Source organism: Protopterus annectens, chromosome 9.part0 (assembly GCF_019279795.1).
Source record: "Protopterus annectens isolate FY-2018-M chromosome 9.part0, PAN1.0, whole genome shotgun sequence".
In the NCBI taxonomy this organism is placed as follows: Eukaryota; Metazoa; Chordata; order Ceratodontiformes; family Protopteridae; genus Protopterus; species Protopterus annectens.
Window position 1 is genome coordinate 802,715,316 of NC_056743.1, and position 72,089 is coordinate 802,787,404.

General features: G+C 38.3%; 1 protein-coding gene across 1 annotated transcript; it reads left to right on the forward strand.

Annotated features, from left to right (window-relative positions):
* Window positions 1–4,116: 4,116 nt before the first annotated feature.
* LOC122810912 (chymotrypsin-like elastase family member 1) lies at window positions 4,117–34,835 on the forward strand. The gene is made up of 8 exons (XM_044082454.1): window positions 4,117–4,156; window positions 7,608–7,690; window positions 21,746–21,846; window positions 24,067–24,192; window positions 25,438–25,574; window positions 29,535–29,680; window positions 32,335–32,484; window positions 34,686–34,835. Exons 1-8 carry the CDS (start codon window positions 4,117–4,119, stop codon window positions 34,701–34,703), a joined length of 801 nt encoding a protein of 266 aa, XP_043938389.1. The 3' UTR covers window positions 34,704–34,835.
* Window positions 34,836–72,089: the final 37,254 nt, after the last annotated feature.

Sequence of the window (72,089 nt, forward strand, 5' to 3'; positions counted from 1 at the left end):
AAAACCATGTGGTTTGAGTCACAAGTGCCACTTTGAAAAGCAAAATGTTACCAGTGATGTAACAAAAAGGGTTCAATACTGGGCCATCTTCTACTATGTATTTGTTTCTGAGACCTTCAGGCTAACACTTCTGACTATGACTATGAGGATGATTGTAAACTGGGTGTTGTTATTCATTCTTTCATTATTCACAGTTGCTTATACATGGATTAGACTATGTTAACAACTGTGCAAGGACAGTGATCTCAAACTAAACATGACTAAAATGTATAATATATTTTAGTGAAAAAGTTTCCACATCATGCCATGTAAGTGACACATCCCTCCAATCAAAACAAGATGAAATATCAGTAGGGAAAGACCGCAACCACCAGTAAATGACGTCCAACGAGTTTATTAATGCAAGCAGACTGCCATATAACGTTTTCGTCAACACAAGCTTTTGACTTCATCAGATACAATAAAAAGCACAGCTTTGCTGAATTTATACCACAATCAATCATTCAATTACTATAATAAATAAGTTCTCTTAAAGAAATATCAATATAAAACTTCAAGAAAAGCATAAAATATGTATAAAAATATTAAAATAACATTCCTTAACCATAAATAAAACATAATAAAAAGTTTGTCATCAGATCCATGTTTACATGTAATTCAAAAATGTATTTAAAAATATGTAAATATATAATGTTCAAAAAGTACTTAATTGAAACACAGTAATGTTGATAAATTATACCTTGCCAGCTTTTAATTTAAGCAGAGGCACTATAGATATAAAATCATTGAGACCTGGAGCCCTATTGGCTTCTAATAAGATCTGCCAGTTTGTTTCCCTATGCTCCAACTTGGTCTCCCAAGGGCCACCCCGGTTGTCTTTGGCCATTGTTTCAAGGACATAAAAATCATATCTAGCCCTGGGGCATACCGAAAGATGTCTGTAAAGGGCATTTTTAACATTTTCTTTCTGTATTTCATAAAGATGTTCATAAATTCGCCTTTTGAGATGTCTTTCGGTTTTGCCCACATAGAATGCCGGACATTCTGAACAAGTTACTAAATATATTACTCTTTGACTGTTACGATTAAAAAACTGTGAAGACTTTATCACCCTATTTCTAGTTACAAGAAAAATTTGGTCAGTGTTGGAAATATACTTGCATTGTGAACATGTGCCACATCTAAATGTACCCCTACGTCTATTACTAAAGGCATTAATATTGGGTTCATGTTCCAGCAAATTTTTAATATTATTCCCTTTACGATATACCATCTTAATGCTCTTTCTTGTAAATTGCCAAGATCTGTGATGTCCCTAAAAATATTCCATTCATACAGAATTATGCTACGAATAGTGCCTGAGTTGGCACTATAATCAGTGATGAAAGCCTGATTAAATTCTGTCTGGGGGTGGACTGTCCCTGAAGTTTTTTCCAATTGCCCAATGCCCAAGACTGGTCTATATTTATCATATCTATCCTCTTGGACTTCCAAACAAATTTTATTGATGAATTCCACAAGATAGCCCCTTTCCTGAAACATCCCAGTAAGTCTAGAACATTCAAAATGATAGTCCAAATCATCAGAGGTCATACGAGATGCCCTGACGAACTGGCCCTTGACAATCCCTCTTTTTTGGTATCCTGGATGTGAACTATTGTAATGGATATAACTGTTAGAAAACGTAGGTTTCCTATAGATGTTAGATATGAAACCTTCTTGCTGGACACTAAGGGCCACATCTAAATATTGTACCTTACCTAAATGCACTTGATAAGTAAAATTCAAGAAGTCAGTACTGGAATTTAAATATTCCATAAAATCCACAATTGTATCATTAGAACCCGTCCAAAAGATACAAATGTCGTCCAAAAACCTGGAATAAAATGTCCATTTGCTCTTGCATCCACTATTCATAACAAATTTATTTTCCCAAATTGATAAGATAATGTCAGCATAAGTGGGTGCACAATTAGCACCCATAGCCACTCCAGAGGCCTGCTTGTAATATTCACCTGAAAAATAGATGAAATTATTATGTAATACTAATTCTGCCAATTCTAAAATGAGAATAATATCGCTCTCACTAGCCCTAGGGCACTCCCTCAGTGCTTCTTCAAGCCATATTAAACCCGTTTCGTGAGGTATAACAGAAAAAAGATCAATCACATCAATGGTAAGGAACCGTAGATTGGGTGCATTTAACTCAGATATAATTTTGCTCAAAAATTCCCATGAATCTTTGAGCAGATATGATTCCCTAGGCCACAAGGTTTTAAACTTCCAATCCAAAAATTTGGAAAGGGGTGCTATCTTTGATCCCTGGGCAGCAACGATAGGCCTTAAGGATGGGTCTGTAATGTCCTTATGGATCTTGGGTACCCCAAATATACAAGGAACCCTAGGATTCTTGCTTTCCAAATAACTGTATACACTATAATCAATAATTCCTTGATCAAACATGTCCTTGATAGCAAGATCTATTTTTTTGTATGAAATATGTATTTCATTAATAGAAACAGGAGTGTATCGTGAATAGTCATTTAGTAATGCAAACATTTTGCCCTCATATATTATCTTGTCCATAAGGACTGTGCCACCCCCCTTGTCTGGTTCCATAACCCTGATGTTTGGATTCAATCAGACACTATTGTAAGGAACCACAGCACTCTTGTTAATATCTTATTTTTTGACCATCATATCTCTATAGTAGTTAAGAAGTCCTGCTATCTGGCTCAAGTAACTACCAAAGGCATATCTTCTAGATCCCAAGAAGTCTTGGTTCCCCTTTGCTCATCTCTTATCAAATTCATTAATGCATATAATATCTCTTTAACATGTATTTTTTCAAAATGTATCATTCAGTTTGAGAGATCTCAGGGATATCTAACTAAAATGATCAATGGCCTTGAGACCCCTAGTTGTCCAGGCAGTCAGCCTTCTCCCTGGACTTGGTCTTTCTGTGGTGATCTGTGTCTAACTTTGGAGCCAATAAAGGCCTAACACTGTTTGACTTCCTGTTCATTCACAGGATAAGTGGTTCCCTAAATAACTGGTTAAAGTACCAAAACCTTCATCAACAGATAAATAAGACACCCATGGCAGGATAAATTGCTATCCAAACTTAGGTCCCACTTCAAGATTCCACTGTATGTCAAGCAGAGTAACACCCTTGCTACCTTCAAGGATAAACCTAGATAAATGTATGGATATCCTCACATTCTCCCATGGTCTAGCTTGTGTTTCCCTGTTTGAGGTTGAAGGGGAATGTTTAAATATGATTTATTAGCTACGCTTGTAATGGTCTGTAGACTATAATATATGACTATGATTTCTGTTTGGAATTACTTCCTCATCCCCTGTTCTCCCTGAAGTCTCTGTTTCAGCATCATTTCCACCAAGTTGCAGTGACCTAAGAACATACAGCAAATTTGTCCTCAGTGGTGATACTGGATTTAACATATTTCCTGCGATACATGGTCTCAAAATTAGTTACAGTCAGTTACGTTTTTACAGTTTTATACATCTACTTCTAAATACTATCACAGTGTGCAATAAGTTATCCAGCAGCTTTAAAATGGGCCAGTTTTACCAGATAACAGATGGCGATGAATACGTGGGTGTGTAGTACATGGCCTGACTTTGGTTGCTTACAATTTTGAGGTGCAGTATATGTTGAACAGAACTGTTTTTGAAAGCTATAGATTCTGTATAAAGTAATTGCTAACATCAAATATGTTGGAAAGTTAATTATGCAGATAAATAGTTTTGTGTTGTACTGTTTGGATTTGCATAGAGATGAATAAAAAGTGTGTTACAAACCAGAGTTAGTTGTAGATGGATGACAGTATGTTAAATAGTTGACCACATAATCCCTAGATCTTCACTACTATAAATATTAATTCTAAGAAATGCAAACAGTGACACCTGAACTTCATCTCAATAACTAATGAGTTACTAATAAATGATCTATTAATCCACATGTGAAAGTGTCAGCTGCAGTCAATGATATCTGACTAATAGTTAATCATGTAAATCATTGACAGCATAACAGGTATATAAAGGAACGCATCAGTTCAGTAACTCAGAGACGGGATCAGTAGCAGTTCAGTAACAATGTTCAGGTTCCTAGTCCTTGCAGCTTGTGTCCTTCTGGGTAAGAAATGGCATTCTGTTTTATGTTCAGTTATACCAAATATTGCTTACAACCCATTTTTGTTATGATTAGGAATGTGTAACAATGTCTGTGGTGCCATGGTTACAACATATCATAGCTTAAGAGCTTTACACGATACACACTAAAGTTATATAATTTTATATTTGTTTGTTGGCAGTGTTTTCTCTAATGTGTCCTTACTGTTCTCATGATTAACACTCTTTCTTTCCTTTGACAAGGACAGTAGTAAAATAATTATTTAAAGCCTCTATGTGGTCTTTGTTCTCTTTTACGTCTATTCCATTCATACAGTACATAATCATGCAAGCATTTCCCCTTCTTTCAGTAGTGTATCTAAAAAAAAATACTTTCCTTTCTCAGCTGACGATCTCACCTTATACCTCGGCTGTGCTTCCTCTTCCTCTGCTACATTTGTTATCTGTATTCTGGCTTCCTTAATAGCCTTTTCCCCTCTCCCTGACTTTTATAATGGTTCTCTTTTAGCTGTCATTATGGCTTTCACATCTCTTCAATGGTACATTCAGTTTTTGATCTTTCTTCATTCAGGACTCATCTATAATACATTGTCCATAGTTCTGAGTATTCCATATATGGCATACTCCCTTATTAGATTGTTCATCCCTCTACTTCCAGCCCTCTTCCCTAGCCCTGTTTAACCCACTTCCAAAAATATCAAACCATAGCTTTTGTTTATGGTCTCATCCCATTACCTCCTACTCTAACCACATGTAGGTGCGATTACTTTTTGGTAAATTGAAGTTTAATTGGGATATTCTGACACATTCCACCTTTTTTTAGAATAATGCCAAGTATTATTCTGTTTCTGGTATATTCTTTTAATAACTGTGTGAACTCTTCCTAATCCAAAATCTCATTTATGCCCTGTCCCTTTAAGTTGTGTTACTATGCATCTACCACTCTGTCCTAGATAGATAAAGATAGCCATTCAAGTAATACCTGCATTATTTTTACTTCAGCATTTTATTGTTCTTAAGTCTCTCATCCTCCTACCATTGCATGTCCAGTGGTATATGCACTTCCAGCCTATCACGCCTCCCCTTCATTTTTAACTAATTTTAACTGCAGATGTACTAATGATAGATTCTGGTTCCTATCTTTCTGTCATCATATTCATATGGTAATGCTCGTCCTCTTCAGTGACCTCGCATTTCATGTCTGTGTTGTATGTAGTGCCATTTATCTTTCATCCTTACTTGTTTTATTATTTCATACCCCTCAACCTGCAGATATTGAAAATCTGAACAAATGCCCTTGAAAGATAGGAACAACCAGCTAAAAATCTGGACATCTAATTTGTGTAGAATTTGAAAACCAAATAGCACATAACTCTTTCCACTTCCATTAGAAATGTGAGATACTACTCAGAAACACGTGTTTAAAAAACAGAGAGAGAGAGAGAAAGATGTTGGAAAAATATAAGCATATTATCAAAGAGACAGTGTAAAATTTATAGATTTTAATGAACTACACTGCAAAATTCTGCCACACGTTGTCATGCATTTTTGCTTCAGAAAAAGAGAAAATGAAGTTGTAAGTTCTCTTTCTTTAAATTATTGTTGCCACTAATATGCTGTTCCTGTAGTGTGGTTTTCTGTGTACCATACAGCTTCAAAATCACATTTGATGAAGGGCATTCAGACAAATTGTGTGAGTGAGTAAACTGAGCCTGAAAACAGGGACAGACCTCAAAAAATTGGGGCATCCTAAATTAGGGCTGAAAATAGGAATGTTCCTCCAACATAGGGACAGTTGAGAGATCTGTATTATTTCTATAAAACGTGTACCATCATCCCTTCATTGTTAGTGGTCTGTAACTTAGATAAAAAGCAATATTCACTTTCCATATCTTTGTAGATATAATTCTTCTCAGGCGGCTCCTTGCATATTTTAACTTCTCAACCATATTCATTATCACTTGTGTCTGAGAACAGTTTGCTGCTATTTCTGCATTTTGCAATCCCTCACCTAGCACACTTCAAAGAAACAATCTATGAGATGTAAACTTTAAACCTCCTTAAGCACTAATGCACCTTCTTAGACTAAGATGACATCTATGTCTGACATAGAGCTACCCCCCCATAATTCCTCCCTCCAAGAGTCTTAAGCCCTTCTTTTTTCAGTTCCTGTCGCTAGTTACTATATTCCTTTTCAGAGATCTATGGGTGTCAAGCAGAGGTAATGTTTCAGTAACATTTCAGAAAATTCTACCAAAAATTTTGTGAAGTCCCTTCTCCAAAGAAAATTGATCCCCATCATGAAGGAATCTCTTTTAATTAAAGCAACCATTCACTCTGCTACTTTCCCTTCCCTCTTTGTGACTTACAAAACATCCTTACCATACTTGTCTTCTTCTAACTCAACAGCTCTGTCTCTCTCATCTTCTTATTCTGTCTTATACTTCCATTTATACACCTAATCCTTTAACATTTTCCTAAGAATCACCTTCAGTTTTGTCCACTCACAACTCCTCTTTTATCTGTTTCAGCTACCTAATGATCTTCTAACATGTCTTTCTCTGTCTCCGTCTTTTTCCATCTCAGTTTAATCCTGCCTTGTTCTTACCACATAGTTTTCTCACTTGCGTTAAACACTGCCTATAATGTTCTCCGCAGCTCTATCAGATTTTACAGCAGTCCCTTCATAAGCAGCATACCTTCTGAACAATGTTCCACCTTTTTATTATTTACTGTTTGTAAAAAAATCATGCTGCAGTTTCTACAACCTTTATAATATGTTTTTGCATATTAATGAAAACATTTCTACTTAGTGTTACAATTTCATAAATGTTGATTATTTTACTTAACATAAATATTTTAAAATAAATATTTCTGCTACTTATGATATCAATTTCTTAGCCATAAGAGAAGAGGGGACTGAAATAATAGGAACTGAAAAACTTGTAATGATAACCAAAAACCTTTTACTTTTTCATTCTAACAAGTATTTAATCCCAGTGTCACCAAAAAAGTCAGGAAAATTACATTGTTTACAAATACTGTTTCTTCACATAATAGCATTATGTATAGTGTCAATCACTCGAAGCCTTTAACTATCTTCAAGTGTACTGAGCATATTCATACTTCTTGAAGTCTTTCACAGTGTTTTGTAATGCTTTGACCTTGCTGTAATTCAAGTGTTGTAACATATATTTGGATAAGTTAGGGCTAACACTAAACTTTTTTTGTGAAAAAGTTTAGAATGCATCCTTTTTACCTATTTTGGAATAATTTTACCTCTAAGTGAATCCGACAATGTCTGTATACAATACTATTTGTCGAACTGTTGTAAGCTGGTACTTTCTACTGTAATGTCCATGAACCACACAGACAATGATTACACACGTAGTTAACATGTCTTTGGTTTAAAGTGGAAAGTAATACATAACTCTTTGTTTATATTTGACACAAAGGACAATGCTCTGAAATGTACTTAGAAGAAATGGAACGGGTTGTTGGTGGAACCGAAGTATCGCGCAATGCTTGGCCTTGGCAGGTTTGTAAAAATATTTACATAATGCACTTAAAGAAGTAAAAAAAATGTTGTTAGCACATTTGTTTAACTTTTACAACATTATTTTACCTAAAGAAGTGGCGTTTGTTTTAAACATCTCAGTATTTCATTAACTATGGAATGGTGACTGATAGCAATAGTGCTAGATAAGGATGATTGTCAGCTTAGAGAAAATGACATTTCCTATGGCTTATGGCATATTAATGTTTATGTGACAGATCATCATTAGAGAACAAATTATTTTAGATGTGTTTCCAGTATATGATACACACACACACACACACACACACACACACACACACACACACACACACACACACACACACTTCTATCTTATTACATCTGCCAGCTCTTCTCCAAACTAACAGTGCTCTGATAGTCTACTCAGTTCTCTCCATATTCTCATATGAATTTATTAATTATTTGTTTCCTTTTAATGAAAGCAAATGTTCAGCATTTCTAAGAGTTTTGGCTTCAAATGTTTTAAAAATATGGGAAAATGTGTTTGTGTCAAATGCTGTTTGTCTTACTGACTACAATATGATGACTTTATTGCTGAAATCCTCTTTCAGTGCTTCCTCTACTGTTGTGAGACCGTGGAGTATATATATATATATATATATATATATATATATATATATATATATATATATATATCAAGTACACCCCCCCCCCCCACACACACACACATTGGGAGTGCAGCAGAACTTCCTGCCTACACAATAACTTGAGGTTCTGCTAGATTAAAGTAGCTTTCAGGTTTTTTTTTCTGTTCTATCTATTGGACTAAAAGTGTTTGACAAATAATCATGAATCCAATTTCTTTGAATTATATTTTGGATAGTTTAGCTGATGCTACCAAATTGTGCCCCAGCCTCTACATTCTAGTGCTAATTACATTTAGCAGCACTTAAACCCTTTTCTGCTGTCATCTAGAATGCTATATCTATATTTATCTGTCTATATGTGAATCTAGTAAGTCAAATGGCTGGAATATTGACGTTCTAAATGTCAGTACATTAACATCAACTGCAAAACATTGGCACTCTTCTGCACATGTCCCAAGGATCATTGTTTGTGCAGGAAAATAACAAACATAATTTTTGCTGGGGATAAGCTACTCCCCACTCCACCATATCCCCTGCTAATTATATATACTAACTTTGAGATTACACAATCCCTGGGGTAAGGGCATATTCCCCTAGTTTAGGGACTGTCATTCTGAAACACCCTGAAACACAAACCGGAAGGTTAGCAGTCAATGCGAACACCACTTGGATAGTCCAACCCAGTAACGGACGCTTCCACCAAAAGTATTTCTTGAACGCAACTTTATTATTAAAAATAAAAGCGTTTTCGCTGCTCCTATAGAAAGCAGCTTCTTCAGAAAAGGTTGTTGAAAATAGCATTTTGGCGCCATATCATGCTTTTATATCAAAAAAGGATAGGGTTATTATATATTTTTAAATATAATATTTTAGATAATGTATATATTTTATATAACTTATATGTATATTTTGTATAATATTGTTTATTGTTTAAAAGCGTTTATTGTTGAGAAGCGCCTTTAAGGAAGTGATGTCATGTGTATACACCTTTTTTGATATAAAAGCATGATATGGCGCCAAAATGCTATTTTCAACAACCTTTTCTGAAGAAGCTGCTTTCTATAGGAGCAGCGAAAACGCTTTTATTTTTAATAATAAAGTTGCGTTCAAGAAATACTTTTGGTGGAAGCGTCCGTTACTGGGTTGGACTATCCAAGTGGTGTTCGCATTGACTGCTAACCTTCCGGTTTGTGTTTCAGTTGGTTTGCTGTGCCGGTTTTCGTTTAGTTTATTCTGAAACACCCACCAAATGTTTATAGATAGAAACTATCTCAAGGAATCCTGCTGTGCTTTTGGAAACTACTCTGCTTCCCCCCAAGAACCAGAATATAAAAGAGTGTATGTAACAATTGTGTACTTATCTTATCCCACTTACCTGTTGTTTTTTGACCCTGCGTGCGCTAGCCAGCAGCCCAACTCAGAGCTAGGCTCCCTTTGCTCCATTTGCTCCATCCCATCCTACCCCTCTAAGTGTTGTGCCTAACACTGTAATTACTCAGTGTGGCCAATAGGTGGCAGCATCCACCCTCTAATAATTTTTTCTCGCTTCATTTTTTATGCTCAGAACTTTTCAGTTTACCTTTACCTGCACTATTCTACCTGAATATCTACCTCCATATCCCTGTATATTCTCTGTTAACCTTCACCTGCACTATTCTACCTGAATATCTACCTCCATATCCCTGTATATTCTCAGTTTACCTTCACCTGCACTATTCTACCTGAATATCTACCTCCATATCCCTGTATATTCTCTGTTTCCTCCCACCCATACACATAGTGTCCTGTGTCTATCCCCTGTGCCTCCTTACCTCTGTGCTTCCACTCCTGCCCTCACTGATTGTTTCCATCTTCTTCCTTCTTCTTGGCTCTTCCCGCTTCATTCGCCCTGCGGGCTCACTCCTCTCCCCTACCCTGCTCCCAATTCCCACCCGCCCTCACTACATCTAGATTTATACCCTGGCTGCCACACCTTCTCCACCTAGTCCAATAAACTAATCTCTCTGTCCCACCCAGCTGCCACACCTTCTCCACCTAGTCCAATAATCAAATCTCTGTCCCACCCAGCTGCCACACCTTCTCCACCTAGTCCACTAATCAAATCCCTCTGTCCCACCCCATAGATCACATCATAACACCTACCCACACCCATTCCAGCCAACCCAACTGCCACTCATCCATCACACTCCCCCACCCAAACCCTATATTATCATCATGCTTACAAAACCAACCTCACTTATAACCCACACACTACTACTTAGTTTATCCTATCTAACCTACCTCACAAGACCCCTTAATAACATTCACCCCCCCATTTTCATACTACAAACTCAATCCCTAATCATCACACATTCTCTTCTACCTTCATAAAACCTTATTTATACATCTTCTTCACCCTACTCTTCCCCTTTAAACTCATTCCCACCTATAAGTACACCAGTTCAACCATAATTACCACTACACAGGTAAAATATGTATCCCTCAAGCAAGACACCAGTCTAAATACCTGTAACTCCATATTCACCAACTTATCACCACCCTTCCCTCTGGTGATATACACCCCAACCCTGGTCCCTCTCCCATTCACACTTCTACCCTGCTCTCTACACCCCCTTCATCAGGGAAAACCCTGTCCTTTGCAGCACTGACTGCACAAAGTATATGTAACAAAATCCCCACCCTCCATGCCTGGTTTCTCCATAACCAACCTGACATATTGTCAATCTCTGAAACTTGGTTAAAGCCCTCCCTAAAACATTCTGAAATAACCCCCCCAAACTACAGTATCATTAGAAAAGACAGAGCCCATAAAAAAGGTGGTGGGGTTGCTCTCCTCTACTCTTCCTCCCTTTCAGTTACTCCTTATAGTAAGCCCATCCCCCAATTTGCCAATGCTGAGCTAATTCTAGATGCACTCAAATTGAACAAGCATAAATCCATATGCATAGCCTCCCTCTATATCCCTCCTGGAGACAATAGCCCTATCCTTGAGGATATTCTCTCTTGGTTCTCCACCAACATAACCAATGAGACTATAATCTTAGGTGACGTAAATATTAATTGGTCCTCTATTCAATCCCCCACCAACTCCTTAAACATAAACCTCTACAACTTCCACCAGCTTATCAACACCACAACCAGACCATCAAAAGACTATTCCTCCGGAAGTATTCTTGACTGGATTCTGGTATCCCACCCACATCTTATCTCCAGTAGTGGTACCCTCTCTGACTTCCTTAGTGATCACTTTCCCATTGCGCTCATCATCACTCTCCCTCCCTACAACTGTCTCATACCACCATCTCTATATGCTCATTAAAACATTTCAACCCAACACCTTCTCTGACCTACTGAAACAACTCAACTGGAATCCTCTAAAAATTCTCCCACTTGATGAGGCCATCAACTACTTTAATACAACATTTCTAAACCTCCTAGACACCTTTGCCCCCTTGAAATCTAAAAGAATTAAAAGCAACACTGTCCCCTCACTATCTAAAGACACATTAGCAGTTTTGCACCTCCGTGAAAAAGCCTTGAAACACCACCATAAAAATAAATCCCTAGTCACCCTAAATGAATACAAAATGCAATGCAACAAAGTTAAGAAGCTCATCACTTTAGATCACAAATCCTACTATACCACACTCCAAAATAATCACAAGGCAAACCCTAGAAAATTCTGGGATAGTATCTCCACTCTCTTAAACCCAGGCAAAAAAGAGAACCCTTGCCCTGACCACAATGCTTCTGATATCAACTTAATCTCCCAATTTAACAACTTCTTCATTGACTCCATAACCAAATTGACATCATCCTTCTCAAATAACCCTTCTTACTCAACCACACCTACCACTATCTCCTCATCATCTGATACTTCCACCTCCCACCTTCCTCACTTCTCTCTAAAACTCATCCCAGTATCAACTATAAAAAAACTTATTCAGAAATTAAAACCATGCTCCAATGCCCCCAACAATATCCCTTCATTCTTCCTAAAGACAGCTGCAGATGCCATTGCCCACCCCATCTGTATTCTTATAAACCAGTCAATCCAAGAAGGCTTCGAACCCCAACTCTGGAAAAACGCCTACATTATTCCCCTCCCTCCACAAAGGAGGAAACAATAATAACATCTCCAATTTTAGGCCTATCGCCATCTTATCTCCCATCTCTAAACTATTTGAAAAGTGTATCCACCTACAACTATTACCCTACCTCATTGACAATCACCTACTAACTCCCAAACAACATGGATTCTGGCCTGGTTACAGTACTATTACCGCACTACTCTCCTTCCTTGAAACTGTGAACAAAGCCAGTGACTCCAGATATATTGTATCCACCCTCCTTCTAGACCTTTCCAAAGCTTGTGATACCATCTCTCATGCCCTTCTCCTATCCAAACTCTCTAACCTAAATCTATCACCCCTTACTATCAACTGGTTTACCAGCTACCTTTCCAATTGGCAACAAGCAGTAAAATTGAAGAAAGCCATTTCCCCATTCCTCAACACTCCTACTGGTGTACCCCAGGGTTCCATCTTAGGTCCCCTATTGTTCAATATTTTCATAAATGACTTCCACCTTGCCATCCCTAATGCACAAATCATCCAATATGCAGATGATTCAACAATTATCTGTTCTGCTAACTCCACTCCCACCCTCATAAAACTAAGCCAAGATGCCTTCTCATCCACTGAACAATACATGCTAGATAAACATCTGGCACTTAATGCATCAAAAACCAAACGCATGATATTCACCCCTTCCAAAACTACAACTATCAACATTAATTCATTCTCCATAACCAGTCTGAATAACACTTCTCTTGAGGTAGTATCCAATGCAAAACTCTTAGGGGTACTCATTGACAACCAGCTCAAATTTGTTACCCATATACATAAATATCAAAAAAACACACCACAAACTTGGTATGCTCTACCGCCACATTGGTTCATAGGTTCATACTAGGCTATCTGCCCTAGGGCATTTATAAGCCTAGCCAGAGTGTGTTTGGCTTTTGCCACCCATTTTAAATTAATTTTGCTATGTCCTTTTTCGAGGTTAGTATACTGTGCCTCTGTCTAACAGTGACACAGAAGTGATACCCGGGGTAAACCTACGATCTCCCATCCACTCATCAAGATTCCTCTTGAAGAGAGTCAATGAGGGACTCTGCCTAACCTGGACTGGGATTTTATTCCAGAGTGAAGGGAGCCTCTGGGTTATGAATCTGTCCCTCCAGCATGTCCTATTTATTTCAGTATGAGGTTCAAGTCTCTCGAGCACGTAGCTCGATGGGATTTGGATTTTCTGAGGTGCAGCATTCCATTAATTCCGGGATGGACATGGCTTTATACGTTAGGCACAGATCGCCTCTGAGCAGGTGGTATGCCACTGAGTAGAGCTGGAGTTTCTTTAACTGGGCAGCATATGGCATCCGTTTGAGCCCTTTGATCCTCTTGGTGAAGTACTTTTGGGGTCTTTCCAGTTGCTGCAGGTGTCTGGTAAGGTACATCCCAAAAGGGGCATTGTACTCAATTATGGGCCTGATGAGGGATGAGTAAAGAGGCACGATGACCTCCCCTGATCTAGATGTGAATCCCTTCATGATTAGGTGGGCTATATAAAATGTTTTTCTAACCACTTTGGCCACGTGGTTGTCAAATGAGAGATTGCTATCAACTTGGGTCCCCAGGTCCCTAATTACTTCTTCCGTACTTAATGGATTACCACCTATGTGGTAATTTGTGGGCACTTTGTTTTTGCCAAAGGGGATGACTATACACTTTTTGGCATTTATCTTGAGGCCATGGCTCTGGCACCAGTTGTCTGTTTCTATGAGGCCCTTTTGGAGGATGCTTGTGTCGGCTGGAGAGTCAATTATGGTGCCCAGTTTGCAGTCATCTGCGAACTTGGTCAGCCTCAGTCCTTCCGTGTTGGCCTGTACCTCTGAGAAATATATACCGAACAAGAGAGGTCCCAGGACTGAGCCTTGTGGGATGCCACTTGTAACTGGTTTGGAGTCTGACATGGTTCCAGCAATTCTAATCATGTGGGTTCTGTCCTTGAGCCAGTTTGCAACCCATCTAGTGACATAGGGGTTTATATTTAAGCTGGTGAGCTTATCTATAATGCCTGAGTGGGGTATTGTATCGAAGGCTTTTGCGAGGTCCAGGTAGGCTGTGTGAACCACCTTCCCCTCGTCAATGGCCTTGGTGACTGTTTCAAAGAAATCGACCAGGTTTAAGAGGCAGGATCTGCCCTTAACACAGCCGAACTGGGTAGGATCCAGTGTCTGTAGGTCTCCAATATCTTTATTTATGAGGTCCATGATGATCCTTTCCATAGCTTTGCAGACCAAGCTAGTCAGGCTTATGGGGCGATAGTTTCCAGGATCCATTGAGGCACCACCTTTGTGGAGAGGGACCACTGTTGCTGTACGCCACTCTTTGGGTACATACCCTGTAGTAAGGCTGAGATTGAACAGTAGTTTTATGTTTGGGTTTAGCTCTTCTTGGAGTTCATGTAGGATGCAGCCCGGGACACAGTCTGGTCCCATTGATGCTGTGCTTTTTGCTTTGGAGAGGGCGGCTCTTACCTGAGCATCTGAGATGTCAGGGGGCAGCACTCTGCTGGGATAGATATTTGCCCTTTTGGTTGGGAGTTTGCGCTGAACCTGTCAGCTAGGATGTTGGCAATGTCTGTGGGTTCAGTGTATTTTTGTCATTTTGGACTAATTCTGTGCATATCTGGGAATTCCCACCCAGGTTCCTAACATAACTAAAGAAAGCCTTGTGATTATCCTTAGTGTCCTGTGCAATTTTTCTCTCGAAGCTGGCCTTAGACGATTTTATGAGTGCCCGTAGTTTTTTGCTAATACTGATCAGAGATGCCTTCCCTTTTTGGGATTTTGCTCTGTCATGTAGTAGCTTCCTCCTTCTATTGTATAGTTTGTTTATGGCTGGGGTCCACCAGACAGGACGTCTGCCTTTGGAGGATTGGGTCTTGGTTTTATTTGGGATTGCATGATCCATGCATTCCTGAAGGTGTTCATAGAATGGGTTTATAAAGGATTCTGTGGTCTGGGCCATATTTTCCACAGGCCCGGGGGCTTTGAAGGATTCCACCTCGGTTTTGAGGAGTGTGAAATTTGCTTTAGAGAAGTTTTTCACTGTGGTTTTCTGGGCAGGGGGGTGGGGTCAGGATGTGAATATCCAGTGAGATTAGTTTATGGTCTGAGCTTACCAGTGAGGGCTACACTTCTGGTCTGGAGCATAGAGTCCCCATGTTGGTGATGATCAGGTCCAGTATGTTTTCCCCTCTTGTGGGAGTGGTAACAAGTTGTTCCATAGCATTTGAGTTTATAAATTCTAGGAACCTTTGGGCTAGGGTGTTGGAGCTAGAGTAATGCTCCCAGTCTATGTTTGGGTAGTTGAAGTCGCCCAATATAATGGTGTTTGGAGAGACCTTCATATTTTCCAGTGTTCTCAGGAAGGCCGAGTGGGGTTCCTGGGTTTGGGACGGTGGTCTGTAGCAGGCTATAAACTGGAAGGCAGTTTTACCCACTGTTAGTTGCACATGGATAGTCTCTGATGCTTCGTGCTGTGCCACCAACCTGGAGGTGTGGGTATCTTTGATGAATATTGATACTCCCCCTCCTTTTGTGGTTCGGTCCAAGTTTTGGGGCCGAAAAGCATGGTATGAGGTATAACCTGGTAGTGCTGGGGTGCTCTCGGGAGCCTTGAACCAGGTTTCTGTTACTGCACAGATATTGATGTTCTCCATGCTAAGGAGAGTTTCGAGTGCATGCATCTTGAGGTTTAGATTTCTGGCATTGAGTAGCATTACTCTTAGTTTCTTATCCCTTGTGATACCTATGGAGGTGGGTTTGTCTTTTGAGCCTTGCCTAAAATAGGCACTATGGGGGTGGCAAGAGCCTTTGCCAAAATCCGAAAGCCCAGAGGTGACAGGTGCAAGCCGTCCCTAGCGAAGCATCGTGGCTTGTTGAGTATGTCATCCCAGGCTGACAGGCATTGGATCCACTTTGAATGACACCAATACTTAAGCCAATTTTTGAAATTGATCATCATTCACTACCTTACTCCATCTACATGATTCCTTCTCACTACCACATATCTCATCCCTTCTGCCCCACTTCTAACCAATCTACAATCTTCTATTAAAACAAAACTCTCTTCTTGCTACAACAAAATTGCCAAATTCGCCACTGGACACAAATCCTCCACTCACCACTGTATTGCCCTTCGTTATCTAAACTGGCTAGAGATGCCCAACTACCTTATCTATTCTCAATTAATCCTTGCTCATAAACTCATTTTCAGTCCCCCTCTCTGCCCCTCCCTTGCCTCAACATTTAAAATGCACCAACCTAACAGACTCCTAAGAACCAATGCTCAGAAGCTGATTGAACTTCACAAGCCTGCTCGTCCTGCAGGCAAACGTCTACTCTCTTTTTCCTTGGCATGCCTCTGGAGCTCCCTCCCACCTCAAATTCGCCTCACCAGCAGCCCATCCACCTTTAAAACTCCGCTCCACTCACACCTAACATCTCTCTGGGAATGCTCATGTTCTCATCCTGCATAACATCCCCAGCAGCTACCTCACTCCCTTCCCCTTCTCCCTCTCTCCTCTTATCATAACCAAATTCAAAAATATTTCACCCACTGATTACATTTCCTCTGGGGCAACATACATATTGTAAATAACTCCCTAGTCTAATTGACTTGTAAATACCTACTTATTACTGCTTAGACTTGTAAATACCTACTTATTACTGTTCAGACTTAATATCTATGTTAGCAATGATAGTGACTTTATATTTGTAAACTTTACTAATTGTGATACAACTCTGTTTTTTTCTCTTCAAATTGTACTAACATACTCTTTTGCTTCATGTACTCATCTTGATTTGTAATAACCTGTTGTTTAACAAAATGTATCTATGGAGCTTTTCTCCCAAGGACTCCATTGAAAACGGGCTCCTTCAGCCCAATTGGACCATCCTGGCAAACAAATTTCAAATAAATAAATAAACTTCTATTCTGTTGAACAATGTCAATATTAGAGAATTTTGATAAAATGAACAATTCCTCTCTCTCTCTCTCTCTCTATATATATATATATATATAAATGGATCTAGGACTATTGAACGAAAGTTCAGTAGTCCGAATCCACAATCACCGAACACATTTTAACAAAAGCGCTTTCACCGAAAAAACGCTTTCATTAAAGTGTGTTTAAAAATTAAAAAAAAAAAAAACATTACTTTTACACTTTGCACCCCCCCCACACCCCCCTACTTAAATATTCTCACTTCGAGGTTGCACTACAGTGGGGAAAAGAGAATTATCCCTTATCCCCGCTGTAGTGCGATCTCTGCAACAGACATACTTATGCGAAAGTACCTTTCGGTGAAAAGCACTTTCGCGCAAGTATGCCCGGCTGAATCTGTTTCGGTTATGTTGCCTTTCGGTGATCCATATGGATTCCATCTATATGTATATATGTATGTATGTATATGTATATGTGTATATATATATATATATATATATATATATATATATATATATATATGTTTGTGTCTTTCGGCTTTTCCCGGTTAGGGGTCACCACCTAACGCACAACCTTCAACGAAGGAACGCCCATTCATGCATGTCGCTACACAGAAGACGCTCTGAGAATCGAATGGGCAACGTCTAACTGTGAGTCGACAACGCTACCGCAGCACCACCACCGCAGTATATACATATACATATATATATATATATATATATATATATATATATATATATATATATATATATATATACACACACACATATACACTCTCTCTCTCTATATATATATATATATATATATATATATATGTTTGTGTATGTCTGTGTGTCTGTGTCCATGCGCATATACAGTATAGCCAACATGTTCAGTCATTTTTAAATCTGGGTTTCTATTAAGCCACATATTGTTTATTTACTATGTAGGTTGTGCCACATTCATTTCAATTAATGAGTGATATGTAAAAGTAAAAGATGCTGTTTTTTTGCCAATATATATTTATGATGTATATTTTTAAAAACTGTCTCCTTAAGTAGACATAAACATGTTCAAATGCTTTCACAGAAATATGACTGCTGCATTAATAGGAAATATCCCCTTTTAGTGTGCACAGTTGTATATTATTGCCATTAACCTAAACAGTTGCATCATTAAATGAAAATCACTTAATATTGCTTCTTTGTAATAACTGTTAGACATACAGTTCATTGTATATTAATATTTTGTGATTTCCAATTGATTTTTTTTGCAATTAAACTGTGTAACTTTAGTTTTGAAAAAGTTTGCTCAGTTTTATCTAAAAATCAAAATCTTACTATATATTCTTTAATTTGGATTTTTTTTGTGCCCCACACTGATACTGCAGAAGTCATTTAATAATACACTCCTTTTCTGGAAGCCTTTTTTTATCATTATGCACAATCACTTTTAGCCCTCTCCCACCTAGTCTGCTCACTTGGTAAGCACAAGGAGTTTTTCCAGAGTTGGGGTTCGAAGCCTTCTTGGATTGACCGGTTTATAAGAATACAGATGGGGTGGGCAATGGCATCTGCAGCTGTCTTTAGGAAGAATGAAGGGATATTGTTGGGGGCATTGCTGCATCGTAAGTTTTTTTTTTTTTAACTTTTGCTTTCAAATTGTATTGCTTTTTATAAACACAGTTGACTCTGCACACAAGAGGCAGCCTCAGTGCTTTTGCTGTGTATATGCATAACATAGCATTATATATATGTGTGTGTGTGTATATATATATATATATATATATATATATATATATATATATATATATATATATATATGTATGTATGTAAATAATGCACATAATTAGATCTAGTACATGATGTATATCTTTAATTATGTATTGCAGGAATATAATGGCACTTTTAGCTGAGAATGTGGGGTGTTTTCCATACTCTCTAGTGTGCAAACAGAATGCAGTAATGTTTATAGCAGAAAAAAAGCAGTGCTCCGTATAACTCTACAAAAACACTTTGAATTAACATGTCGGAGGCAAGTTGAAAAAAATCTATGCCATCAACAATCTCCTTACATTATACAATTTCATGGTCTGCTTTAACCCTGAAGAAAGCAGTCCTTTTTTTCACATTCTGTTTGTATCCCAGTAGTTTTGTAGTGACATTGCAATGAGAAAGAAAAGCACATAAGAAATGATTGGCTGTTCTCTAATGGAAGCAGTTCATCCAAAGTAAGGGCTCTTATAACTTTATTCATGTTGAAACATCACCTAACACAAAATTAGATAAACTTGTCCAAAACATCGTGGGAAAACTTCAAAGTAGTAACTATCAAATATATTAAATCATTCAAGATAATAAACAGAAATACATTAACTAAACAGCAAAATATTGAATCTTGGGAGAAAATCCTAAACATTATCCTCTGACTTTCATTGTCCCAAACCTGGATTAATCTTTATCTGTGTACTACTATTAACATACTAAATCATTCTCATTATGATTTTGTGTTGTTAACACAAATATTTCACGTGGATACTTGGCATAAATGTTTACAGTAAGTCATGTAGTTAATTAAGTAAATACATGTTACCATAAAGTGTTTTTAATAGTTTAAAGATTCCTGTATCAAATCTTTCATGTCGTTTCATGATGTATATAGTCTTTGTTATTTGTTTGCAGTTTAAAATACTACGACTATAAAGTACTCCATAGGTTTACCTACACATGACAGTCTCTAAACCAGGGGAATTACTCTTTATAATAATGGCAACAACCAAGCTTTCTATACTGTGATTTACCACATCTTTTCATAACCCATAAGTTTTTAGATAAAAAAATAAATAAAATATGTCTGAAAAAAGAATGATTTGTTCTTGTAAAGTACATCATGAAAACATCAGTAACTTATGAAATCAGAGCAGGCATTGCTGACTGATATTTCAGAAAGAAGGAAGATGGTTATACTGCCTGTGAGCGTATTCAGTTCTGCATCTAATGTGATAGAATTTCAATTTTTATTGTAAGTTCACTGTCATTTAACCAAAGTGATATCTCTGTGACAACATAACTGTCATTACAAATTCCACTTCTGAAATCAGGTATCCATACAATGCAAATTAATGTTTTTTAACACTGGCACCATTTTCACTCTGTGGCATCACACACACAGAAGATGAATGGTTCATCTAAGGTTTCCCTGGGGTAAATGTATGTCCTTGCAGAAGTACATTTGTATCATCGTCTGCCTGTATCTATTTTTCCATACGTGCAAGTATATTTGTAGTAGCCTCTTTTTTGGGGGAACCACTGCACGTTAACTTGCAATTGCAATTAACTATATGACTTACTATAAATATTTATGCCAAGTATCCATGTGAAATATATGTGTTAACATCACAAAATCATAATGAAAATTATTTAGTACGCACTGTGCCTTGCAACTCAACAAGCATATTTGGTTCTTGTTTCATGGCTTTCATTGTCTTTTCACTTCTGCCAACTAGTTCTGTAACTGTCCCAAGGGGGGGGTGGGGTCAAGTCCATGGCTTCACCTCAGCTTGCCATCAGCAGTGACACAGAGTGCATATGTTTTTCATCCAAAGCAGCACTGCATTTCTTAATCAGTATACAGAGAAATAAGTTTATCAATGCCCGATACTGACTAAATGGCTTACCTACATAACTTACTTCCCTGTAACTGAAAAAGGTGAGAACTCGCATCGCATCACTCCAAAAATAATTGCCTTGTATTTGTCCTATGTAGTCTTCATTTGATTTTCTGTAAGTTTATAAGGATGCATCCTCAACTACCACATTTGACAATTAAAATGCTTCACATTTTCTCTGTTGCCCTCTATCTTGATATTGTGACACATTATTCTGTTAATGAGCTTCTGAAAGAGAGGTGAGCCCATGGTTGTATTTTGAGAGTTTCTTTACTGCTGCCGCCTTTTATCACATATATGCAAGACATGTTATTTGAGTATGTCACCCTGCCGTTCTTCATGCAGCTTATAATGCAGGCATTGCACCAGTTTCAGTCTCCTCCTCAGATCTGGTTTTTCAATTTCATTTTTACAACTTTATGTTTGTGCTTGTACCTGCTGAAGAACGCTATCTCTTCTAATATTACAGGAAAAATGGACAGTGCTGACAGCATTTTCACCCAGGTTATCAGACAGAAGCACCTTGTTTAGTTGGAAGTGACAGTACTTCTGAACAAATTAGTCTGTTCATAAAAAAAGTTTCAAGGACCCTAACATGAGTTTACAAAGCTCGCTGTTATTCGTTTAACTAATATTGCGTTGTTAGGTTATAAAATGTAGTTATTGGTTTATCTCTGAATTATATCATGTACTTGCACTTCACAGATCTCTCTGCAGTACATGTCTGGTAGCAGCTGGTACCACACCTGTGGGGGCTCCCTGATCCAGCCACGCTGGGTAATGACCGCAGCCCACTGCGTAGACAGGTAAGACATTATTTCTGCAGTACACTTGTAAAAGAAGAAGGATAAAAGGGATTTGCTAGGTCACAAAATATTTCTTGTCAGAAACTTAATTATAATTTTATACTCTGCATAATATTAACCTATGCCTCAAACTGCATTAAACTTATTTTTGAGAGTATTTGATTTGGACATCACTAACTTAAAGGCAGTGATGATGCCTATGATTGCTATAGTATATAATTTTGATAGACGTTTTATTTTAAAATGAAAAGAAAAGAGAGATTGAGTGTTTTAAGGCAGAAACAAGAAAAAAGGAAAGCTATATTTGGATTACTGTTGCAGTAGTTAGCAATGCTGCCTTACAATGCTTGGTTTCCATTTCACTTCCTGGCTGCTGTAGCTTCTGTATAGAATTGACATGCCCTCCTTCCTTCCCTTTAGGATTTTGCTAGGATCTCTGCTTTATTCCCACATCTCAAAAACATGCCAGTAGGTGAAGTGGTGAACCTCTCTATTGTCCATGGGTGGGTGTCATATGTGCATCCTGTTGGGTCCATACCTTATTCCCATTGCCTTTCAAGAAAGCCTCCAGCTCTCCCATGATTTTAAACATGACAAAGTGCGTATCTGAAAATGAATGAATGCATGAATGAATAGATTTGATTCTCAAGTAGTACAAAAGTGGAAGAAGAAGAATGGTGTTTTTGTGTTTATTTTTAAATGGTACACAGAGAGTCATTATAAACCAAATAAATTATATTATTGGGGGTCCCTAGCAGCACTTATAGTGTGGTACATAAGAAAAGGTTTATATACTGTACCAGCTCTGCCCCTTAGGCAAAATCCTCAGCACATTTCAGATTAATACAACATGTTAATTAATTTCAATGAACTGATGACAAACTCCTTCAGATAGAGATTTAGGATAGACATTTTGTTATAACATGACAGTGGTTGTTCCACCTGTGGACCAAAATAGTCCTGTACCACGATCATGTTTGCATGACATGAGTTACTGCACTTCTAATCCAAAACTCATCCTTGTTAGCAGCTGTTAGCACCTTGAAGTTTTAAGTCATGAACACAAGCACTGATAAACACAAGGGCCAACAGCTTCTGCAAATCTTTTTATTTATTTGTTAATGTGTCATGTATTAAGTTTTTTACCCACATAATCTCACAAAGCCAGTGCTCAGTTTTAAGAGGAGCTAGGATGTTTGGAAACATTTAATTTATTCCTTTTCAAGTTTAATTACTTGTTAATATCAGGTGCTTCCTGTTGCATTGTTGACAAGGTATGCACTGACAGTGCTGAATAATTTCCAACTGCCTATTTAGTAGAGGCCTATGTATGTATTTATATAATCAAAAAGGTTACCTATATATCACCTATAGACATTATAAATTACCTGAATTACATCTGTAAAGTTACAAGTATTACAATACGGAACGGTAATGTTTTATGGTAATTTACTTGTCCTCTGCTTCCCACTATATGATGACCAGAACACTATATGATGACCAGAAGATGCTGCAAGTTATATGGCTACTTACATTTCTTGATAGTATTTGTATTTTGAATTATATAATATCTGTAATTAAACTGAAAACGCCCTCACCACAAGGTGTATTTTTTAGGCAACAGGACAACCTGAAAAATGAACTAGGACCTTTTATAGGAGCAATATTCCTGAGAAGATCCACTTTTTCCAATGCTGTGTTAACATTTATCTTATAAGCAGTACATGATCTAACAGGCTGGAAAGTGCTGAGAAGTATTTACATTTTCCTGCCAAATTAACTCTTATTTCTTCAACTACATGTTGGGCTCTGTGACATCAACTACAAAAAAGAAGTTTCTTGTAAGTCCTTCCCCCTGGTGGAACCCATCTGTTACTTTAATGCAAAATATATAGGTAATATGCAAAATACAGAAATCATTTGGTCTGTGAAAGGAGGTACAATGCCAGGTTTAGGACTACAAACTCAAAAGATCTAGCATTCTTCACTTAACCTACACTTAGTGCGAATTTCAATGTATGACTAACATATTATTTTTTCTGAAGAAATCAATACCATTTCTTAGATTTGTAGCTTCTGAAATATGTGCTTGTTAGATTAAGTAAGACATCTTTGTATATAAGTCATTGTGAGATTTTTATACATTTTGCAAATAACAATATTACAAAATGGTTGGTTCACACCTGTACATATAATGTTATGTACATAAATAATTAACAGGAGCTATAGCTTCCGGGTGGCAGTTGGGGACCATAACATCTACGAGAATGATGGAACTGAGGCCTACATCGCTGTGAACGCCAAATTCATCCATGCAAACTGGAATACTAATAATGTAGCTGCCGGGTATGTCATTTACATGTCTTTTCATGTACTGCTTTTGTTGTGTGCAATTTTAAAATTATATTCCAAAAAAGTATTTCTAAAGGAGAATGGGGTTCCATTAGAAATCATGAACATACAAAAGTTCGAGCCTTATATGGTCGACACCATATGAGTGAACTTTTGAAAGCTCGCAAGTTTCAGTGTTGATCGCCGTAGGGAATATTTCCCTTTACTTCAATGTAGTGCGATCTCTGAGTTGGTATATTTAAGTAGCGGAGGTTGTGGGGGATGCAGGGGTCTTGCCCCGCTGCCTGGAGCATTCAGGAAAATGTTTTTGTTTTTTTTTTTTAATTTTTTATTACTTGTTTGAAGTTTTAAAACTTCACTCATATGGTGTCAATCATATGAGAGTTGAAGTTTTAAAACTTCGGACATATAATATAATATAGACCTGGAGAATAGGGTATACTAAGGAGGCAGATGCAATTTTAACTTCAAACTCCCAGTACTGGAAAATGTTGAAAGGATTTTTTTTTTTTTTTTTTGCAATAAGGATAAAGATCATTGCTTTAGATCTGTAGATACTTGTCAAGGCATATGAGAGGTTGATATTGTCCAGTGTTTGAACAGTAGGTTATCTGCTAAACCTATATTGAGGCTAAAAAGTAAAGAGAAGTTAAGTTAGATTTTGTGATTTTTAAATGTGAAACATGAATTCATTACTTATAAATATTTATGCTTACTTGTTCCTTTTAAATGGTGTGCTAAAGTTAATATATTTTTAAAACTTGATAAAGAGATAACCACAACTTGAAATAATTTCTTTTAATAAAACGACCTTAATGTAGTTCATTTTGTTTTCTTTATTTTATACAAGAGTAGTAAATAGCTTTAAGGGGACATTTAAATTTAACACTCATTCGTTATTAAAAGTGGCATCCTACCCAAACTGAATTAAAAAAAATCCACTTTCTACAGTTCTGTAACTCAACAGAGATTGGTGCTTGTGGATAATTCCTGTAACATTGCATAAAGCCCATTAGGAAAGGGGGCTTGCGTTTAACTAGCTTGAAATGGAAATGAACAATGACCATGGTATGCATGCTATTTAACGTGTAAATGTATTCAGATTACTAGATTTGAAACACCAGACCTTTTAGAATAATATGCTAAGTATTATTTTAAACTGTGAAACTATTGGAGTGATACAACTGTACAGTGGGCTTCTTTCACTGATATTCATTTAATTGTCACGCTGTGTTCCAGTTATGACATCGCCCTGCTGCGTCTTGCATCAAATGCAGTCCTGAATAGCTATGTCCAGCTTGCTGCTCTGCCCAGTAATGGTGAAATCCTGTCTCACAACCATCCATGTATTATCACAGGATGGGGATACACTCGCTGTAAGTGCTTCTGGTTTTTCTCTTTTTAGAAATAATTTTGGTGCGATGGTGTACATGTGTGCATCTGAGAATAAATAGCGTACATCTGGAATAAGTAAGTACATTTAACATTCAACAAATTGTCTAACACACACAATATAAACATAAGACAAGATTAAAATAAATTGCTGTAAGCTCTTATGAGGAAATATAATCATAACTATGGATTGCAGGTGGCAAATCAGTATTACAAACTCCTTCTCTAGATTATAATTGTCATAACTCTTTTGTTGCTGTAGTAGGGTCTGCCCACTGCAGAAACTACTTTTAGTGACTAACAAAAACTTTTAGTCTTTGCTGTTACTTCCTCTGAAAAGCACTTAAGTTTTCTTGTTTTGTTTTTTTTTTTACTGTTGTGTCTCAAACATATGCTGTAGGGTACTCTAGCTCTTTTTTCAAGTGACAAGTCAAGCACTGTGATATCAGAGAACAATAATGCTACTCAACAAGTAGGTACGCAAAGGCAGGCATTCATGATCTGTGCTGTTTAAACTCTTCCCCATTATTTATTCTGGCGAAAAGAGATATTAACAACAGTCCACAGAGATCCACAGTGAAACAAAAAGAAACTTCCAGAATGGTCTGCACCCAGTATTTTCATTTAAAATGTTTTATTTAAATGAGTACACCACTTCTTTATTACTTTCTCCCATGTGAGGATCAGATTGCAGTGATACCTTACTTGATTACTGCACTAAGCAGCAATTTCCCTTACCTTAATTTCCCTAATCATCTTCAAGTCCCCAAAATAGCCATATTAAAGTCCTACAAAAAGCTTTCATTAAGCTACATTTTTTAGTCTTCAAGTCAGCATTGCTATAATACTCTGTACGTTATCATTGCTGTATGTGCATGTGTACTTACACACACACACACACACACACACACACACACACACCGTATTTCCCCAAAAATAAGACCGGGTCTTATACTCTTCCCCTGCCGAAATACGCATTAGGGCTTATTATCAGGGGATGCCTTACCCCCCCCCCCCATACAACAATCTACATTTATTCATTTATTCATGTACAAAAATTGACATTATTCATGTACAAAAATCGACATTTATTCATGTAGACAAATTGACATTTATTTGGTACTTTTCGGTTATTGGACAACAGTTCTAAGTAATGAGTTAACAGTTGTGTGAGAACTCTGCATAAACAGTGCAACAAATATTTCAACTTCAGAATATCTACACCTTGGCTTTCACAGTGCAATATTTCATGCTTAACAGAAAGTGCAGGAAAAATCTCAGTACATGCTTTCTGGAGGAGGGGAATAAAACTGAAAGCATAAGCAATCCATTCTGTTGCCCCGATAATGGAAAAGTTATTCAAATAAAGTCATGTCATCTTCTTCTGGAACATTGTCATAAGTCTCCAACCCGTGAATTCCAGCCCGAATTTCTTGTGGCTCCATTTCCTGTAGAACCATTGGCCCCAATCAGTCATGCCTAGCAATAGAGCTCTCCTTAAATGAGCACTGCTTGTCCAAGTAGCCTGTTCGTAGTGCATTGGCAACACAGCTGTCAGTGATTTTATCCCATGAATTTTTCACCCAAGTCAGTGATTTTATCCCATGAATTTTTCACCCAAGTCACGACCTATTGCAGGCTAGGCTTCACAAAGTTTCCATGCTGATTTCTTGAGATTCTATTTTCAATGTAGTCATTGAGTTTCATGCGCAAATGGTCCTTGAATGGCTTGTTTATTGCAATATCAAGAGTCTGGAGATAGGCAGTCATTCCTGCGGGAAACATTATTTGATCTATTCTTCTCCGTGCATGAATTTCTTCATTTCTTTAGCGCAGTGAGTGCTGGCTGAATTTCAGACTAGCAGACCTCTTTCACCACCTCTCAAAACAAGTCTCAGCATTACATTCAACCCACTTCCTTATAACTGCTTGTGTGCACCAGGCTTTTTCAGGTTCAACAATGTAAATGCCTGAAACAAAGTTCAGTCCTATCTTTCTTGCCCTTACTAAAGATTAGAGGTGGGGTTTTCTTTTCATCTAGATGAATTGCCAAAATACAGGTAACATGTGCACTCTCGTAACCAGTAGAGAGAATGTAGATTGATGAGGCACCCCTCTGATCAATTGTTATTTGAGATCCTTGGCCCATAAACACTGTAGTTTCATCCATAGCAATCATGTTGGAGAGTTGGTATTTAGAAAAGTCGATGCCATCAACAGAGGACTTGAACGTAAGTGCACGTTTAATAACTTCAGTATCTTCCAGTTTGAACATATTGTTGATCTTCTTAGAGACAGTTCATATCTCTGAAGGAAGCCATCCAGCCAATGTTGTGATGCTTTGAATTCTTCTGGGATATTTCTAACTAAGGTGTCTCTGCAAGGGCAAATGCTTGAATATCAACCCTACACACAACCAAAGCCTTTGCTCTCCTGTTAGCAATCCATTCGCAGATGATGTCTTCCAGCTTAGGAAGTAATGGTTACTGACCTGATCCACACTTGCACTTATTAGCATTTCCCTCATTGGCCTGTTGACTGAGGTTATCATATGCTGCACGCCATTTTCAGACCATTTGAAGATCTAACAAATTCTCTTTACAGAAAGCCATCAGATTCTTTCCCCGGGAGTCCTCCACGATTCCTTTCTTGTACTCGATGGAATGGCTCTTTCCTTTTGCACTCATCTTGTCTGGGGGGGGGGGGGGGGGTAATTGAAGATTTATGAGACCGGAGTGGCAACACAAAATGGTGCTGGTTAAGGAGACACAACCACAGGCATTCGTTATCAAGTGCGCACACTTTACGCACGTTGTCTGTACTTTGACCAATCAGTGTTTATGGGCCAAGGATCTCAACCATCAAGTGTGAGTGATGATTAAGGTTACAGTAAGAATTGTGGAGAACTCCCATGGAAAGAAACTTACGACTTTCTGCAAAGGGAAGAAGTTGGGTGCCCGAATGGTCCGAAAATGGCTAGCAGAGTACGATAACCATAGTCAAACGGGTGTCAATATTATTATTTTATAATTTAACACATCCATCGTGTGTTGTTGAAGATCTTAACTGGGGCTTACTTTTGGGGTAGGGCTTATATCATGACCACCCTGGAAAACCATGCTAGGCCTTATACAGTATATATATATATATATATATGTGTGTGTGTGTGTGTGTGTGTGTGTGTCTGTGTGTGTGTGTGTGTGTGTGTGTGTGTGTGTGTGTGTATGTGCACATATTCACAGATGGGTCTATATCACTTCTACGAAAACACAAGTTCTCAAACACCTATTCATTGACCTCTATACAGTGAACAGCTGTTTATCAAAAGCTCACATCAGCGAACATTTTTCCAGGACAAAGAGTTAGCTGACCAACATCAGGAAATTGCCCTTTTCTTCACTGTAATGCAATCTCGGAGTTGGTATATTTAAGTAGGGAGTGTGTGGGGGGCATACCCCTGGTTTGGTGGGTCGATATACTATAGTGTGTGTATTGGTTGAAATGTTGGACAGATAACTCTTTGCCCGGGGAAAAATTTTGCTGATATGTAGGTTTGATGAAAGGACTGTTCTCTGTATTGAGGTTGATGGATAGGTTGTTCATGTAATTGTGTTTTCGTGGAAGTGATATAGACTCCTCACAGATGCCCATATCTTTGTTTTTATTATATGTGTGTGTGATCTGTTTTCTCTGAAAAGAAATGCATGCAACATATAAACGCCTCTCTGGCCAGTTGTAAAACTAACAAATATACCAAGTGATGAGTAGGAAAATAAGTGATAGTTCATTTACAGTGAAAAACTTTTGCTTTGTACTAACTGCATCACATGAAATCTGGAGCATTTTGAAGCCTCTAACATTTCTCATGAAACAAGGTCTAGGTCTGATTAGAAAGGAATCAATGCAGATATGTTTTTTTAACAAAGGTGTACTTGTGTTTTCAGCTGGTGGGCAGGTTTCTGCCACCCTTCAACAAGCTCCTCTCCCTGTTGTGGACCATGTCACCTGTTCCAGCAGCTCTTGGTGGGGTAGCACTGTGAAGTCAACCATGGTGTGTGCTGGTGGGAATGGTGCACAGGCCGGCTGTCAGGTAATTACTTATTATAATAATAGCAGTGTGAGAATAATCAAACTGCATGGTGCAGTGTGTGTGTGTGTGTGTGTGTGTGTGTGTGTGTGTGTGTGTGTGTGTGTGTGTGTGTGTGTGTGTGTGTGTATGTGTATGTATATGTACTGGGTCAAAAACAGATTTCACAAGGTTGTTCCTATCAAAATCTAAGTGAAAGATGGCAGCACATGGACTTGAAAAATAAGCCTGGAAATACTTCTGCTGCCATCTTGTCCTCAAGATATGAACACAAGGCAGGATGTACACATTCATCTGTATTCTGTTTAATTGAGTGTATTAACTCATATCACATCTCTCAAACATACATTTCAACCTTTCAGTGCAAGAAATCTGGACGAAGCCTAAAATAATAGGGAGGGGTCCAAAATAGGTACAGATATTAAATATTGCTCTTATAAACATAAAAAAAGTTGTTAGAATAACAAGATTTGTGTTAGCATGCATTTTCTGAAGGATATGAAGTCTGAAACTTAAATGTCTGTTATAATTTATTGACTTAAATTCTCAATACAGTGGTGGTGGTGCTGCGGTAGCGTTGTCGCCTCACAGTAAGATGTTGTCCTGTTCGATTCTCAGCTAGAGCGTCTTCTGTGTGGAGACATGCGTGAATGGGCGTACCTTCATTGAAGGTTGTGCGTCAGGGGCTGGCAACTCGGCACGTAAAAATCTACTGCCAATCATTAGCGGACCGGAGTTCTGCTGTGGCGACCCCTAACCAGTAAAAGTCGAAAGACAACAAGCAAGAAAACAACAAATTTTATGAGGCAAAAATCTGGACATTCTGAGAAAATCTCGATAGTTGAGAGGTATATTTGCTACATTTGAATTCTTTTCATGCCAGTTTGACTTTGTCTTAGCATACCTCCCAGAGAGAATTTCCACACTGTGCTGCTTTTGGGTCTTTGACAAAAATAATGGCTTGTCAAAGGCCCAAATTCAGGCACAGTTAAAAAAAAATTAAGAGGGACAGGGAAAAATATGAAGCAAAATCAAGTACGAGCCATATTTAACAGAAATTCAGAGAGCAAAAATAATATTAAAATTATACAGCCGGCAATGGAAGGTAACATTTTTATAGAAGCATTTGGCTGTTCTTTATCTCGTCTTAATTATCTATACCCTAACTACAAATGCAAATGAAACCATTTTTACCATTTTTAGAATATTTTGCTTGAGTTAGTATCATAGCTCTCAGTACAGATTTTCACAGAATGTTCAGATTTTTGCTTCATATTTTCAGCCCGTTTCCATAAAGTTGTGGTTTTCTGGCAAATCAGTGACAAATCAATAAAGACTGAAGTAAGAAATAATGACAGAATTTGAGTTTCAGACTTCATCCCCTTCAGAAACTTTGTGCTAATGCTAAACCTGTTATTCTGTTAGCTTTCTAAGTTTGTAAGAACAATGTTTAAAAATTGTCCCTATTTTTGGGACCTTTGTTCCCCCATTAATTATGACTTGTCCAGATTTCTTGCTCTAGAGGTATGGTCAGTTTTTCTCTTCAGATATTTAAAATACCAAATAAGGAAGTCACAGGTTTCTGGTGAGTGCATGTACTATGCAGTATATAACAAATACAAGTTATATACCAAGGAGCACACACTGTTAGACAAAGAAGACCCTACCTAATGTGAGTTCCTCATTCTGTTCCCAGCATACACATCACTGCAGTTTATCTGTTCTGAACTAACAAGACCAATGTTCTGTTACTTCCTACTTCAAATTTCAGTTAAGGAAAGTGTTTACAGTTTGTTTTTCTCATGAGGAAGCACTGAAGTGCAGTATTCCATTTTCTGTCACTGGAAGATGTTAATTGTATCTGGTGCTGTTAAAAAATACACACAATTACTTTGTTCCAAGAATTAGTACTGTGTAGTAATTCAAATGCTGACATGGCCATGGTATAGAATTTATGACTAACTTTTGTACCTAATTTCAGAACTGATAACTGCAAGTAATAAACACACTTAGTGATCTACTTTGTCACTTACTGTTTATCTCAGAGCTTTTGGCAGAATTCCCACACCCCTGCTCTTACTAGCAACTCATTTCCTATACCTTCCGCCGGATTTCTTGCTTCTCAAACTCTCACAATAGGGTTTCTTTTAAGGTAAAAGCTCTGTACCACTCAACTGATAGAAAAGTTGGAAGTCATCTACTCTAACTCTCAAATTTACTTCATTTCACTTCAGTTTTGATAGACCCTCCCAAGATATGTGCTTTTAAGAGAAAACCATGAGGGATTTCAGTCAAAAAATAATGTCAGCCATTACTGTAACAGGGTTATGATGATTCAGAAACTGTATATGTATTTTCAGAAAAATGTTTTAAGTGAATAGTATCAGTGTTTAAAACCGACTCCTGATACAAGCATTAAATAAAAACAAAAGCACATCATGATGTTTGCTACAGAACTACAGTGTTATTATAAATCTAAGATATATTTTTATGCTGTATATTGCATTATAGCTACAGTCACATCAGCAAGCTAAGGCTTGCTTTTCTCTAGTATAAATTATTAAGGATCTGCATGAAGTATATTTTCTCTTCCATATTTTGTGTTGTTGCTAAGCTAGAAATGTATTACTACTGAGTTCACCATTTTGTTTCTGCAGGGAGACTCTGGTGGCCCTCTGAACTGCTATGTTAACGGCAGGTACTATGTCCATGGTGTGACCAGCTTTGTGTCTGCCAGTGGCTGCAACACTTACATGAAGCCAACAGTGTTCACCAGAGTATCTGCCTACATCAGCTGGATTAATAATGTAAGAGCATTTTATGAGTTATTGCTATTATAATGATTATCATGTGTTCTGATTGTGTATCACTTTGTTTCACTGATCACTTCCCTGCATAGATTTTTGAAGCAATAGGTTTTGCTACGTTTGGGAGGGGGGCACAGTAGCAGAGTGAGTAGCTTTGTACTAAGTTTGGGAGGGGGGCACAGTAGCAGAGTGAGTAGCTTTGTACTATGTTTGGGAGGGGGGCACAGTAGCAGAGTGAGTAGTTTTGTACTAAGTTTGGGAGGGGGGCACAGTAGCAGAGTGAGTAGCTTTGTACTAAGTTTGGGAGGAGGCACAGTGGCACAGTGAGTAGCTTTGTAATAAATTTGGGGAGGGGCACAATGAGTAGCACTGTGACCTCACAGTAAGAGATTCCATAGTTTGGTTCAAACTTGGAATGCCTTCTGTGCAGAGCCTACATGGTTCTCTCTTTTCCTTGTATATCCTAAAGACACTTAATAGGTAGATAGCTGACTCTAAATTGTTTGTAGTTATGTGTGTTTGTGCTATATGTGTGTCACGGAAGAAAGGTCTGGCAATCTGCTTTCATTCCCTACTTGCCTAGTAAATACTGCTGAGGGTGATGGCTGTTCATAAGGCCTTTGTAAGAGTTGATGGGTAAAGACTAAGTTTACCAAATAATTGCAAATGGAATTTACTAGCCATTATATAAAAGGGGACTTTTGATCTTTATATATTTTGATATTTGATAATAATGGATTTGTATTTATAAAAATATATATTCTATAAATATTCTTAAAATGGAAATACTCTTTTTTTAAACTATACTAATATACACCACTAGTTTTTGTTGCCAGTCCAGTGTTTAGTAAAATGATTCTATTTATCTTTCTTTTTTTGATTAAAATAGGTTGTGCATGTTTCTTTACTGAGATGATTGATTGCAACTCTTAAATTGTACAGTACATCTCCTGGATCAGTTAGACACCGTTACTCCAATGTATGCATCTATGAATTGCTACATCTTAAATAGTTTCTCTTATAATGTACCTTTTTTAAAAGTATCCACATGTAAGCTTAGATTAAGGGCAAGTGCTGGTTCTAGGTTTCCAGCAGAGTACAGGAAATGTCAATTGATGGGGGAGCAGGCTGACTGTCAGAAGAGTTAGTTTTTGTTCAGTAGTGGGCATTAGCAATGCTCAGTGCCTTTCTGTCAGCAGTTTGTACTGTACCATGACTAAGTATCAAATGAACAGAAGTTAATAAGCACAAGCGTAATAAGGAATATCTGTCCATTCATGAAGCTAGGGCAAACCATGGTATGACAAGGGCAATGTCAATCACTTAGATGCGCACCTCTTCTGTGTTATGCAGATGGGACATTGTGCTGAGCTGTAACTGTGCAACTTTGGTGGTGTTATTAACTTTTGGGGATGTGGAAGTATTTATCCCCACATTGAAGCAGATGGGGGTAGACCACCTGTAATAAATGGGTTCTGTTTTCCCCTAACATTGGCAGGAGATGTGTCAGTGTTCCTCAGTTTTGAGTAAACATGTAGCAGCATGCTGTGTTGATCAGTTTAAGTGTATCCATACAATGACGTTTAGACTAATTGTGAATGAAAAAAGGGTCTATATCAGTTCATCAAATGGCTATTCAGTGAATACCCATTCATCGAACACCTATGTATTGAAGCCGCTCTTCAGCGAATGGCAGATTTTCACTAAGGCAAACTAGCAGTTTGCCACCATCTGGAATTTGCCCTTTTCCTCACTATAGTGCGATCTTGGAGTTGGTATATTTAGTTTGGTGGGTGCGGGGCACAGCCCCCCTCCTTGGCAGGTTTTAAATTTTATGTTTTTTTTTTTTTTTTGTGGTCACTTGGTTGGACAACCACTTGTTTACCCTAGTTAAAATCTGCTGTTCGCAGAAGAGCATCTTCAATAAATAGGTGTTTGACGAATGGGTATTCACTGAAGAGGCATTTGACTAACTGATATAGACCCAAATAAAGCACCTCAACAAGCAACTTTTTAAAACAGTAAGCATTTATAAAATGCTTGTTTTGATTTACAAATAATAAAGTTTTTAGTGTTCCTTTTGATTTATGCTTTATCTGTCACAATGATAGTCATCACTGCAAGTATTTAGTTTAAAGATTTGTACTTTGCCACCCATTTGTTAACTGAGATTAATATGATTCATTTTTTCTTCCTTTTAGATCATTGCCAATAACTGAGGTGTGACTTTGCAAAATGACTGAAAGCTGTGCTCATCTGAAATGACTGATTTGTTTTTTTAATGAGTACTACAACATGGTGTTAATTATGCTGAAGGAAACAACAACAGCAAATAAAGATATGCTTTAAAATATGTGTTGTCATTTTGTCTGGATAGTTTCCATACCTTTTCTCTTGTACATTACAAAAGATGAAGGGTTTTCAGTCACCTTTAAAATCTCTATTTTCATGTTTGAAATATATGTGTTTTGAGAAATTTCCAAGAAACAATTTAATTCACAGAACAAAACAATCTGTATAACACCATTATTCAGTTTAGTTTTCTTTTGTGCCTTTAACTTTGCTAGCAAAAGCCCTTAGCTGGTATTCTTTGCTAGCCCCATGGTATGTATCCCCATCTTGTTCCCATTAGAAGACAAGAGTAATACTAGAGAGAACATTTCATCTGAGACTATCTTCTTGTACCAACCCATGGGGTTGTAGCAAGCTCAGTTTTCAGTCACATATCTAATGCCCAACAGACTGTGGGGTAAATAACTATAAAACAGGATCATCTGCTTGACTCCCAGTTTTCTCTTTTACCAGAAGGTGGTCCTGTACAGGTGGAAGTCATGATCATCAGCCCTCAAAAGCTGTGACTCAAGTATGGGCACACATGGTGTGTTTCACCTCTAACTGGGATTCTAGATTTCATAGACTGGAATTATTAATTAATCGGAAAATTTTTAAACAAACCAGCCAGCCCACTGGTACAGGTGTAGGACACTGACCTTTGCCACCAGTGGCCTAGGCTTGATTAATGAGCCATCCAAAGTCCTGGAAGGCCAACCATGGACCTAAGACTGAGTGGTCAGTGGCTTTCAGTCCTGCCTGGGAGGAGTGGTGTATGCCTGGTTCACCATCTGGTGGAGTCAAGAGAGCCAGCAAGTGTAGGGAATACTGCAGACATGCATCCTACATGCTTCTTAGGTTAGTCACTCATATGGAAGTACATGTGTACATCCCAGTATTGATGTACTGCATGCTATCAACATGCACCCTGCAGGTATCCTGATGGGGCACTTACATTACAGGACATGTGTATATCCGAGTGTTAATATGCCAGAGGGGCAACATTAGTACAGTGTTCACAATGCCTTGCCTTCTGCAGTAAGTTCCTATAGTCCATCATTGCCAAATCTATACACCAACTAAGAGATAGAAAGAAAAGCAGGATATAATAATGACCCACAGGTGAAGGGGGAAATTGATGTCAAAATCTACTCCACATTCTGGCATGGTAGATGGACTGTCTGATGGGGCCAAAACATCATGCTCTTGGGTTCTGACAAATTCAACTTTCTTGAAACACTTCTGTATAATTTCTGGCTGAATTTTATTCCAAGCAGAACTGATCCAGGGGACAGCATCCGGAGTCTTAACTGATGCAGCAGATGAAGTTGCTTCCACAGGTGGATCATAGGTTTGTGTTTTAGTAATGACCCACTGTAAGAGCTAGACTCGGTAGTGCATTTTAAATGTTTTGATGATGCCTTGGTCAAGAGGTTGGATTTTTGAAGTCGTGTTTGGAGGCAGAATTTTCAGTGTCACATTTTTGAGATGATTCACTTGCGGGTGGCCAGAACAGTTGTCTACTGTCAGTAGAATAGACCATTTCTTCTTCTTCATTTCTTGGTCAATACCCCTTACCCACTCTCAAATAGGGCACCAGTTTTCCATGTGCATTTGTTTGATCTCCAAGTGACAGGGAGGTCTTCAGGCTTCAGGCTCTTGAATGCTCGTGGCTTTGCTGGTTTACAAATCACCAAGGGCTTTAGTTTCTCTCCAGCTGAGCTAGTGCAAAGCAGAACTGTGAAAAGTTCTTTGTAAAGTTTTCCGCTGTTACATTTCTCACCCTTCATGATGAGGCTCCTGTCAGGCATCGCCTTGAAACTCTTTGCACTCGTCAGCATTAAATATATCATCATCTTTGAAGCCTCTGGTGAAGTCTGGGAACTTTTTGATGAACTCTTCTACAACTTCTACTGGAACTTCATTGGATTCACCACTCAAGACTTTCTGGAAGATCGTGTCGCAGTTTCAATTTCTCGAGCCAACCACTTGTGCTTGGAAATCTGCCACCCCAAATTCCTGTTTCCTGCTTTCCCACCATATCTCTCCAAGTACTCATGTTTACATTTTTGGATGTTGATAACTGTGGTCTTGCTAACACCAAAATGTTCCACTGTCTTTCTTTGGCTGCTGCTTTCCAGAAAATATAGATCGTCAACCTTTTCCTTCAATGTCAGCTCTTTGAGTTCTTTCCTTTGGGCCGTTATGTCTCGATTAACTGTAAAATTTTTCAGTAACTGTAAGATGTACCTACAATTCAGACCAGTCCTTCACATTGAAAAAATCTTCAGCAACATGTGATAAACAATAGGACATTAGGCCTAATCCAACACACGATAATAATAAAACATGAAAAAAGAACTTATACTAAAGAAAAAATAATACAACTAAGGGGCAAAGCCCACACCTTCTACCCCTTGGTGTAGAGTGGACTCAACTGATCAAGTTATAGAGGGTAAATTAATATTGTGTGTCACTCTCCAAGTGGTCAAGATACAATTTACAGAGGTAGTCAATACAGAGAGGTCAGTCTTCCATTGAGTACAACTGGTGCATGTACGGTCTATGAAAATTAAGTTAACTTAAGGAGGTGGTCAATGTAGGGAAGTGGTCAACTATGGAGGTTCTACTGTACTTAGTAAACAACTGCATACATTTCAAATTGTTTTGAAAACATCTGTATGCCTTTACATCATAATTTAATCAAAATGCATTGAACTGTATATCCTTTAAGTTTATATATATATATGGATCTATCTAAGTCAAAACTCAACGAAATCACCGACACCACATAACCGACATTTCGACAAGCAACAAACAAAACAAATCGGTCCAAAAGCACACACACAACACAAGCACACCAAAATCCTTACAAACCAACACTAAACCTCACACCTTAACTCCACAACCTTTAACCTAAACCCCAACCCTAAACACTCCACACCCACTGACACTCACGGCTCTAACCAACCCTAAACCCCCACCCCTAACTCACACCCCCACTCCCACTCACTCACCTCTAACGACACTCACCTAACCTGCCGCTAACCTAACTAACTCACTTAACACGCCACTAACTCCACCAAAACTATCACAGTCAACTATTCTAACCCTACAAACTATCCCTAACCCTTACTTATACCTACTTAACCACAAAACTATCACAGCCCGACCTACCTAGCTTCTTCCTAAACCCCCTAACTACTTTCTAACCTTCTTAACCCACAAACTATCACTGTCACACACTACTAAGGTCGCCTACCAACCCTAACTCACCCTCCCCGCCCCCAACCCACAAACTATCACAGTCGCACTTACTACTCTCAGACAGACTATCCCGTCCAAGATACACCGCATACATCCACAGCCTTTTCCCATGCTCGATGTTCTCAGGTTTGGGTTTGACCGGTCTTCTCCGCTCCCATCTTCTGGCGGCGTTCTGTTCTCGCTGTCCATGCTCTGACCTGTTCGACGTAGTCAGATAGAACCATATATATATATATATATATATATACACACACACACACACACACACACACACACATATATATATATATATATATATATATATATATATATATATATATATATATATATATATTTATGTATATATAAAACAGCACACAAGTGTACCCACAGGAATCTTTTGTTCTGTATAGCTTTAAATAGTTTTTGAATAGTTTTAAATTACTAGCAAGTACTCATTAAAGACAGTAAGCTAATATACAATATAAAATGCTAATGCTGAATTAGCTAACATTTTTGTTTTTTGTGGGAAAACTAATCACATATAATATATTATTATTAGTATTAATGTTTTAAATATTACAAACATTATTAGTAAATACTGTTACATTTACCAAGTATTTTGGCATTTATAAATATTGTAAGTATTCTAAATAATGGTGTTTACGCCTATCTATAATAAATAAGTAATAAATACCAGTGTCAGAAATAAATAATGAATAAACTGATAAAAATGTTAGATATGGATATTTTTGTTCACTGCAGTTTAGAAGAATATAACTTTAATACATTTTGAATAGAAACATGGTCATTCAGACCTGGTCATACTGCGATATTTAATCTTAGTTGCAATATAACCTCTTCAAATTCAGTCTGGTTTTCCCATGCAGTACACAGTGGATCTTTCACAACCTTCTCAATCCCAGCAAACTTAAGGTTTGCTTCCCCACTAAACACTGGTAAGTGTCTGTATAAGACATTGATAGTAATGGCCTTTGTTATATTACATAGGTGGTAAGTGCCTGTATAAGGCATTGTTAGTAATGGCTTTTGTTATATTACACAGGACGTAAGTGCCTGTATAAGGCATTGTTAGTGATGGCTTTTGTTATATTACATAGGTGGTAAGTGCCTGTATAAGGCATTGTTAGGATTGGCTTTTGTTGTATTACATAGGTCATAAGTGCCTGTATAAGGCATTGTTAGTACTGGTTCATAGGTTTGTACTAGGCTATCGGCCCTAGGGCCTATACAAGCCTAGCCATAACAATTCCCTGGCTATTTCTTCCCACAGTATTTACTTCCCTATCTTTTGTTATATTACATAGGAGTAAGTGCCTGTATAAGACATTGCTAGTATTGGCTTTTGTTATATTGCATAGGTGCTAAGTGCCTGTATAAGGCATTGTTAGGATTGGCTTTTGGTATATTGCATAGGTGTTCAGATACTTTTTCATAGGTAGTGTTCAGTCTTCCCAATATAGTAATTGTGGCAATCCTGGCAGACAGCAATATTAATCACCCTCTTCATGACACAGATGGCTGCAGTCATTAATTGTAAAAATTGCCCTCTATATAATACTGGAGGTATATCATCCTGTAAAATGTAACTACATTGGTTATACATTTCACACTTTCTCATGCTATAACTCCTTTTTCACACACATATTGTTATTATCTGTTTCAAACTTGTTCTTTAAGATTTTTACCCCTTTTGTAAACAAAACTCTTTATACTCTACCCCTTTTACCCCTTTTGTAAACAAAACTCTATAGTCAGGCACACTGATGTCCCACTCACCAGACTGAACATGGAGAAAATTACAGTCAGCTGCCTGTCGGATGCCAGGATCCACCACATAACGCATGCACTCAAGTCACTCCACAACAAGTACATATACGACTCTGTCATTGTCCATGCCGGAGTGAATGACTTGAGAAGTACCTTCCTAGACTACATGAAAAGAGATATGGAAGAGCTCTTGGATCATGTGACCCAGGCAGGTATGACTGTAGCCCTGAGTAGCATCCTGCCTTCGCCCAGAATGATACCACAGTATAAGGACAAAATGATTGACTTCAACAATTGACTAAGCTTCTGGTGTCATTCAAAGGGGATCCAGTATTTGTCTGCCTGGGAAGACATGATCGACAAACCACGATGCTTTGCCAGAGATGGTCTGCACCTGTCACCCCTGGGATTCAGGTTACTGGCTAAAGCTCTTGCCACCCCTATAGTGCCTTTTTTAGGCAAGGTTCAAAGGATAAAACCACCACCATAACAGATAGAAGCAGGCAAAATCTGAAGGTAATGCTACTCAATGCTAGAAGTCTAAACATCAAAATGCACTCTCTCAAGGCACTCCTAAAAATGGAGAACATCGATATCTGTGCAGTAACTGAGACCTGGTTCAAGGCTCCAGAGAGCACCCCTGCAATACCAGGCTACAATTCTTACCACACTTTTCAGCCACAAAACCAGGACCGAAACACTAAAGGTGGAGGAGTGTCCATATTCACCAAGGATATTCACACCTCTAGGCTAGTTGCCCAACACAATGCATCTGAAATTCTCCAGGTGCAACTAACACTAGGTAAGACTGCAGTCCAAATTGTAGCTTGCTACAGATCCCCAACCATGCCCCAAGATTCTCACTATACCTTTCTAAACATACTGGAAAATATTAAGATACAACCAAACACCCTAATACTGGGTGATTTCAACTACCCTGCCATTAATTGGGAAAACTACTCAGTTACCAACTCCTTTTCCCAACGGTTCTTGAAATTCATAAATTCCAATGCCCTGGATCAACTAATCCATTGTCCCTCCAGAGGCTCCAATATCCTAGACCTGGTCATTACCAACATGGGAGATAGATGCTCCACACCAGTGGTCACCCCCTCATTGGTCAGGTCTGACCATAAGCAAATCACCCTTGACATCCACACCCCCCCCCCTCTCCCAGTAAGGAAACCTCCTTAAAAAAGTTCTCCAAAGCCAACTTCAAGCTACTGAAGTCAGAAGTGACAAACTTCACAACACCCATGCAGATGGGATCTGGAAGTTTGACTGCAGAATCCTACACTAAGGCACTGTACCAGCACATCCACTTGTGCATGAATCGTGCCATGCCAAATCGAACCAAGATGCTCTTCACCAAAAAAAGGAAGCCAATGTGGTGGTCCCCTGATATAAACAAACTATACAACAGAAGGAAGAAACTGTTGCAAAAAAGAGGAAAATCCCAGAATGCAAAAAAACTCCCTCACCAGCCTCAGTAAGAAGCTGAGATCCCTCATAAAATCCTCAAAAGCTAGTTACGAAAATAAAATTGCCAAAGATTCCAAAGACAACCACAAGGCATTCTATAGTTATGTCAAGAATTTAAATGTCAATGCTCAGATCTGCTCTGAGTTACAACAGAATGGCATTAAATATACTGATCCCAAGGATATTGCCAATATCCTGGCAGATTGATTTAGTGCCAACTTCATCCCACTCTCACCCCCTAAAGGGCCCATCTCAATACCAAAAGATTGCCAAATTCCGATAATCACGGCCACACAGGTAGAAACCGCACTCTCCAAAGCTAAGAATACAGCATCCACGGGACCAGATGACATTCCAGACTGTGTACTACATGAACTACAAAATGAACTGGCACCTCACCTAAGTGTCATGTTTAATCTTAGCCTCACCTCAGGCTTCGTGCCCACTGAGTGGTGCACAGCTACAGTTATCCCACTCCACAAGGGAGGACCCACCTTGGATCCCGGGAACTGCTGTCCCATCAGTCTGACAAGCCTGATTTGCAAGGGCATGGAACGCATTATCATGGAACTTATAAACAAAGACATTGGCAACCTTCAAACACTGGACCCCACCCAGTTTGGGTTTGTGAAGGGCCGATCTTGTCTCCTGAATCTGATTGACTTCTTCGAATCAGTCTCCAGAGCTGTGGACGAGGGTAAGGCAGTCCACACAGCCTATCTGGACCTTGCCAAGGCCTTTGACACCATCCCCCACTCTGGAATCATAGATAAACTTACTAAGCTGGGCATAAATCTGTACGTCACTCGATGGGTTGCTAACTGGCTTACTGACAGAACCCAGACAGTAAAAGTAGCCAACTCCAAATCCAGCTCCAGACAAGTGACAAGTGGAGTACCTCAGGGTTCAGTCCTGGGACCACTCTTGTTTGGCATCTACTTCTCTGAAGTACAGGCCAACACTAAGGGACTCTGGCTAACAAAGTTTGCAGATGACTGCAAACTGGGAGCTATTATTGAATCCCCAAATGATGTGGATATTCTACAAAAGGGCCTTACAGAAACAGATGCCTGGTGCCAGAGCCATGGGCTCAAGCTTAATGCCAAGAAATGTATAGTTATCCACTTTGGAAAAAAACATGTACCCATGAATTACCACATAGGTGGCAGGACACTAAACATCGAAAGTGTGATGAGAGACTTAGGGACACAGGTAGACAGTGGTCTCACTTTCGATAACCACATTGCCACAACAGTCAGGAAATCCTTCTATGTGGCACACCTCATCACTAAGGGCTTTTCATCCAGAAAAAAGGATGTCATTGTCCCAATGTGCTCATCCCTCATTAGACCCATTATAGAGTATAATGCCCCATTTGGTATGTACCTCACAAGACATCTGGAACAGCTGGAAAGGCCACAGAAATACCTCACTAAAAGAATCACAGGCCTAAAGCAGATGCCATATACTGACCATCTAAAAAAAACTCCAGCTATACTCTGTGGCATATCATCTACTCAGAGGCGATCTCTGCTTAACATACAAGGCCATGTCAAACCCTGAGCTGTTGGACATGCTCCACTTAAAGAAATCTCAATCCCTCAGAGCCACACGCTCCAGGGATCTAAACCTTGTCATCACAATGAACAAAACATGCTGGAGGGATAGGTTCCTGACCCAGAGACTCCCCATACTCTGGAATAGACTGCCCATACATATCAAGCAGAGCACCTCATTGGCCCTCTTCAAAAGGAACCTTGATGATTGGATGGGAGATAGGAAATTCACCCCGGGGATCATGTCAGTCACCCTGCTAGACAGGGGCCTGGAGAAGTAAATATTGTGGGAAGAAATATCCAGGGAATTGTTATGGCTAGGCTTGCACAGGCCCTAGGGCCGATAGCCTAGTACCAACCTATGAAAACTTGAGTTTGCTGCCAAACATCATAAAATACTAGGATTGACTTTGAAAGTAGCCCAATTCCTTTCCAAAATCTTCTTAATGGATATTGAATTACTACTACACTGGAGAACCATTACTCTCTCATATTAGCACTTAGTGTTATGGGGTTATTTACTTTCCAGCCCTACTATAGTTCTAAACTTTTCATGTCTACCTTAAATAACTTCATTATACAATCTTTTTTGTCACCCAGCTTCTCCTCCACCTCTTTAATAGACTCCCCCTGCAGATAAGGCAGTGTGATATACTATCTTCCTTCAAACTGAACCTGGATAATTGGATGAGAATTCATAAATTCATCCCAGACTTGACTAGTTTAGTCCTGCTTGGGAGAGGAGGTACATTCTGGGGTGGGAAATTGTAAATGTAAGACTCACAAGCCTTGAACATCCTGTGATATGATTCCTATGATATTCCTATAACAGGACTATCCAGGACAGATCCAACTTACTGTTGTATACACAAGAGACCAGTATTACAACGGAGTCATTTTAATTATGCTATGCACTTTTATTAGTACCATCAATGACTTAGAACCATATCACCAGTGGGGACATAAATCTTGCTGTCAGCGCTTCAGTTGTGTTTTCACTAACATATTCAGCAAATATTTTTGTTGTATTTTTGTCACATAATCACAAAAAGATAAGCTACAGTATCTGTGAAAAGAGCACCAACTCCAACATGTAATTTAACAGAGGGCTGCAGAAATAGATTTGTTCTTTTTAAGAGGAACCTCATGGTCAAATTCTTTGAAATCTACTTTTTATTTCAACATTCCAGTCATTAAAATAGCAGACATTTATAGGACATTTAAAATATGCTAATAAGAAATAAAATGGCATTAAACAAGTAGGTCTTATGCGACAATCATCTAGGCTGCTCCCCCAAATACACCCTCATGAAAGCTTCAGCATTTTCAGCTAATGAAGCTGAAAGTGTCTTGTGATACAATCCTTGTAATAGAAAAGTTTTTCGATTTTCAGTGTTTCTCTTCAAAAACTGCTCACTGTTTTCATTCACTTCAAATGGGAATGGACAGAATGTGAGTCAGACTGATATTGTCTGAGTTTTCCTGAATCCATTGGATTCCTTTTACAAATTTGAGATAACCTTTTGAAGGCATTTTTTGCCTAAGTTTTAAGATGTATTACTTTAATATATCCTATTTAGCTTTTTTATGTTACCTTTCTGATTAATATCATTTGGTCTTCATTTTATTTATTTATTTTGTTTCATTTGCTGACCTGGACAGACTGGTTGGGAAGGATCCATTAACAGTGAAGGCTTTGGAAAGAAAAGCACATGCAATCACTGATACACTAACAGTGCATGAATGACAGTACACTAACAGTACATGAATGACAGTACACTAACAGTGCATGAATGACAGTACACTAACAGTACATGAATGACAGTGCTCATATAGTGTGTGGTATTTGCAAAATAATCAAATTCAGCAGTTGTAGAAATGCAAGCGTTATCATATAGTTGCTAATTATGGTCTTTAGTACAATAGGAGCAACAGAAAATACAAAGAGGTATGTGTGTATTTATGTGAAATGGAAAAAAAGATGACTGGGTATAGCTGGGTATAAGAGGTGATTGTCCGTAGTACAGGGAAAGCACATTGCATGCCAGATAGTATTATTTGGTGTACCCAGTGACATATCCAGCTAGGAATGAAATGCTTCTCTAGGGCTGTCCTGAATGAGTTAGTATTAAAGTTCTTAAGGGTGTGGGAGTCCTTACACTTTTTACTAGCACATAGTGGCTTGATGAGTAGCTTATTTGTGGATGTGAGAGTGCAGTGTAGTATTCAATTCATTCATTTATTTATGTATGTACCTATTTATTGATTTTAATTTATTGGTTAAAATTAATCAAAATACATGTAAAAAGACTGCGTGGATTTGATAGCCTACAGTGGTTTTACAGTACATTGTTTAATTGTATTCTTACTTGAATGTCTTCAAATGTCTTCATTTCTCATTGATCTGTTATTGGACCATCTCTAGGATTTACAAGAAAAAGAAAAATAATATGGTTCCACACTGCAGTGATAGGTAAGCGCTTTCTCGGAATAACATCCGCTTCATCAGACCAATAAAGATACAGTAGCAGTTACATTTTTAAACACTAAAACATCCAATCCAAAATCAGATAAAATGTGCATCATAGCTAAAAGCCATGTGATAAAATACATCTGTAGAATATATAGAGCATTAAAAAATTGAATAAAACAGACTAAATGAACAATATGTACTTAAAACTGGTAACAAATACAATAGTAAAAAATAATAAAAGATGGACTATTGAAACATATATGATAAAATATTAAAAGAGAGATCAATGCTTTAATGGCCGTGCTTTAAGGAAGGGCTTCAGGAAAACTCTGTTGTTTAAACCAGGAGGTTTATCAGCTTGAAAGCGCAAAATCCATTTCTGTTCACTAGATTCTGTTCTATTATTTATGTCACCTCCTCTCTTGGTACTATGCAGAATCTCTAGTACAATAAAGCTAAATTTATGTTCTTTACCCTCTTTAGCTACATGTAGTGATAGTGTGCTGGTTTCTTTAACATTCCTGATATCCCTAAGGTGTTCAAGTATTCTATCCTTAAACACCCTGGGAGTGTTTGGAGTGTTGGAATGTCAGCATTTATGTGTGGCCCTATTTATTTTCACTAAATCACTGAGCTGCTAGTCGTGTGTTGTTTTGACTTTTTTTTACTGAACTGCTGAACTGTGGACTTATTTGGGAGTTATTTGGAATTTGGTATGCATACCAGTTTGTTCAGTCTATTCTAATGTGTCAAAAACAAAAGCAGAACAGACGTCCACTCTGGCCAAAAAACTTTTATTATTTATTATTTAACATTTATTTTACCAGGGATAAGTCCAACTGGACATCATGTGTCCTTTATCAGTGGAGTCCTGGGGAGAAAAGCTCCAAAGAAATAACAGTGTACATACATGTTTTAGATAACAAATAAAACTGGCATACAAGATAAGAGAAACAATGAAGTGCAAAAACAATTATGTACAACAATAAGATACTCAGGAGTAGTACCATTATTTACAATATATACAAAAAGTACATTTCAGGTGAGAGTATAGTGTATGCATTAAAGGCTTCAACAGGTCACTTACAAATGGAAAAGTGGGTCTTCAAGGGGGGTCTTTGCAGTTGCAGAGAGGGTTAGTACTGAGGTGTAATTTTAGAAGGCCTTTAAAGGTGCCTGTGTGACTTTGTAGCCTGAGTTCAGGTGGGAGGGTGTTCCATGCTTTGGCAACATCATGGGAGAATAAGGCCTTCCCAGAACTGTTATTGCATGTATTAACTTCAGTCAGGTTTTTGATACATGAACGTAGCTCCTTTTTAGGGTTGTGAAAGTTTAGCATGTCGGCAAGGGCAGGGCACTTCCCCGGATGGAAGAGAATTTGATGGGCTATGATCAGTTGGTGGTAGCGTAGGAGGTTTGGAAATTCTAACCAGTGCAGTTTAGTTAGGGATAGGCAATGGTGGGAATGTGATCTATTATTGGCAGCAGACCTAGCTATTTTATTGTAGCATGTAGAGAGTTTGTTCAGGTTGGTTTTGTTAATATTGGTGAGAACTGGAGAGGCATAAAGTAGTGTTGATAAGAGATGAGTTCTGGCTATTGTTCTAGTCTCAGGGGTTAGGAATAGTTTGCAATGATATAGGAACCTAGTTTTTTTATGGACTTTAGAGATAGTTTGGGATATGTGCTTATTGTATTTAAGTTGGTGATCAATAGTGATGACTAAGAGATTAGCCTCAGTTACTGGAGTGATGATGGTGCCATTGGTAGACATGATGGTAAAGGTGGCGTTGCAGTGTTTGGTTGGGTGGAATAGTATTAGCTGTGTTTTTTTGGGGGTTAGTATTAGTTGGTAGTTGTTTAGCCAGTTCTCTACCTCAATGAAAGATTCTTGGGCTTTACTTTGAAGTAATTGGATGTTTGTTGCTGAGCAGATTAGGGTAGTGTCATCCGCATACTGGACAATGTTGGCTTTAGTGGTAGCTAGGTGGAAATTATTTGTAAATATGTTGAAGAGAAGGGGGCCAAGGAATGAACCGTGTGGGACACCACATGTGACGGGGAGTGGGGGGGATAGGGAGTTGCCCCATTTGACAGATTGTGACCGGTTGTTTAGGTAACTGTTAAACCATTGTAGAGTGGGGTCATCAAGGTTGAGTTCTGCTAGACAGGTGAGGAGTTTGTTATGGGAAACTGTATCAAATGCCTTGGATAGGTCTAAGAAGGTGGCAGAGACCAGCTTTCATTGGTTCCTGTGCGAGTTTATGTTATTGGAAATGTTCATTAGGACAGTGTTGATGCTATGGGAAGGTCTGAATCCATGTTGGGTTTTAGTTAGAAGGTTGTTGGTTAGCAGGTGGGTAAGGAATTGGTGGTAGATATGTTTTTCTAAAATTTTTGAGAGAGGTGATAGGATTGCAATGGGTCGGTAGTTGGAGAGGTCAGTAGATGGACCTCCCTTATGGAGGGGGATGATATATGAGGTTTTCCATAATGAAGGAATAGTATGCAGGGCGATAGATCTGTTAATAAGTAGGGAGACAGGGTAGGTGATGGCCTTGGATGCATTTTGTAGATATTTAGCTGGAAGACTGTCGGCAGCTAGGGTGGTAGGTTTAAGTTTAGCTAAGAGATTTTGAATGGTAAATGTTGGTACTGGGGTGAGTGTGAAGTGGGTGGAGTTAGTCTGGTAGTTTAAGGGTTGAGGTTGGGTTGTGGGTGATATTGCACTTACCAGGTTCAGTATTGAAGAGGTAAAGTAGTTACTGAAACTAGCGGCTATATGTGAATCAATACCTTTGATATCTGGGAGTGGTGTGGTGACTTTTCCAGGCTGGAGGATGTTGTTCACTGCAGCCCAGAATTTCTGTGGGTTGTTGTTATGTTTCTTTTGTTGGGAAATATAGTTGTTTATCTTGTCCAACCTGACCTGTTCTTTTGCATTATTTCTGAGCTCAGCAAAGCTTTGTCTAGTTTCGGGAGTTTTGTATTTTTGCCAAGTTAACCAAGCTTTGTCTCTAGTCTTGAGTAAGATTTTTGTGGCTTTGTTTAACCAGGGAGCAGGGTTACTTCGCATTCTTATTGTTTTCAGTGGGGCTAGTTGGTTTAAAATCCCTAGGAATTTGGCATTAAAGTATTCTACTGCAATATCCAGGAGAAGAGTTTTTATAGTAGCCCAGTCACAGGATTTTAGGGCTTCTGAGAATTGTACTGGGGACAAGTTTTTGTGGGAGCGGATTTGTAAGAGAGCGGGGGTGTTAGTAGATTTTAGTTTGTGCCGAAGGTAAAAGGTTGGGTTATGGTCACTGAGGGAATCAGGTAGTATCCTGGATAGGTGGTCAGTACTGGGCTGGTTAGTCAGGATCCAGTCTAAGGTGGATTCACGTTTGGTGGTTTTGTCAATTCTTGTGGGTGAGTGTATGAGTTGTACGAAATTATATAGGTTTATGTGGTTGGTAGCTATGGGTGAGTGTATGGTGTTCCAGTCTATGTTGACATCACCTAGGAGTACAGTTTCTTGGGACAGGGAATGGGAAGCCCAGTGGAGCATAGATTCTAGTGTCTTAATGTTGTCTCCTGGTGGTATACAGATGCTGAGTAGGTTTAGTTGTTTGTATTGATTTAGTAGGATTTTGGTGAATAGGTTCTTGGCAGTGTTGAAATCTGGGGTTTCTTTTTGAAGTAGCTGAACTTTTAAATTGGATTTGTAAAGAAGGGCAATGCCACCACCTTTTCTGTGAGCTCTGTATACTCTTAATATATTGAAACCAGGTGGAGTTATGATGTCATATTTAATGTGGGGTTTATGCCATGTTTCTGTAATCACTATAATATCTGGGTTATATACAGAGATGGTTCCATGTAACTGTTCTATTTTATTTATGATACTGCAAATGTTTAGGTTTAGTATGAGTATATCAGTGGATTTGTGTTTAAATGGGAGATTGGGGTCAGGTGTGGTATGGGTGTTGTTTGTTGGGCCAGGGTTGGGGTGAATATCACCTTCTAGTAGTAGTTGAGCTGCAATGCTGGTGATGGTTTTAAGGTAGAATATAGTTAGGAAGTGGTATTTGAGACTAAGGTGTTTTTGAGATTGTGAGGTATAATGGATAGGAAAGGTGAGTTGTAAGATTAAAGGGTAATAGATAATTAGTTGTGTGTTTGCAGGTATGGAGGGATTGTTTGTGGTGTATGGTAGGGTGGGTGATTTGATACAGTACATGGTGTTAAGTGGGTGGTGATAAGTGGTAATGATGGAGATAAAGTAAAGACAGATGGATAGAGAAGGCAAGAGTAATGGGATGATATGGTTGTGGGAGAGTGGTGTTGGTAACATGGTAATTGAGGTCTCTGTGTTAGAGGGCTGTGGATGGTTGTAGAAGGAGAGGGGTTATATGAAGTTTTGTGGTTAGAATAGAGGGTGTTTTGGGTTTGATGGAGTGAGAGTGTGATTTAATTTTAATTACATGCAGTATAAACAAAATATTTTAAGTTGTACAATAACAACATCAGGCAGAATACAATTAAAATAAATATTTCAATGTCAAAATAGATAAGATAGTAAATGCATACAAAAAATAAAAAATATATGTATTGGTTAGTGCTTTTGCGGATGTCCCGCTTCTTCAGACCAATAACAAAAAGAAATAAAACAAGACAAATATATGTCAGTATTTAAAACCATATTCAACCAATAAAATCTCATAAAACAACACACATGACAGACTTAAGAGCCAATAAAAATCAGATCAGTGAATCAAGCCTCTCTTCTTTAAAACAGGTTTTAAAGAAACATAGTTATTAAGACCTGGGCTAAGATTTGTTCTAAAGTCTACAATCCATCACAACTCACTATATTCAGTTTTATTGCAGATGTTACCTTCCCTAATAATATCATTAATCAATTCTAAAGCTAAAATTTTAAATAAATGAGCATGACCCTTTTCAGATACATGATGAGCTACAGCACTACTAGTTTTCATATTCTTAATATCATTATAATGTTCCAAACCCCTCTCCCAAAGTGTACAGTCCGTTTTACCTATATAAAACCCTTCACATTTCATACACTGCACCAAATAAACCAAATTTCTTGTTTTGCAATCTGCATAGAAATTAAACTCGATGCTCTTCCCAGATCTAGGATGCCTTACCTGTAACACACTCCATATAAGTTTACATGCTGTACAAGATCGACAGGGAAAAGAGTAACCTACTAATAGACGTCTGTTGTTTATAACACAGATACTGTTTTAAGTGTTCTATTGTTCCTAAATGTAAACCTAGGAGCTTTCCCTAAGCTCTTCTTAAGATCAGCATATGTCATCAGGATGGCCCAATTTTTCTTAATGATGGTACATACCAAATTCACATTACCAGAAAAAGTGAGTACTACTCTAGATATAGCATTACAGTTAGAGGACTCAATCTCTGACTCAATTTCTTCCTGATTGGTAAAGTATAGTCTAGCTTTAGTACATCTAGTCAAACAAACTTCTTATCTAATACTTTCTATCCCAGAGTATAACCTCTACCCAAAAATTCCTGTTTCAAGCAACTAATGGCTCCATCCAATATCCCATCGTTGTTATGTAACCTCATGATCCTGAGTACCTGACCTTTTAAAACATTCCTGGGGACATGCCTGGCATGCATACTGGTCTTATGCAACAGATTGTTCTTTTTACAAGGTTTCTTGAAAATACTCGTATCTATCATCCCAAACATATTCTTATGGATAGTTACATTTAAGAAATTAATATTATCATTAGATAACTGGACACTAAATTTAAGCTAGGAAGTAGTACCATGCAGAAACATCATAAAATCCATCAACTGCTGTTATGATCTTTTCCATATAAAAAAAAATGTAATCAACAAAACATTTATAATAAAGGATGTGTGGTCTAAATGGATTGTCGGTAAGAGCTTCCTCCAGTTCCCAGTGCTTTAGTACAACATTTGCATATGAGTTAGCACAGGCCATACCCATGGTCACCCCAACTTTCTGCAAAAAATATTCTGTGCCAAAAGCAAAGATATTATTTTCCAAAATGAGCTCAAGTGATGTACATACCAACATCACTTTATTGGTGGAAAAGGCGCTTTGATTAGTTAAAAAAGATCTAACATTTTCTATCCCTAAATCATTAGGAATTACAGTAAAAAGTGAATTAACATCCATCGTGACAAACAACATATCATCACTAAATACAACATTTTTTGACCATAAATATAGCTCATTCAAAACCTGCTTGGTATCCATAAGTACAATATCAATGGTATCTAGGATAGGTCACAATTGTTTCTCCACATATATAGAGAGTAGATCAGTGAGCCCCCCATGTCCTGAAACAATTGGATGTAAAGGTGGATTCACAGAGTCCTTATGTACCTTAGGTAACCCATAAATAGTGGGATTACAGGGTAATCCACTGAAAAATAGTTAAACAGTTCAAGGTTAATAAGATTAGTCATAAGTAAATCATATAAGTAGAGGTACACTCTCCAGTCACTTAAAACTTCTGCAGTCATATATGTATACGTTGTCATCCTGCAACACATCTAACATTTTGTTTGTCCATAACCACTATTCCATCGTCCTTGTCTACCGGGTGTATCTCTAAGTCTGGAGCTTTGCTTAATTGATCCAAAGCTTCACATTACTGATTATAAAAAGAAAGTTCATGCCTTTCTTTAAATGTTTGCCTTATGTTATCCTCACACAAATTAATGAAGACCTCTAACATGGGGTTCAAATCAGGTGCAAAGGTACTCAGCTTCTTAAATTGATTAACATGGTTAGTAGTTTGAGGAAACATTAAATCAATCATAATATTTCTGGCAAATAACCTTAAATATATTCTAATGTGTCAGTCTGACAAATTGTTCACAGTTTTTACACATTGAATGTAATAGGGTTGCTTTCTTAACTTTGTAACTTTTAATCACTATTTCGGCCCTTTATATTTTTTGTGGGGAGCTGAATTTTCACTGCTTATTTCAACAGTGAAGAATTACATTTGTGAATTTTTATAGATTCATAGATTGATACTAGGCTAACAACCCAGGGGGCCTTTCTAAGCCTAGCCAAGTTTTCCTGAAAGGATAATGATGTCCTGTAATCGAATAGGACATTGAGATCCAGGCATTTATAAGCTACCTCTGGGACATGGTGCCAGGCCCGGTGTAAATTTCCTTTTCCCCATCCATTGGTCTAAGTTGCACTTAAAGTGGGTAATAAACAATTTCAGTTTCACATGGATGGGAAGCCTGTTCCATTGGAGAGGCAGTCTCTAGGACACATATCTGTCTCCAGCATATTTTAAGTCACAGACAAACCTCAGCTCAACAGACCTTGTATTTTTGGTACTGTTTGACTTATGAATATGTGGGAGATTTTTATTTGAACTTGGACTACTGTTGGTTCATGGATTATATCCTGGCATTTTATGGATGCTTCTTCTAATAGCCAATTGCATGTGAACTCAACTTACATTTCAGGATGGTGGCTTATGAATTTTATTTATAATGGATATTTTTCAGATTTTCTTTTTTGGACATGCTTTGGACACTTTTTACAAGTCTTCAGTGGGTGTTACACAGACTGTATAAAGCTGTTCAGAGTCCAGAGTTCTTATTTTAAATATCACTATATTATGTGTAGCATTGTTAAGACTATATTATTGTTTTCATGTACTTCACTTGTGCAGTGAGTCTAAGAAAATAATTGCTGTAATAAACATGAAGTTAAAGTAGTTTGTTTGTTTGATTTGTTATCTAGGGAAGAACACTGATCCAGGTGGAAAAGAAGTAACAATTAAATATTACAATTGACTCCAGTACTCACATAAGATTGAGTAACAGTGAAATTTTGGCATAGACATTTGTTGTAAGATAACTATGGGGAGAATTCATAAAGGTTAGTGAACATGATATGTACACCTTGAGATAACCTTTTTGAATTCAGACACAGGCTTAACATGGTGCTTTTGCACAAAGACATGCTACAAAACATTGGTCTGTTTCTGCAACTATGTTATATGCTAATGAAACAGTCCAGGAGAGAGGCTTATGCTAATTAGCCACGTGTTTCTCTCTCTCTCTCTCTCTCTGACTGTCTGTCTCTCTCAATTAAGGCATCTATGCATCAAGCAATTAATATACTTGCTTGGCCATATAGATTAGCATGGCCACTCCCTCTACATTACAGTAGTGAACACTGCCAAAAAGCCATGTTCGTCCATCAAGGTAGGAGTAAGTTCTGCAGAATAGTAAGGTAGGGTGAGGATGGGTGTGCATGACTGTATGAAAGAGACTACATGTGAGAATGCATGAGTGAATGTATATCTGCCTAGGAGATAGCAGTAGGGTAGATAGGAGGGATAGGCAGATGTGTGTGTGTGCGCCCGCGTGTGTGTGTGTGCGCGCGCGTGTGTGTCTGTGTGTGGGCTGGGGTAATCTACACATCGCTAGACTAATGAGAAGAGTCTGCAGCATTGGGTGGGGTGAAACATTAGTAGCGTTACCACCTGTCCCTCTTTGTGAGGGACAGTCCCACTTGGGCAATTGTGTCCTGTGAAAAAAACAAAAAAATGGCAAATGCCCTGAGATTTTAAGACAAAATATATTTCTTAAATTTTCTTTAGTAGTTGAATAAAACAGTTATTTTGTATCAGATACACATAAATATTATATGAAAAAGCATAATCAACACAAATGCTACAAAAATAAGCTTTTATTTTGGCAAAAAAGTGAAGTTATGTCCTTTGCACTAGCTGTGCACTAGCCGTGGGTATGTTTTGTCCTGCAAAATCTCACATTTTTACAAAAAATGTCCCACTTTGGGCATTTGAAAAGGTGGCAACCCTAAATATTAGCCACCAAGGATAAATATTAGTACACAACTCAGGAAGGAAGAAACAGTAGCGACCAAGGATAACTATAATTCTCATGCCTTAATGGCACTTTATCAGAATGGGGATTGGGGGAGGACATTAACCACCAGGGGTAACTATAAATGTTCATCATTCACACTACCTCAGTGGCATATTGGTTCTGTGACTGTATAAACCCACACTGTCAGCTCTCCATGGCTCAGAATCCCCTCCTCTGACTCTCTGTGATAGGGGATTGGCTAAGCCCCTCCCATCAGAGAAAACCCAGCCCTTGTAATAGAATGTCAGCTCTTCAGTCTTTGACTGCCAGCTGGAGGGCTCACACAGTTAAATCTCCTCAGCAGCCTGTATCATTGGATTTTAGCTTCCAGACTCAGATTTTATATATATATATATATATATATATATATATATATATATATATATATATGTGTGTGTGTGTGTGTATATATATATATATATGTATATATATATATATATATATATATATATAATTATGTGTGTTAACTTCTTACTTTAACTGCTAATTCTTTTCAGAATTCTAACTTAAATATATGTTGTTTGTATGCTTAATACTGCTTTTAAGCAGGTATGGGTTTTTTCTAAAGTATTTTATGTATACCTCTGAACTTCTTAGCACAAGAAATCTTGACAAAGCCTTAAATAATCGGGGGCAAAGACCAAGTAGAGACAGATTGTAAACATTGCATTCATTTGTAGGATATTTACTACTGGTCTAACACTGCTATAGATGTTTTTGTTGTTAAATCGTGATTTTATCACAAATTACTTTATTTACACTTTAAGTGGAGATTTTTTCCATTTCTGACAAGGGAATCTCTAAGTAAATATTTATGTTTTTAAACATTTTTATTTGATTTAAGAGAATTTTTGTCACTTTTTGGGCAAGTAAGTTTTACTTGGTACTATGTTATGTGTATGCTGTTTACTATACTGTACAGATTGTAGAACAAGACTTAGCACAATTTAAACTGTTGCTGCTATATTTTATGCAGTTTAACCCTATTTGCTTTGTAGGGATACTTTATATTTTCTGTTACTGCTGCTCTTGTCAGCCCTTAGTATTGTCAGTGTATTATTCTGGCTGTTGTTTTGCCACTGACTCCATGAGCCTAATACTCCACCCCACCCAATTCAGTTGCACCTAAAAAGAAAAAAAAAAAAACTCAATAAAAACATGTCTCAGCCTATGATCTGTGAATCTGTTGTTGCCTTAAATCAGCCTGCAGACCACTTACCTTTTGATTGTCACCCTCTCATGTGAGCCCTCAACCCTCTATTGTACAGGGGTCAGACACATCTTCTGGGACTGTTCCAGTGCCTGGTTCAGGTATGGGAGAACCAAACCATTTAGGTGCAGAAGACGTCCAAGGTAGGAGATCCCTTGCCAGACATAATACTCTGTCCCCAGATATTTTGTACTCTAGTGTAGTTCATAGTAAGAGAAAATAGAAATCTCACCACATGATAGACAATCGGGTTATTAGCATGTATATAGGCATTAGGTGTATATATATATATATATATATATATATATATATATATATATATATATATGGTTTCCTTAGCCAAGAGTGTTTTATAGTCTGCTAATCTTAGAGGCTATGTTCCTGTTCAGATTGACTATGGTGCTACCTTCTCTACATATCAGTCTAACACCACAGATTTTGATGAGGCACTCTTAAGTCCTTGCAGTCAGATTCCTTAGAAGCTGAGCAGGTTCAAAAACTCAAGCAAATTCTCATATTTCCACAGATGCTAGCTAGGTTTAGAGATGTATTTGACTGGATGCTGAGCTAGAGACTGGCACAGTTTAGTATCTTGTTGAGGATGAAATTCCAAATGTTTTGAATCTTAACCAATCTGTTTCCTGCTTTGAGTCAGGAAAATTCCTTGTAAAACCCCTCTGGCTAGTGAACTAGTTTCTAAAAAGGCTACAAGGAAATACAAGGTGAACTCTGAGCTTGAAACTCTCTTTGCTAATTTGACAGTTGATCTATCTACAGTTTCTCCAGCTGCCAACTCTGACAAAAGGGCCTTGGCTTCTTCTTATCCTATACTGCCAGATAAAATTAGCAACCGGTTAGAATCTCATGGAAAAAAAGTTGTCTTATTCCAGTAATTTAATCGTTAGAATTTTAAATAATCAGGGCTTTATGTGGAAATTTATTTTGCAATGTTCTTACCATTATGAAGACTTTGCTATATCTTTGACTTCTGAATAGAAATGTTATATGAGTGAGATTATTTCTAATGTCACTTAGATTTCAAAACATGCCTTGATAAGTGCCTTAGAAGGTGTGGACACTGTTTCTAGAAATGCACACTTCTGTTGCCTTGAGAAAATTTGCTTGGTTCCATACCCAAATTTTTTCTGAGAATTTAATAAATGAGATTTTGAATGCTGCTTTAAGTTCTGAATTTGTGTTTGGTTCAGCTGCTACCCAGATTCTCCAACAATGGGAGGACAGAAGTAAATTGATGCATAGGGTATCTAGAATGTATCATAGTCCCAGGTTATCACCTAACAAAGTGTCCAAGTCAGGGTACCAAAAGGAAATGGCAGGAGGATAATGCTTCCAAACCACACCAAATAAAAGAGGTTCTTTCCCCCCAAAAGTCCTTCCTTTGCTAAAGAATGACTATGTCAATACTCAGGGCATCCCATCCCTTCCACCTGTCACTCCTCCCCTTTTACTGTCCCCCAGGCTTTAGTTCAACCCAAAAGCCTGGCCACAAATAGTCTCAGGCAAGAGGGTGCTGAGAATAATTCAGTGAGTATACTTTTGGCATTGGACCGAAACTCCTCCTCCCTTCAGGGGAAATACCCACACACCGTCCAGACCAGACATGTGTTCTTGGTACTCTTTCACAAGCAGGGGTTATAAAAACAATTTCTGCGCCACAAAAAAGAAAAAGGATTTTACTCCAGAATCTTTCTGATATTAAAAACAGAGTTATCATGGAAACCACTGTTAGATTTGGCGTACATAAATAGCTTTCTGAAAGTACACAAACTCAAAATAATCACCCTGCAGATGTTCTACTTCTTCCAGACAACTGTTTCATGGTGACATTACACCTGTAGTTTATTTATCATCACATACCAATTGTTTTCAACCTCAAGTTGAACCTGCAAATGTTCCGTTTCACAACTTCACAAAGAATTGTCTTCATAGGTTGTATGATGCACATAGAAAAAAGTATGATCTTTCTATCAGTAGACATAATGCTGACTGCAGAAATTTTTCAGGGATTTCTCTCTTCAACAATCTGCCTCCACTAGAGAATGTCTTAAAATTCTAGGCCTCACAGCATCAGCGATCCTCATGAAACCTTGTGCCAGACTCCACAAGAGAAAGTTTCAATGGTACTTAAAAAAATTGGGAGACCCAGTACCTGTTTCCCTTGGAGTTCCAGGTATCAGGGCTTGATTTTGCAAAATGAGAGTTACAGTGTTGGAGGGATCAGATATACTTTAATTCAGACCCACCCTTCCTGCTGCTGACCCTAGTTCAGTCAGTCCAGATGAGCTCATCAGATTTTGCTTGGGGAACAGTGTACAGGGGAGTTCAAGTGCAAGGCAAATAGAGTCATTCGATCAATCCAATGCACTTAAACATCAAAGAAATATCAGCAGTGATTCAGATCTTAAAAATTCTTCTTCACTTATGGTCTCCCGGTCCCCTTTTATTATCACATGTGACACTACAATCATGTGGTTCCTGAAGAAACAAACAAGGGGTAAAAGGTCATACCCTCTTTGCTGGTTGGCAGTGATGGCCTGAGCCTTACAGTATTATCTGATGCTTCATACATCCCATAAGAGCAAATCTTCATCATAGCCAGACTAAGCAGATCCAAATGGACTCTCTTGAGTGGAAACTTTAGACAGAGGTCTCCCTGGATTTGGTCCAGATGTGGGAAACATTTCAAATAGCTCTGTTCACCTCATTTCAAAACAGATAGTTGGAAACATTCTTTTTGAGACATTCTTGCAGCCACAATCAGAGGACAGAAGCATTCTCTTTCCTTGGACAGGAATGTTCCTTTATGCATTTCCACTCTTTTCACAAAAACCCATGGTACTTCTAAAGATTCAAAATGAATTACCAAAGATCATTGTGGTGACCCTGTTTTGGTCAAAGTTGGATCTCCCTTTTAATGGGAATGGCCAAGGACAATTACCATCATCTTCCTCATACTGTGGATCTGCTCACACAGTGTCAGAGGCGAATGGTACACCCCAATGTAGAGCAATTGCTACTGACAGCATGGATGATTATATCTTGATACCTTTTAGGCATTTGTTCCATAGAGGATGTGCAGCAGGTATTGAAGAAGGCAAGAAAACCTGCAACTAGAAAATCTTATGTTTACCGGTGGAAAAGTTTTTCTAGGTGGCATCTAACTGATATCAGAGGGCCTGGCATGGTGTCTACTGCTCTGGTCTTGAAATATTTGTGTGAGCTCCTCAATGATGGCTTCTCTTATGCATCCATCAAGGTGTATCTTGCTTCCATCTCTGCTTGTCTGGCCATGGAGCCCCCTCTTTCATCTCATTTTGTGGTCAAATAGTTTATGAAAGAGGTGTTGCACTTGAGATTCCCCCTTGAAAGCAAATTTCCCCTCCTTAGGATCTCAACTTTGCTCTTGAAACTTTACCTTATCTCTTTTTGAACCTGCCTTTCAGGCTGATTTGAGGTTCATCACTTGGAAAACTGTTTTGCTTATTTCTCTGACATCAGCAAGGTAAGTCTCTAAGCTTTGAAGGCCAACCTTATCTGATTTTCCTTCACGATAGGGTGCTTCTACACACTAATCCTTTTTTCACGACAAAAATTGTTTCTGAATTTACCCTTAATCAAGCCATCATTCTCCTAGTTTTCTTTCTAGAACCTAAAAGCAAGGGAGAGAAGATTTTACATACCTTGGATATGCACAGGCAGCTCAGGTACTACCTTGATAGAACCAAGCCCTGCAGGAAAGTTGAACTGGTGTTTATTTCCTATTCTGGTACTAAGAAGGGTCAACCTGCCTCTAAGTAAACAATTGCTCATTGGTAGTCCACTGCTATTGTTTTTTTGATATTCCCACCATGGTCAATCTATTCCAGGCAAGATTAAGGCACATTCAACCAGAGCCTTGTTCTCTTTGGTGGCATATTTGAAAGGAGTGGACTATATATGCATTCTAGAAGCAACAACTTGGTCCTGAGTTCATACCTTTACAAAGCACTACAAACTGGATTCTTTCTCAAGTTCCAGAGCAGGATTTGTGAGGACCATTCTACAGTGGCTCCTGGATCCTTATCTTTCCTCCTCCCAGATAGATTAAGCCTTGGGAATCTGCTCATTTGCCATTGAGGGCGAGGGAATGATGAACATTGTACAGTTGCATAAGTCCTACTTGCCGGTAACAGTAGATGTTCAAATTTCACACTACCTCAGTGGCAGCACTCACCCATCATCTCTTTTATTTTGTATATAGTTTGATGGTATTCAATCTTATTTTGTTGTTTGTTGGCTTCAGATATTTGAGTCTGTATTTTATAGCAATGAATTGGTTGATTTTTGATAATTCCTGCTTCTGGTCTTTCTTGGTTCATCCTACTTATTACTAAAAGCCCAAATAACTGAGTTTTCTGTGACTGGGAGGGGCTTAGCCAATCCTCTATCACAGAGAGTCAGAGGAGGGATTTCTGAGCTCTAGAAAGCTGCAAGTGTGGGTTTTGTGCATAGAACCCATATGCCACTGAGGCTGTGTGAAATTTGAATATTTAATGTTACAGGTAACCGTGCTTTCTTGTGCTTATATGTCACTTTATCAGTTTGGGGATTGTGAGGGAAACAATAGGCACTAAGGATAAGTGTAATTCTTGTGCTTTGCCAGCACTTGATCAGTATGGAGATTGGTTGGGGGGGGGGGGGGCAGCCACTAGGGATAATTATAACCTTATGCAAGCAGCATGTAAATAGAACATGGACCTAGGGTTGGGACAACACTAGACACCAGGAATATTCAATATAGCATTCCTTATAGGCACATATTTTAATAAAATATGCAGGAAACCACTGGACACCATGTAAAAGTAGTGTGCCTTAAAAGGCATTAAGCATACCTTAAACCCTGTAACCTCCCACTACCCATGTAGAATATTAGATTTTTGCATTACCACTAGACACTAGGTATTGGGGATTTCAAATATAAAGGAAAAAATGGAGGAAGGGATTCAAACCATGCACACTTGACACAATAAACTCCCGCATTACCCCACTGCACTTATTGAAATATTAGTGCAGAAGTTTTTTTTTTTTTTTTACTCTCTCTCTATATATATATATATATATATATATATATATATATATATATATATATATTGAGGAGCTCTGGTATTATGCAATACCTGCAATATGCTGTGATGCATGAGAAACAGGAAATGTTAAGCATACATCTCATCTTCACCTCATAAACAGCTTTCACCCTAGCAAGCATTTACTGAAGGATATAAAATGTGGATCTCAAATGTCTGGCATTAAAAATGGAATTATTATCATCCGTGTATTACCTGGGTAAGGAAACAGGAGACGTTGTGAACATTTTGACAACAGGGACAGGTATGGTGTGTGTGTGTGTGTGTGTGTGTGTGTGTGTGTGTGTGTGTGTGTGTGTTTTACTCTCTGCTTGTCTGTGAACAAGGGAAGGGTGCTTGTGCTTACACAATGCTGGTGCCACTGATCTGCTCTTTGTGGTAATTAACTGCAATTCACAGACATGCAGGTTAGTGGATAAAGAGGTTATTCCTCATTGTGGCTATTGTGCCTATGAACTGCAGAATACTGCATTGTGGAAACAGGGCCTTTTTATTGTGGGTTATATGGCCCATACTGAAGATCTTAATGAATCCCTGCATGTGTATAGGCAGATAGGGCATTCTTAATGAAGGACCATATGATGTCCTTTTAATGCTTCATTTTTTGTTGCTGTATATTATTGCAAAAATGTAACTAAAGTCATACTTACTGAAGAATTGTATGATGGAATGGGGATTTTTGACTTTCCATTGGTGTGTACTGTTTCAGAGGTGTAACCAAAGTATTACTCTTACTGAAGAAATGAACAATACTCTGGTAATACTTCATTTTCCCCTCAATGATACATTATTGTGGAGCAGTAAGCAGTGTGGCAGACAATGAGCACATGCATGCCTAGTACTTCACAATACTAATATTGTAATTCTTGTGTGAGTATTTTTCTAGCTGCATTCACTACAGATTAAACAAACTAGGTCATGATTTCATATGCATACCTCTGAAATATTACCTTCACTGACATGTTTCATATTTTCATAAATAATTTATGTAATCCAGCAGGAATCTTCTTGTCAGAAGAAACTGCTTATCTAAAAAGAATAAATAAAAACAATGCATGATGTTTACATCACAGAACTTTATTGCTGCATTTGCTTCATAGTATACTATTTAATTAAAGTTAATCTATATATTTGGTTTGAATTTTAGTGTTGTCGTTTATTAATGTAACCATTATATTAATGATATAGGAGACAAACTGAATTGAAAAATGTCATATCTATTCTTTTCTTTCTTAATTTAGGCTGTATTGCATCAGTAAGCTATATTTAAGCTTTGTAAATTACACAGTAAGAACTCCACTATGAAAGTGCACTAAGATGCCCTAACAGTGACAAGAGAATTGTATGTTTGAAAGCTGTAACTTTATTCTGCAATATTGTGTGACAAAATGTAATTTCTCAAGAAAGAAATTTATTTTTTGTATGTAACTGCAGTGGAAGTCATACAACTGAATCAAGGAACCCCTGAGTCCAAAGATGTGAAAAGAGCCAGGTGTGAGCAATTCATAGACACACGTGAAATCCTGTTTATTCTCCATGTAAGTCTTTCTGGGTATGAAAAAAACTGAATTTTATTATCTCCGGTTTCTGTGGAGAAAAAAAGATAATAAGCTAAAGTATGATTTTAAGCTGAAACCAGTTCAGAGTGAGTCCTGCTAGAAAATCTCATTTTGTTCATATCTGCTTGAATCTACCAGTATATTTTTTACTTTAGCACAGCAGAGGGTTTAGTCGCATTTTAATAATAGTCAGTTTGGTTATTTAGCCAATTATTAGTAAGATTTTTTTTTTCTTTTCAAGTGTTCTGTCTGTGCAACTATTGTTTTCTGATTATTGTACAAATACAGTTACCTTTGCATATTTAATCTGTATCAGTATTGTCTAACATTTTTATTTTCTAAGTTAACTTTTTTATTATTTCACTTTTAAGTTCTTGTGGCTAGTATTTATTTGTGTATTATTTATTACGTAAGGAGAAGCTGGTATTTGGCAGTGTAGGTTGACAAGCTATTGGTATCTGTCTGTTATTGGTCAGTACTACTTTGTTTTTATTATTTGCTAGGATGAAAACTGTTGGGAATTGGAGAATTCTACCAAACTTCCCTGGGAATTGTGTTTATGCTTGGTGTTTGAAAGCCATAGGTAAGGGGATCTGAAGACACTGAAAAGGAGCCTGAGTTGATAGGTAAATAGCTCAGTATGTGGGCAGTGTGTTGTTCTAGTTGGGGTGTGGAGGTTGGAAGTGTATACCCAGGGCAGTAGTGCATGTTCCCTGTGTGCTGTGGAAGCCAGGTTATATTTGGTGAACTGGTCATTGACTCAGATTTGTGTTCATCATTTTTACTTTAAAGTGCTGGGTGCCGATGGTATGACTTGAGAGACTGTCTCCCTGGTGCTCATTAAACCTATATATGGGCAGTGGAGTCAGTCCAAGGAATGTAGCCTTTGTTCCTCACATATCAGGTGTGATATTTGGTTGACAGTGGTGGAATTCATACTCCGTCTGCTCAGTTGCCCCAGGAATCATTGTCCCCACTCCTAAAGAAACTACGTCAGGTTGTACCTGATGTGTATAAATTACATACCTGTTTATCCAAATAATATTAACAATAACAATAATAATTAAAACACATGGAACCAAAGCCAGAATGCACAAATGGCTGAGTATGAGCAAGAACAAGGGCATTGCCTGTCTCCCCCTTCCTGCATAAATAACAGGCATCCTGGCTACTGTCTCCTGAAATGTTTTCTATGATGATAATGATGATTGAGATGATACTTATAGGTTCATAGGTTCATAGGTTCATAGGTTCATACTAGGCTATCTGCCCGAGGGCATTTATAAGCCTAGCCCATTGTTTTGTGGCTTACGCCACCCCTTTAGTATGGGGAACTATACCCATTATTTTGCTGTGCCTCTTTCGAGCAGTGACACTGAGGTAATTCCTGGGGTATATCTGCGATCTCCCATCCATTGGTCAAGATTTCTCTTGAACAAGGCCAGCGAGGTGCTCTGCCTCACATGTACCGGGATTTTGTTCCACAGCATAGGGAGTCTTTGGGTGATGAATCTATCCCTCCAGCACGTCCTATTAATAGCCGTGTCGAGGTTTAAGTCTCCCGCCCTTGTGGCTCTGATGGATCTAGATTTTTTAGGTGAAGCATATTCATCAAATCTGGGTTTGACATGGCCTTGTATGTTAGGCAAAGGTCACCTCTGAGTAAGCGGTGTTTACTGAATAGAGCTGGAGTTCTTTCAGTCGGGCAGCATAGGACAGATTTTTGAGACCCTTTATCCTTTTGGTGAGGAACTTTTGTGGCCTCTCCAGCTGCTGCAAGTGTCGGGTCAGATACATTAATGGGGCATTGTACTCAATCATTGGTCTGATGAGTGATGAGTAAAGGGAGACTATGACCTCCCTTGATCTAGATGAGAATCCCTTCATGATAAGGTGGGCAATGTAGAAGGACTTCCTAACTACTTTAGCTACATGGGTGTCGAATGACAGACTACTATCAACCTGGGTCCCCAGGTCCCTGATAACTTCTTCTGTGCTCAGTGGATTGCCACCTATTTGGTAGCTAGGGTAACCTTGTTTTTCCCAAGGGTATGACTATGCATTTTTTAGCATTTAACTTTAGGCAGTGGCTCTGGCACCAGTTATCCGATTCTGTGAGACCCTTCTGAAGGATATCTGTGTCAGATGTGTTTTCTACTATGGCGCCCAGTTTGCAGTCATCTGCAGACTTTGTCAGCCATAACCCTCCTGTGTTTGCTTGTACTACGGAAAAGTAGATGCCAAACAAGAGTGGGCCCAGGACTGAGCCCTGTGGGACACCACTTGTGACAGGCTTTGAGTCTGACATGGCGCCAGCAACTCTGACCCTGTGGGTTCTGTCACTCAGCCAGTTTGCAACCCATCTTGTGATGTATGGGTTAACATTTAAGCTGATGAGTTTTTCAATCATACCCGAGTGGGGTATTGTATCAAGGCCTTAGCCAGATCGAGGTAGGCTGTATGGACTGCCTTTCCTCATCAATGGCTTTGGTGACTGTTTCAAAAAGTCAACCAAGTTTAAAAGGCATGATCTGCCTTTGACAAAGCCAAACTGGGTTGGATCCAAAGTCTGCAAATTCCTATGTCTTTATTTATGAGGTCCATTATGATCCTCTCCATGGCTTTGCAGATAAGGCTTGTCAAGCTAATGGTAATTTCCAGGGTCTGTGGAGGCACCGCCTTTGTGAAGTGGGACCACAGTTGCAGTGCCACACCCCTGGCAACGTATCCAGAGGTAAGACTTTGATTAAACAGCTGTCCTAGCTGTGGGTTTAATTCCTCATTGAGTTCGTGGAGCACACAGCCGGGACACCATCGGGTCCCATGGAGGCTGTGTTGTTTGCTTTGGAGAGAGCAGTTCTCACTTGGGCGCTGGAGATGTTTGGGGCTGCACTCATTTGGTATAGATATCTCTCCTTTGGGGAGGGGTAGAAGTTTGCACTGAACCTGTCAGCCAGTATGTTGGCAATGTCTGTAGGATCAGTAAACTTCACATCATTTTGAACTAGTTCTGAGCATATCTGGGAGTTTCCTCCTAGGTTTCTAACATAGCTAAAGAAGGCCTTATGATTGTCTTTTGAGTCTTTAGCTATTTTTCTCGAAATTTGCTTTGGATGATTTTATGAGAGCTCTTAGTTTTTACTTATAGTGATCAAGGGTGTCTTACCTTTTAAGGATTTTGCTCTATCTTGTAGTAGCTTCCTCCTTTTGTTGTAGAGTTTGTTTATGGCTGGGGTCCACCAGACTGACGCTTGCCTTTGGTACAAAGAGTCTTTGTTTTGCTTGGGATTGCCTTATCCATGCAGTCCTGCAGGTGCTGGTAGAGATTCAGCGGCTTGAGTATTGTTTTCACCTGCTCGGGGCCTGAAAGGAGACCACACTAGTCTTTAGAAGTGTGAAGTCGGCTTTGAGAAGTTCTTTACTGTGGTCTTTTTATTTCAGGTGGGGTGGGATGAGGACCTCCAGCGAGATTAGTTTGTGATCTGATCTCACCAGTGAGGGGTATACTTCGTGTTGAACATTGTGCCCCATGTTCATGATGATGAGATCAAGTATGTTATCTCCTCTTGTGGGATGGTGACTAGTTGTTCCATGGCATTTGAGTTTATGAATTCCAGGAACTTTTGGGCTAGGGTGTTTGGGCTTGAGTAGTGTTCCCAGTCTATATTAGGGTAATTGAAGTCACCTAGTATGATGGTGTTTGGTGATACATTTATCCCCTCTAGTGTTTTCAGGAAGGCCATGTGAGTTTCCTGAGTTTGTGAGGGTGGCCTGTAACATGCTACAATTTGCAGAGCAGTCTTGCCTATGGTTAATTGCACCTGGATGGTCTCCGATGCATCGTGCGTTGCCACCAGTCTTGAGGTGTGGGTGTCCTTGATGAATATGGATACCCCCCCTCCTTTCTTGGTATTGTCCGGATTTTGGGGCCGGAACGCATGATATGAGGTAAAACCTGATAGCGCTGGGGTGCTGATAATAATATGATGTTATGCCAATTATTATTGTACCAGGGAAGGTGATTCACACTGCATGCTTACACAACATTCAGGGGCATCCATCAGGTGATAGAATATTTCGTCTCAGTTGCTTATTTTTCAGATAAGTGTAGTCAATACAGTGATCCCTCTATTCACAGTGCATGCAACACATATTCTGGATGGAGTTTAAGGAACTGTTTGTTTTTCTTTTTTCAGAAAAAATGTAAAAAATATATTTTGCATTTCCTCTGTAATAGGGACACGGCAGTCAGTTTTTCCTGGTTTTCATTACCCAGCTAAATCTCATAAAAATGTGTCACTGGGTCCTACTGCATTTTAAGTCTGTTAATTAAATATATAGCTTTTTATACAGAACTCACTTTAGTTATGGCTAAGGACAAAAGAGTGTCATATGGGGCAACAGTCAGAATTATTTTCATTGAGAGAGAATACTTGGGAAAATCAAGAGCTTTCCATTTTCTGAACCGGTGTGAGGTAAGAGTGAATATATTTCAGTAAGCTCCCCACTGAAATGTTGCAACTTAACATGCTGAATAAAAAGCCCGAAAACACAGGAAAAGAAAGAATCTTGAATGTCTCTCTTCTCCTTTAAACTTCTTTTTGTAGGAAGCCAAGTTCCCTACACCCCCTGAACTATATACTAACGTCAAGAATGCTATACCTTGGAGAAAAGGGAATATTCCTAGAAATTACAATCTTGGTCTTAGTATTTGTAAGTCCCTTTTTCGACCATTCAGTCTTAGCATTTCAAGACTCACTGTAGTGGGTCCTGATATTTTAAATGGTTACCATTTAAATAACCATTCTTTTTTTTGTATAAGTTTGCATTGAGGCTTTTGGCACCCAACTTGTGATACAGTGCTAGTCACTATTATGCATTTCTGTTTCCTTTCCAATAACCTTATAGTTATAGATTGCTTGTCTTAACACAAACCATTTTTTACCCTACCTTACTGTCATTCTGACAGCAGTTCCAGTGCCCATGTCCTACGCTGGGTCTAATAGCACTCTAATCCACCTCTGGTATAATGTCTACATTTAAGCTGATGCCAGTGAGGAACCTAAGGGCATTGTGGGAGGTCCATTATCCATATTCTAGCTGTTTGTTTAATGTGTGATCTACTCACTTTCCCTGCCCCCTTCCTCTGCACTCATTGACACACTTCCAAGGACAACTCCCCCTTTGAACCAGGCCTCCCTTTAGGGAGTATCATCAATGACCACTCTCCCCCAGGAAGGAAGGAAACACCCATCCCTTCTTGCCACTCTTTCAGTCACCAGGACCACTAATCAAATCCAGGTTGTCTGGTCATAGTCAGGGCTTTATTCTTCTATGGCACCAGAGTCACATCTTAACAAAAATCTTAAGACTCCATCTTGAAGTTCATGGAAGTACTATAGAATAAACTACCCTACTTTATCTTGGATCATACCATTATTCCTTCCTCCCTCATGGAAGTACTATAGAATAAACTACCCCACTTTATCTTGGATCATACCATTTCTTCCTCCCCTCATGAAGTACTAGAATAAACTACCCTACTTTATCTTGGATCATACCATTATTCCTTCCTCCCTCATGGAAGTACTATAGAATAAACTACCCTACGTTATCTTGGATCATACCATTATTCCTTCCTCCCTGTATGCTGCATATCATGCATTATTCAAGGGTACTAAATAAAGGCTGTCCTTAAAAGCCATGATCCACAGGAAGAATATGAGCAAACTACAGGTCAGAGGGCTCATGGTGTAGCAGTGCCGACTGGCTACCCATCACAAAGTTTCTGAAATGCTGTTCATAAAAAATGAATCATTGAGCCTCATTTACAAAAATGTGGAATAACAATGAATGGTCAGAAATGCTTATCAGGACTGCCGCATACAGAGGGAATGTTGGTGGTTACCACTCCCCCTACATACCTAAATATAGCACAGCTCTGGTGACCATACCTCTAAGGAACTTGCATCACATTGATGGGGAGTGAAAGTCTGATTATTTTCATTTCAGCAAGGTGTGTGGATATTTGCTGTAATGTTCTAATAAAGCTAGATTTAGCATCATTTATCATTTGTTTACTGTTTCTCTCTCTTTTTCATTTTTTTAATTTCTCCAAATCTTTTGGGTTTCTAATACCATAACAGGAATGGACACCATTCCTAAGTCAAAGTACGATTAAAGTTCATGAAATTAGTATTGTTTCACTCTTTGATATCAGCCAAAAGTGCTCTTCGCAGCACCCGCAGTGTGTCCAGTAATGACTCATTTTGCAATCCGTACGGCGTTACATGTATTGGTAGCATATCTAAATAGGATTGTAGACCCTTTTTTATAAGACCCATTGCAATTACTACTATTGGAACTATCTGGGTATCTTTCTTCCACATTGCTCTCATTTCTGCTTGCAAATCCTGATATTTTATGACTTTGTGTCTCTCTCTGTACGCAGGACACTGTAGTCACTGGGTGTGGTGATTTCAATGATCAATGCTACTTTTGTCTTCTTTTCTTGGACCATTATATCCAGTTTTCTAGCATCTATCTTTTGAACTGTTGGTAATGGATGATCTCACGTGATGTAGACATAATTTTCTATGATGGTTTGTGGTTCATGTTTCCAGTGTTTTTCAACCACTTCAATACCATAATGTTTGCACAATCCTCAGTGCAACAGTCTCGCCACATTAGTATGCCTTTCAGTATACAGTCCTTCTGCCATTAGTATGTCGCAATCAGCAACGAGGTGTGCAATGTTAGCAATTCTGTTTCACAAAGCCTACATTTGTTTGTTTCTCTCACATGTTCAATGGACTTTGCAAACCAATGTGTATGTAGCCCACTATGTTGTGCTACCAATATTAACCTTTCATCTCTTGGTTTGAATTCGCATCACTTTAATCATTCTGCATTTGTTCCTGATCAACATGAGGTTCTTCCAGAAGTTTTCTAGACTTGTAACTATATTTATGCATTTTCCACATTTCTTGCCTACTCATCTGGTCCTTCACCTTATATTCTTTCTTTTGTTTTTGGCACATTCAGTTGCTGCCTGGTTTTTACCCACTTGTGGTTTGATTTCCATTCCTGCTTGATGCCGATATGCTTATGCTAGCCTAAGAAGGGAAGTCATTTTTGATATATTCTCCTCATGTTTCAAAACTTTCACTGCATTTGTATCTTGTGAGTTCAGGGGATATATGTGGAGTTCCATGATTGTAGATCTGTACATGTAATCAATTTCAAGGAGGCCTATCCCTCCTTCAGAATGGAGAATATATAATCTTGGTATGCAGTGATTTTTATAAATCATTTGATGAGCATGAAGCATCCTTCATGTTTTCCTGTCTAATCTATCCAACATGTTTTGGGGCCAGTCAATCACTTCAAAACTGTAAGTTAGAACAGGAAAAGAAAATTGGTTTATAGCTTGGATTTTGTTCCTATATGTCAATGTTGTTTTCAGGATTAATTTAAGTCTTCTAAAGTACTCCTTACTAAGTGTGATTCACATTTGTTCATGTTTTATTGTTGATCCTTAATCAATTCCCAAATATTTATACACTCACTCTTGCGCAAGTTCTTTTATATCATATTCTTGTCCTAAACTGATGTTTTCTTGGTGCTGCAGTTTTCCTGCTTTAAAGATTGCTTTTGCAAATTTATCAAGATCAAACAACATTCTTATATCATCTGAAAAAGTTTTGGCAACTTGCAGTTGTACTTTCAGTTCCTCATCTGATGAGCTTTAGAATTTCAAATCATCGACAAAGAGAAGATGAGAAGTCTTTACACTTTGTAGTTTTCTAGGAGCCAAATTATAACCATGGCCTAAGCTGTTAAATAGACAGATTAATGGGTTAAGGGCAAGGCAGAATAGCAGTGGTGACAGAGTGTCACCCTGGAATATCCCCCTTTAAAATTTTATCCCTGGAATAATAATTTCTCCTTTATCATGGCTTAATTGCAAGGTAGTCTGCCACTGTTTCATGGTCACTGTAATGAAGTTGATCAGTGTAGGGTGTATCTTATAAATTTTTAAGCACTCTTTTATCCATGAATGAGGGATACTATCAATTCTTTTTTGTAGTCAGTCCATGCCATACTTAAATTCTTACCCTTTTTACACTTCTCCACTATGACTTTATTTAAGAGCAAATGATCCTTTGTTCCATATGACTTTCTTTTATTGTCCTTTTGTTCTATTTCCATAATTCAGTTTTCTTCTGAATGACTATAGACTCTGTTGGCATCAATTCCAGTGTATAGTTTATACGTCATCGGAAGGCAAGTTATTGGTCTATAATTTTTAGAGTAGCTTGCAGGTTCACCCTTAAGTAGGAGCTTTGTTTTTCCTGTTGTTAGCCAGGTTGGTGTCTGTTTTGGGTGTGCATATAAATAGTACTTACTCATGGCTAAATCTTCACGAAAATATGTTAATACTTTTAACCAGAAGTTAGGTACTGCATCTGAGCCTGGGGTTTTCCAATTTGAGGCTTTTCTTAACTTTATTTCAATCTCTCTGGCTGTTATTTCATTCCATTTCATATCCTGTACATTTAAACTTCTTATTCTTTCTTTTACTTCTATCCATTTAGCATCTTTGCTATGTTCCACAGGATCTTCATAGATACTTCTCCAAAATGTATGTATTTCTTCATCTTTTCATTGGTCTTTCACCTTTTACCTCATTTCCCAGTTCTCTATAAAACTTTTTTGTGTCATCAATAAATTGTTTATTTTGTACTTTTCCCTTATATTTATCTGTGTATCGTCTAAGTTTATCCACATATGCTGAGATTTTTAGTTTATTTGTGATAGTGCATGGTAAATCCTGATCTGTTATAATACTGCTCAGTGCTTTTATCACGTCTATCTTTCTAAGTATTTTTGTTGATCTATTTCCTCTTCTATACTCTTCTAACAGTGACACTTCTTGTCTTACTTTCTTTATAGTTTTCTCTATTCGATACTTCCATGATGGTATTTGATTTCTCCACTTTATCTCCTTCACTATCCTGTGTTCTTACTTTATCAGTTATTAATTTACCTGCACAGTAATATATCCCGTTTGCCTCTGTTATATCCCATGGATCTCTATGGACAGTCCTAATTATTGTGTTCATTTATTTTATCAAACTTCTGACTTTTTCAGTTTTATTGACTTTCTGCAGTCTATTTCTTTCATTGATCTTAATATGTCTATCTCTATTAAGTCAAGCAACTCTTCTCTTAGCTCGTTTTCTTCTAAACTGAGGGCACATTTTTTTGTTTTCCATTTCCTGTGGGCATTCTATAGAAAGTTCTATAGCATCTTCCTGTGGCACATTCTCTTCAATTTCATCCTCTGCATCCATTGTTCTGTTATATTGGAACTCACTGGCCTATCACTCCTCACCATTGACTGCATCATAGTTGCCACAGTTTCATGTTCCTTCCCTTGCCATCCAGCTTGAAGTGAATGTTTATACTTATTTCCTGTGGAAGGGTCCAAAATATCTTTATATGGCTGCTGACCAATTGCTTCCCGTTCTACTGGTTTCCCCTTAATTTGGAGTTCCATTGCTGTATCCTTTTGTGGTGCTTTCTGAATTAGATTTTCTACACTAAATCCTTCACTTTGGAGGTACTCCATAACCCCAGTTTCTATTTTTTTAACTCCTCCATTACTGATCTCCTTTTCTACTTTTCCTCTTTGTCTTCTTATTTTTTGTATTATAAAGTTTTCCTTGTCTGAATTCCTTTGCCTGTATTTCTCTTCAAATATCTTTGGTGCTGCTCTTTTTGTATTTGTTAGTTTTGCTTTCTCCTTTGCATAGATATTACACCATATTAACTCTCTTTTTCTTTCCCATGTCCATATCTCTTCTTCAGAAG

What these genes read in the sequence shown, in the direction of transcription:
- LOC122810912 (XM_044082454.1), top strand. Translation starts at nt 4,117, where the DNA reads ATGTTCAGGTTCCTAGTCCTTGCAGCTTGTGTCCTTCTGG. An exon ending in GCAATGCTTGGCCTTGGCAG is followed by an intron (nt 7,691 to 21,745) that starts GTTTGTAAAAAT and finishes TGCACTTCACAG; the next exon opens with ATCTCTCTGCAGTACATGTC. An exon ending in GTGCACAGGCCGGCTGTCAG is followed by an intron (nt 29,681 to 32,334) that starts GTAATTACTTAT and finishes TTGTTTCTGCAG; the next exon opens with GGAGACTCTGGTGGCCCTCT.